Consider the following 72,089-nt stretch of genomic DNA (forward strand, 5'->3'; position numbering starts at 1 on the left):
CAGTTACCACCCAGGTCTCTATGCCTGAAGTGAGCTGTAACAACTCCTGAAAAACACCAGACATCCAGGGACTATACCCAAAAAACTGGGAAGGCTTCCTTCAGGAAAAACCATCTTCCTGCCAAAGGGATTCTCTCCACTACAAGAGTCCAGGAACAACCAGAAACTAACTTCAAAAAATTAAGATAGCCCAATGAGTAGAGGACAGTGTAAAAGTTCAACCAGCAAAAACCAGAGCATTATGGCATCTCCAGAACCCAGTTATCCAGGGGCAAATAGCCCTAGATACCCCAGCATAAATGAAATTCAAGGAGACGACCTAACATCTATGCTCATAAAGATGATAACAGAGGAAACAAATAAAATACGAAAAGAAATAGAAGAAGCTGCAGCCAAACAGTTTGTGGCCTTTAGAAAGGAAATGCTTAAATCACTGAATGAAATAAAAGAAACAGTGGATTGTTCAAACAAACAGCTGAAGGAATTGATGGAAAAACATGAAAATACAGCCAGACAGGTGAAGGAAACCAACAAAATAGCTCAAGACCTGAAGATAGAATTGGAAAAATTAAAAAAAAAAAACACAAATGGAAGAAATTGTGGAGAGAAAGAACTTAGGGAAGAAAGCAGGAACTACAGAGGTTAGCATAACCAATAGGCTACAAGAAATGGAAGAAAGAAGGGGCTGGAGAGATGGCTCAGAGGTTAAGAGCACTGGCTGCTCTTCCAAAGGTCCTGAGTTCAGTTCCCAGCAACCACATGGTGGCTCACAACCATCTATAATAAGGTCCAGTGCCCTCTTCTGGCATGCAGTATGCATGCAGGCAGAACACTATATATATATATATATAGTTAATAAATAAATCTTTTTTATACATATTTTTTTTATTTTTTTATCAGTTACATTTTATTAACTCTGTATCCCAGCCATGTCCCGATCCCTCATTCCCTCCCAGTCCCTCCCTCCCTCCCTCATCTCCACCGTGCCTCTTTCCAAGTCCACTGATAGGGGGGACCTCCTCCCCATTCATCTGATCCTGTTTTATCAGGTATCTTCAGGACTGGCTGCAAAGCCCTCCTCTGTGGCCTAACAGGACTGCTCCTCCCTTCAGGGGTGGGGAGCCCAAAGAGCCAGTCATTGAGTTCCTGTTAGAAATAGTCCCTGTTCCCCTCACTTTGGGAAACCAATTCGTTACTGAGCTACCACAGGCTACATCTGAGTGGAGGTTCTAGGTTATATCCATACATGGTCCTTGGTTGAATGTCAGTCTCAGAAAAGACCCTGTGCCCAGATATATTTGGTCCTTGTGGAGCTCCTATCCTTTCCCCATCAGACTAACTCCCCTTCTTTCTTATGATTCCCTGTACTCTGCCAAAGGTTTGGTCATGAGTCTTTGCTTTGAAAACACTGCTAGTTAGAGTCTTTCAGATGCGCTCAGTAGACTCCTGTCATACGTTCAATGCACATCCCATCTGTCTTTCTAAATGAGGATTGATCATCTTACCCCATGTCTGCTCTCTTGATTATCTTTTTTAAGTGTATAGATTTCATTATGTTTATCATATCTTATAGGTCTATATAAGTGAGTATATCCCATGTTTGTCTTTCTCCTTCTGGGATATTTCACTCAGAATGATCTTTTCTAGATCCCACCATTTGCCTGCAAATTTCATGATTTCCTCCTTTTTGATTGCTGAGTAGTATTCCATTGTATAAAAATACCACAATTTCTGTACCCATTCCACCGTTGATGGACATCTGGGTTGTTTCCAGGTTCTGTCTATTACAAATAGAGCTGCTATAAACATGGTTGAGCAAGTGTCCTTTTTGTGTACTTGAACAAACTTTGGGTATATACCTAGCAGTGGTATAGCTGGGTCTGGAGGAAGCACTATTCCTATTTGTCTTAGAAAGCGCCACATAGCTTTCCAGAGTGGTTGTACCAGTTTACATTACTACCATCAGTGGAGGAGGGTTCCCCTTTCTCCACAACCTCTCCAGCATGTGTTATCACTTGAGTTTTTCATCTTGGCCATTCTGATGGGTGTAAGGTGATATCTCAGGGTCATTTTGATTTGCATTTCCCTGATGGCTAATGAGGATGAGCATTTCTTTAAGTGTTTCTCTGCCATTCGATATTCCTCTGTCGAGAATTCTCTGTTTAGCTCTGTTCCCCATTTTTTAATTGGATTACTTGGATTGCTGCTTTTCAGCTTCTTTAGTTCTTTGTATATACTGGATATTAGTCCTCTGTCAGATAAAGGGTTAGTGAAGATTCTTTCCCAATCTGTAGGCAGTCGTTTTGTTTTGATGACGGTATCCTTTGCTTTACAGAAACTTTTCAGTTTCATGAGGTCCCATTTATTGATTGTTGCTCTTAGAGCCTGTGCTGTTGGTGTTCTGTTCAGGAAATTGTCTCCTGTGCCAATGAGTTCTAGGCTGTTCCCCACTTTTTTTTCCAATTGATTTAGGGGATCTGGTTTTATATTGAGGTCCTTGATCCACTTTGACTTTAGTTTTGTGCAGGGTGATAAATATGGATCTATTTTCATTTTTCTGCATGTAGACATCCAGTTGGTCCAGCACCATTTGTTGAAGATGCTGTCTTTTTTCCATTGAATGGAATTGGCTTCTTTGTCGAATATCGAGTATTCATAGGTGTGTGGATTTATTTCTGGGTCTTCTATGCAGTTCCATTGATCCTCCTTTCTGTTTCTATGCCAATACCATGCAGTTTTTATTACTGTTGCCCTGTAGTACAGCTTGAGATCAGGTTTTAAAAAAAAAAAAAAAAAAACAATGTGGACAGAAGTTGGAAATAAGATGCCCACATAAAAAAAAATATTAGAAAGGTGAGGAAATAGAAATTGGTTTCTGGGAGAGAAAAATGAATGATTTGGGGAGGTGAAAGAAATGGAAGAAAGAATCTCAGGTGTGGAAGATACAATGGAAGAAATAGATGTATCTGTCAAAGAAAATGTTAAATCTAAAAAATTCCTGGCACAAACCGTCCAAGAAATTCAAGACAACCTAAAAAGACAAAACCTAAGAATAATAGGAATAGAGGAAAAAGAAGATTCCCTGCACCAAGGCCCAGAAAATATCTTCAACAAAATCATTGAAGAAAATTTCCCCAACTTAAAGGCGAGGCCAAAAACAATACAACAGGCCTATAGAACACCCAATAAATTAGACCAGAAAAGAAAATCCTCCCGCCACATAATAATCAAAACTGTAAGTATACAGAACAAAGAAAAAATACTAAAAGCTGCAAGAGAAAAAGGCCAAGTAACATATAATGGCAAACCCATTAGAATTACACCTGACTTTTCAACAGAGACTATGAAAGCCAGAAGGGCCTGGACGGATATCATGCAGACCCTAAGAGAACACAGATGTCAGCCCAGGCTATTATACCCTGCAAAAATCTCACTCCTCATAGATGGAGAAAACAAGATATTCAATGACAAAAACAAATTTCAACAATACCTACATACAAATCCAGCATTACAGAAGACACTGGAAGGGAAAATACAACCCAAGAAAACTAGCTACATTCAAGAAAACACAGGAAATAAATAACCCCACTACAGTAAAACAAAAAGCAACCAAGCACACAACCGTATGACCACAGCCAACATCAAATTCAAAGGATCTAACAGCCACTGGTCATTACTCTCTCTCAATATCAATGGACTTAATTCTCCAATAAAAAGACACAGACTAACAGAATGGATGCGTTAACAAAACCCAGCAATCTGTTGTATACAAGAAACACACCTAAGTCACAAAGATAGACATTACCTGAGGGTAAAGGGATGGAAGACGGCTTTCCAAGCAAATGGAGGCAAGAAGCAAGCAGGAGTAGCCATTCTAATATCTGATAAAATAAACTTTCAACCAAAATTAATCAAAAGAGATGGGGAAGGACACTTCATACTCATCAAGGGAAAATTCCACCAAGAAGACATCACAATCCTGAACATCTATGCCCCAAATACAAGGGCACCCACATTTGTGAAAGAAACATTGATAAAACTTAAACCACACATAGATCCCCACACACTAATAGTGGGAGACTTCAACACCCCACTCTCAACAAAGGACAGGTCAACAAAACAGAAATTAAACAAAGAAACAATCTGAACAACAGGGAACATCGCAGGAGGTGAAAACTTTGGCCTCCTGTCACCCGGAGACTTGCCTGGGGAAGGAGAGAAAGGATCCTTTGTTCTTGCGGCACTCCCTTCCCCCAGACCTCCTTCCTCCTCGGCACAGCAGCACAGCGGACTCATCTTTCTCAGCGCAGACCTAACTGCCTGGGGTATACAGCCGCTGAGACGGAGCCCCAAGCACTTTAGCGGCAGACAAAAGCCAGCAGAACATGTCCCGGAGTCCCAGATTCGCGCAGCGACTGCACCATCCTCCCAAGGCGCGAATCTGCTAGACACCATACTAGCTCCGCAGGATCGCCATCACTGACGGCCCGCCCAATCCCACAGTGACAGAGAATACGCTATATACTCGCCAAAACCAGGCAGAAACGTCATACAACCTGGACACACCAGGCGCTGGGCCTCCCAAGCTTGGAGAGCACAACGAAGAGATCCCAGGACTTCCCAGAAAGCATTGGGACTAGCAACCCAGTCTCCAGTTACAGCGGGACGTGGCGGTGGAGCAGCACTGAACTGGCGGGGCACCACAGCCCTCCAGTTTAAGACTAACCAGGGCCAAACCAGAGAACAGAGAGCCTGGTTACCCCATCCCTGCTGAAGTGACCACCCTGAAATCTCCAGCTGCAGCAAGACCTCAGAACCTGGCAGTGACAGCAGCACAGAACTGGCAGAACACATCAAAGAAGCAGGGCCAAACCAGAGAGCAGAGAGCCCCGGATACCAAGATCTCTGCCAAGAGACCTGCCTGTAAGTGAGTGCACCCTTGAGAATCTGCAGTTCCCCAGATCCTGGGTCCTTCTAAATCAGAAGCCAGGCATCGAACCCCCCTCCCACCCACATACCCACTTTGGGAAACAGAGGGGCACTAGGGACATTGAAGTTCCTGCTCTGTGGGCCTAATTGAGGAGTTAAGACAGTTAACGCCAGAAATTGCGCTGTGATCATCATTAGCGCCTGCGACATATACAGTGCACACACACTCAAGGGTTCAACATTAGCCATCACTCTGTCCCTCAAGAAACTCGTCCACGCACACTTACACACACAGACACACACACGCGCGTGTGCTCGCACACGCGCGTGCGCGCGCACACTTGCATTTGCCCCATTTGCGCCTGCGTACTTTCCTCCCACAGGTACAGCTAGTCCTCAGCACACCCTGAGAGTGCTCAGCTTCCTGAAGAACTCTCCAGACACCAGAGAGAGACAGCACCAGTCTGATCTGCAGAATCCAAAAACAAACAGGGAAGGTTTCAGATAAGCCAATGGCCAGGGGTAGGCGAAAGAACACTTCCAACATAAATCAGGACATCATGACTTCACCAGCAAACCCCAAAATCGATGGATACTCCAATTCAGCAGAAGCACAGGAAAATGATTTTAAAGCCATGCTTGCCCAATTATTTGAGGCTCATAAGGAGGAAATGAACAAGTCTTTCAAAGAGATGGCCAGTCAATTGGAGGCAAAGAAAGAAGAAATAAACAATATCCTTAAAGAAACACAGGCAAACATAGCCAAACAAATAGATACACAAGTAGAGGAAAAATTAGTGGCATATAAGAAGGAAATGAAAAAAGAAATAGAGGCCATCGTAGAGAGACAGGAATCCAAATTCAAACACATGAAAGAAATGGTGCAAGGCATGAAAACAGAATTAGAATCAATAAAGAAAACACAAAATGAGAAAACCCTTGAGCTGGAGAACTTGGAGAAAAGATCAGGAACCACAAAAGTAAGCATCACCAACAGAATACAAGAGATGGAAGAGAGAATCTCTGGAGCTGAAGACACACTTGCAGAAATGGATACTTCTCTCAAAGAAAAAGTAAAATCAGAAAAGTTCCAATCACAAAATATCCAAGAAATCAAGGATGCTATGAAAAGATAAAATCTAAGAATAATAGGAATTCACGAAAAAGAAGACTCCAGACTCCAAGGTCCAGAAAATATTTTCAAGAAAATCATAGAAGAAAATTTTCCCAACTTAAAGAAAGAGATGTCCATAAATATACAAGAGGCCTACAGAACTCCAAATAGACTAGACCAGAAAAGGAACACATCACGTCACATCATAGTCAAAATACTAAATCTACAGAACAAAGAAAAGATATTAAAAGCAGCAAGGGAAAAAGGCCAAGTAACATATGAAGGTAGACCTATCAGAATCACACCGGACTTCTCATCAGAAACTATGAAAGCCAGAAGGGCCTGGGCAAGTATCATGGAGACTCTAAGAGATCACAAATGTCAACCCAGACTACTATACCCTGCAAAGCTTTCAATCAACATAGATGGAGAAAACAAAATATTCCATGACAAAACTAAATTTACACAATATCTACACAGCAAACCATCCCTACAGAAGATACTAGAAGGAAAACTCCAATCCAATGAAAACAAATTCACCCAAGAAAACAGGGCATACAGATAATGTCCCAACAAAAATGAAAAGAAAACAAGCAATGAAACAGGGTTAGATCATCGACTCCATTACAAAAGGAACTAACATGCATTGGTCACTATTATCTATAAATATCAATGGACTCAACTCACCAATAAAAAGACACAGGCTAACAGAATGGTTAAGGAAATAGGATCCAACATTCTGTTGCATCCAAGAAACACACCTATGCAACAAAGACAAACACTACCTCAGAGTAAAGGGCTGGAAAACTGTTTTTCAAGCAAACGGTTCCAGAAAACAAGCTGGAGTAGCCATCCTAATATCTAATAAAATAGACTTTCAACCCAAGTTAATCAAAAAAGATAAGGAGGGCCACTATATTCTCATCAAAGGAAAAATCCACCAAGAGGACATCACAATCTTGAATATCTATGCCCCAAATACAAGAGCACCGACATTCGTAAATAAAACATTATTAAAGCTTAAATCATACATTGATCCTAATACCTTAATAGTGGGAGACTTCAACACTCCACTCTCACCAAGGGACAGATCAACTAGACAGACACCAAATAGGGAAATAAAAGCACTCACAGAATCCCTAAATCAAATGGACCTAATAGACGTCTACAAATCATTTCACCCAAACTCAAAAGAGTACACCTTCTTTTCAGCACCGCATGGAACCTTTTCCAAAATAGACCATATAGTGGGTCACAAAGCAAGCCTCAACAGATACAAAAGGATTGAAATAATCCCTTGTATACTATCTGATCACCATGGACTAAAGCTGGACATCAACAACAACAGAAACAACAAAAAGCCAACACGCACATGGAAACTGAACAACTTGCTACTAAAAGACAGCTGGGTCAGGGAAGAAATAAAGAAAGAAATTAAAATCTTCCTAGAACTCAATGAAAATGAAGACACACATACCCAAACTTGTGGGACACAATGAAGGCAGTGCTAAGAGGAAAGTTCATAGCACTAAGTGCCTTCAAGAAGAAATTTGAGACAGCGCATTCAAGCAACTTAATGGCTCACTTAAAAACCCTAGAAAAAGAAGAAGCAGACACTCCAAGAAGGAGCAGACGGCTGGAAATAATCAAACTCAGGGCTGAAATCAATCAATTAGAAACAAATAAAACAATTCAAAGAACCAATGAAACCAAGAGCTGGTTCTTTGAGAAAATCAACAAGATAAACAAACCCTTAGCCAGGCTAACTAAAAGGCAGAGAGACACCATCGAAATAAACAAAATCAGAAATGAAAAGGGGGACATAATTACAGACACTGAGGAAATCCAAGCAATCATTAGGACTTACTTCAAAAGTCTATATGCAACAAAATTTGAAAATTTAAATGAAATGGACAATTTTCTTGATCGATTCCACTTACCAAAGCTAAATCAGGACCAGGTAAATCAATTAAATAGTCCTATATCCCCCAAGGAAATAGAAGCAGTCATCGAAAGTCTCCCATCCAAAAAAAGCCCAGGACCTGATGGTTTCAGCGCAGAATTCTACCAGACATTCAAAAAAGCGCTACTAAGGAACTCCTACAGCTGATAAACACCTTCAGCAAAGTGGCCAGATACAAAACTAACTCAAAAAAATCAGTAGCCCTCCTGTATACAAAAGACAAAAGGGCTGAGAAAGAAATTAGGGAAACAACACCCTTCACAATAGCCACAAATGACATAAGGTACCTCGGAGTAACCCTAACCAAGGAAGTCAAAGACTTGTATGAAAAAAATTTCAAGTCTCTGAAGAAAGAGAACTCCAGTTCTCTTCAAACTATTCCACAAAATCGAAACAGAAGGAACATTACCAAACTCATTCTATGAAGCCACAGTCACCTTGGTCCCTAAACCTCACAAAGACCCAACCAAAAAAGAGAACTTCAGGCCAATCTCCCTTATGAACATTGATGCAAAAATACTCAACAAAATACTCGCAAACCGAATACAAGAACACATCAAAGACATCATCCACCATGACCAAGTAGGCTTCATCCCAGGTATGCAGGGGTGGTTCAATATACAGAAATCCATCAATGTGATCCACCATATTAACAAACTGAAAGAAAAAAAACACATGATAATCTCCCTAGATGCTGAAAAAGCATTTGACAAAATCCAACATCCATTCATGTTTAAAGTATTGAAGAGATCAGGGATACAAGGCACATATCTAAACATAGTAAAGGCGATATACAGCAAACCTATAGCCAACATCAAACTGAATGGAGAGAAACTTAAAGCAATCCCACTGAAATCAGGGACAAGACAAGGCTGTCCACTCTCTCCATATCTCTTCAACATAGTGCTGGAAGTCCTTGGTAGAGCAATAAGACAGTTGAAGGAGATCAAGGGGATACAAATTGGAAAGGAAGAAGTCAAAGTATCACTATTTGCAGATGATATGATAGTATACGTGAGTGACCCCAAAAACTCTACTAAGGAACTCCTACAGCTGATAAACACCTTCAGCAAAGTGGCCAGATACAAAACTAACTCAAAAAAATCAGTAGCCCTCCTGTATACAAAAGACAAAAGGGCTGAGAAAGAAATTAGGGAAACAACACCCTTCACAATAGCCACAAATGACATAAGGTACCTCGGAGTAACCCTAACCAAGGAAGTCAAAGACTTGTATGAAAAAAATTTCAAGTCTCTGAAGAAAGAATTGGAAGAAGATGTCAGAAGATGGAAAGATCTCCCATGCTCATGGCTTGGCAGGATTAACATAGTAAAAATGGCCATCTTACCAAAAGCAATCTACAGATTCAATGCAATTCCCATCAAATTACCAACACAATTCTTTACAGACCTGGAAAGAAAAATTCTCAACTTCATATGGAATAACAAGAAACCCAGAATTGCTACAACAATCCTCTACTATAAAAGATCTTCTGGAGGTATTTCCATCCCTGATCTTAAGTTGTACTATAGAGCAACAGTTTTAAAAACTGCATGGTACTGGCATAGAAACAGAATGGTGGATCAATGGAACCGAACAGAGGACCCAGAAATAAACCCACATGCTTATGGACACCTGATCTTTGACAAAGACACCAAAACCATACAATGGAAAAAAGATAGCATCTTCAACAAATGGTGCTGGTCCAACTGGATGTCTACATGTAGAAAAATGAAAATAGATCCATGCTTATCACCCTGCACAAAACTGAAGTCCAAGTGGATCAAAGACCTCAACATAAAACCAGACACATTAAATCGGCTAGAAAAAAAAGTGGGGAATACCCTAGAACTCATTGGTACAGGAGAAAACTTCCTGAACTGAACACCAACAACACAGGCTCTAAGAGCAACAATCAATAAATGGGACCTCATGAAACTGAAAAGCTTCTGCAAAGCAAAGGACACCGTCATCAAAACAAAGCAACCACCTATAGATTGGGAAAGAATCTTCACCAATCCTTTATCTGACAGAGGACTCATATCCAGTATATATAAAGAACTAAAGAAACTGAAAAGCAGCAAACCAAGTAACCCACTTAAAAAATGGGAAACAGAGCTAAACAGAGAATTCTCGACAGAGGAATATCGAATGGCAGAGAAGCACTTAAAGAAATGCTCAACCTCATTAGCCATTAGGGAAATGCAAATCAAAACAACCCTGAGATTTCACCTTACACCCATCAGAATGGCCAAGATGAAAAACTCAAGTGACAACACATGCTGGAGAGGTTGTGGAGAAAGGGAAACACTTCTCCTCTGCTGGTGGGAATGTAAACTTTTACAACCACTCTGGAAATCAATCTGGTGCTTTCTCAGACAACTAGGCATAGCGCTTCCTCAAGATCCAGCCATACCACTCCTGGGCATATATCCAAAAGAGGCTCAAGTACACAAAAAGGACATTTGCTCAACCATGTTTGTAGCAGCTTTATTTGTAATAGCCAAAAGCTGGAAACAACCCAGATGCCCCTCAACTGAAGAATGGATGCAGAAATTGTGGTACATCTACACAATGGAATATTACTCAGCAATGAAAAATAAGGAAATCATGAAATTTGCAGGTAAATGGTGGGACCTGGAAAGGATCATCCTGAGTGAGTTGTCCCAGAAGCAAAAAGACACACACGGTATATACTCACTCATATAGACATACAACATAGGACAAACCCACTAAAATCTGTGCATCTAAAGAAACTAAGCAAGAGAGAGGACCCTAACTAAAATGTCCAATCCCCATCCTGAAAGGCAAAGAGGATGGACATCAGAAGAAGAAGAAAACAGGAAACAACCTAGGAACCTACCACAGAGGGCCTCTGAAAGCCTCTGCCCTACAGACTATCAAAGCAGATGCTGAGCCTGATGGGCAACTGTTGGGCAGAGTGAATGGAATTTTATGTAAGAACTGGGAAATAGTAAGAACTGGAGAGGATAGGATCTCCACAAGGAGAGCAACAGAACAAGAAAATTTGAACACAGGGAACTTCCCAGAGACTCATACTCCAACCAAGGACTATTCATAGAGATAACCCAGAACCCCTGCACAGATGTAGCCCAGGGCAGTTCAGAGTCCAATTGGGTTACATAGTAATGTGAAGAGGGACTGCCTCTGACATAATCTGATTGGCCTGCTCTTTGATCACCTCCCCCTGGGGGGGAGCAGCCTTACCAGGCCATAGTAGAGGACAATGCAGCCACTTTTGATGTGAACTGATAGACTAAGATCAGAAAGGAGAGGAGAACCTCCCCTATCAGTGGACTTGGGGAGTGGCATGCATGCAGAGGGAGGAGGGAGGGTGGGATCGGGAGGGGAGGAGGAAGGGGCTTATGGGTGATGCAAAAAAGAAAAAAGAAAAAATAAATAAAGCTAAAAAAAATGGGGAACAGGGCTAAACAGAGAATTCTCTGGAGAGGAATATCGAATGGCAGAGAAGCAATTAAAGAAATGCTCAACCTCATTAGCCATTAGGGAAATGCAAATCAAAACAACCCTGAGATTTCACCTTACACCCATGAGAATGGCCAAGATCAAAAACTCAAGTGACAACACATGCTGGAGAGGTTGTGGAGAAAGGGGAACCCTTCTCCACTGCTGGTGGGAATGTAAACTTCTACAACCACTCTGGAAAGCAATCTGGCGCTTTCTCAGACAAATAGGAATAGCGCTTCCCCAGCATGTGTTGTCACTTGAGTGTTTGATCTTAGCCATTCTGATGAGTATAAGGTGAAATCTTAGGGTCCTTTTGATTTGCATTATCCTTATGACTAAGGACGTTGAGCATTTCTTTAAGTGTTTCTCTGCCATTCGATATTCCTCTATTGAGAATTCTCTAGTTCTGTAGTCCGTTTTTTAATTGGATTACTTGATTTGTTGCTGTTTAACTTCTTGAGTTCTTTCAAAGATCTCAATATAAAACCAGACACACTAAACTGCTTAGAAGAAAAAGTGGGGAAAAGCTTTGAACTCATTGGCACAGGAGACAACTTCCTGAACAGAACACCAACAGCATAGGCTCTAAGAGCAACGGTCAATAAATGGGACCTCATGAAACTCAAAAGCTTCTGTAAAGCAAAGGAAACTGTCGTCAGAACAAAACAACTGCCTACAGATTAGGAAAAGATCTTCACCAACCCAATATCTGACAGAGGACTAATGTTTTCCAGTTTTTTAAATTGACCATCTTCACCTTGGAATTTCTTATTCTGTTTTGTTATGTTATATATAATAATTCCCATATGTTGAAACATCCTACATTCCTGCAAAGAAACCAGCTTGATTACACTAGATATTAATGTGTTGTTGAATGCTGATACTAAGTATTTACTCCAAACAGTCCTCCAACGTGTGTGTGTGTGTGTGTGTGTCTGTGTGTCTGTGTTCATCAGGAAAATTGTTCTATAATGTTCTTTTATTTTTATACACTTTTTTACTTTGTCATCAGGGTAACATTGATTTTGTGGAATGAATGTGATATAGTTTCTCTCCTTTCTATTCTTTCGGGGATAATTTAGAGAGAATTAATTTTTATTTGTCATAATTGTTTGTAATAGTCTGATAGGATTTGCTGTTGAATCCATCAAGTCCCTCTTTGGGTCAATATTAAAGCTTTATTCTTACTTCTTCCACAGATTTCTTTAAATTTCACATCTTCACAATTTAACTTTTGCTGAGAATATATCTTAGTGGAGAAATTAACCTAACTCCCATGAGCCTTAAATTCAATCCACAAAAAGATAACAAACTAAAAACAAACCCAACATTTATATACAGTACCCTCATTAAACAAAAATAAAATAAAATCTTTATAAGATGAAAGTAGCTTAACAAATGTATGCAAAGCATATAAATAATAAGTAAAACCACTTTTATGAATAGAAGCATCTTTTTTAAAACTGCTTAAAGAGCTCTGGGAAACAGAGTGTTAACAAACAGAAGTAACATATAACTCATAGAAAAAAATTATGAAATAGAAAAAACAGAAAAAAATCAGATAACAATATGTTTTTTTAATGACCAGAAGATAGATGATCATTTTGCACAAAGAGTACTAATACCTAGAAAATGGGAAATGGAGACTGGTAACATGATGTTGGAATTGAATCAAAACCTACTCTTAGCAATCCTTACAGTAAGATCCGAAACTTGAAAACTTCAGATAAAAAAAAAAAAACAAAAAAAACTTCAAGACATATTCATAAGCAAGCACTTTCTGAATAGGACTTCAGTCATTGTGAAGGCTAACAATTAATGAATTAACTCTCATGAAAATTATATAGGGCTCTTCATAGCAAAGAAAACAGGTAAGAAGACACCTCAGAAGAGAGAAAATCTTTGCTGACTATTCATCTGCCAGAAGATTAACATCTAGAATACACAATGAATAACAACACCACCAAAACCCCGAACAAGACACCCAGCAACCTAAGCAATAAATAGTTTAATCAAATGAACAGTTAGTTCTCAAAAGATGTGATTTAAAATGCCCAATAAAATATTTAAAAATCCAGGCTCTCTACCTTGAAGAGAACTTCAGATTAAAACTGCATTGAGATTCTATTTCACCTCCATCAGAATACCAGTTGCTGATAATAAACTTTATTCTTAATAAATAGAATTATCTACTAAAGTACAGTGAAAGTAACCATAAATAAAATTGAAAGTATTACCCAAATCAAATGGCATGTGGTTTTAATTAGAAATATAAAACCAGAAAGCCACCACCATTATGTGGCATAGAATTTCTATGTGACATAGAACAATGATGCTCATAGAAAGGTAATACATATTTCAAATTGTCTTTTGTAAAAAAAAAAAAAAAAAAAAAAAACATATTTTACCAGGCTTGGACATGCTACAAATGAAGAGAAATGGTGACCCTGAATAGTGATTCAGAATGGTGATTTTGAGTTCTTCCAATGTGACCCCTTTATTCTTAAAACTCAGATTATATATTTTTATCTCTGGATCCTAGATATCTTCGTTCTAACTGTAGTAACTCTGGTAGGGTAGAATGGGAACCAAGGACAGTGTGGTGCTGTACAAAATACTATTTCCCTGAAAGTGTTCCCCTTGGCTCCTATAGGGAAAAGATTAGATCAATTATTTGCTTCTGTTCTATGGTATCAAGACATGCTGCTGACTAGAAGATTAGATAGATGATAGATAGATAGATAGATAGATAGATAGATAGATAGATAGATAGATAGATACAATGAAAAACTTGAATTAATCAAGCTTCCTAGGAGAATCTTGATTCCTTGAATTTCCTCTTGTCATCTCAGCACTCTTTTTTTTTGTAGCTTTCTCTCTACAGTGTAGACACTGTATGCCCTATGCATATAAGAAATGTGATTATAGCATGAGAACATGCACTACAAAAAAAGATGAATCTTGTATGACTGCTAGATTCTGGATGTCGCCATTCAGAAGTAAGTATGTTCAGTTAATGTGGGATTGGCCAATAGATGTCCCTCTTCCCTGTCAGGTTTCAAACTGCCTTTCTATCATGCGGTTGCTATGTGAATAGAATGAGTTGAGGGCATGAGTTCCACTGAACCTGGGAGCCAGAAGATGTTTAAAAAGTGCTCTGTGCCTGCCTGTCTGCCTGCCTGCCTGCCTGCCTGCCTGCTGCCTTAGAAGGAGAAGCTATTGTTTGCTGAAAATATACTATCTCTAGTGACTGTGGGGTCAGTAGAATGTGTAAAAGCAAAACTGGTTTCATTTAACCTACTACTATTACATTCTTGTTTGGATTTGTATATATCAAAGCAATATATATCAAATAAATATCAAAGCAATATATTGATTCTACTTTTATCTTCCACAATGGATGAGCCAATGGAGGCATTTTCTATGTGCATGGAAAATTGCACATCTGATGATTATGATTATGGAGATTATATGGCAATGATAAGCTGATGTGATGGGCATGACTTTTGCAATGACATCAGTATACCAGTTGATGCATGGAGCTAAAGAACCATAGTCTTGTTAATTCCTTATATTTTCATTTTTTTTCGCTGATTCTTCCTAAATTTTCTATTTTTACTCTAGGCTAGAGGCTTCACCAGCATCAAAATGCAGGTGTCTGAATCTGAACACACAGCCTACCTGGTCTCATGATAGTCTAAATGATGATGCGTCTAAATAATAAGTCTAAGTGAGCCTGTAATGATGCAGGCTATTTTTACTATTTCTCTTTTAATCAACATAAACATAGATAAGCCTTACTTTCAATAATTTTTTTTTACTACACCATACCAAGAAGAGAATGTCCTGTGGATGATGAGAGAAATATCATTCAACTATTCAGAGCCTGAAGACAGCTGCTGACTCATATAAGTAGACTTTGTACAGGTATTTAGGAATCTAGGACTCAACCTGACAACATACTGTGTCAATTGGATAGAATGAGATAGAAGACAAGGGAAAATATGATACATATCATAATGATACTGAAACCAGATACTGGAAAATGCATTAATGTACATGCCTTTTGATTTTTCTTCTCTTTCTAATTGCTCCTCCTTCATTGCATGCAGAGCTGTAGAGCATTATTTACAGTTGACAGGGCACATATTAAAATGTCTACTCCTGAGACTTAAACCAATTTATGCTGAGTATGGTATGTTTGTTACATTATAATTAAATTACCATGTTTGGTTAAGAGTTATGGATTGGAGAATGGTACAACATAACTTGCAATAAGAAAATCAGCAGGAAATGTGGAATGGACCCTCTCTCATTGTGAAATTCTCTTATCCTGTGGCATTTTCCTCTGGAAAAGTGGCATGATATCCCCAAGGCTATGCTATAGGACATATACTGATTTCATACAGAACATTTTGTTACATTTTCCTTCCTCAATACCTCTATGCCTTACCTGAGAGATTACATTTCATCCCTGGCTATGCACTTCGAGCACAATTGAATCAAATATCTGGTATTCTGCTTATAGTCTTGTGTAGAGATTTTCTCACACTGTTCTGAGGAGAATGAATGATCATAGTTTGCAAGAGCCATCTTTCAAAAGTGAAGATTTTCTCATCCTGAAAGTGAGGCTTTTCATTAAAAATTTAGAAACACTCATTTTCATAGCATAAGAGCAGAAAGGCATTTGGAGGCATACTCATTTCCCTTGGTGAAAGCGGTATGAGGAAAAACCATAGGTACAAGGTCAGAGCTCCAACACTCATCTGTAAGGAAACCATTCATCAGTTTTCTTCTTTTACCTTGCTATTACATGGTAAATCCACGGCATGACCTGTTCAGTTGTGAAGGATGTTTTTGTGTTGTTTGGTTTTTTGTGAGCAATTCAGATTTATGTTTGGCAACGGTGATGTCTGTTTCTTCCTGGCAGCATAGCAGTTTTGGCAGCTTCACTGTCACTCTGAGGACAGCTAGAAGTTCCAGGAATCACTGTGACCTTTCTTATTTGAGGATATAATCCAGAATCCTGCACTGGCCTTCGAAAACAATACTCTAAGGCAAGACACACTGCATTGCAAGGCCAATGCTCTCCTTACCTCACAGCTATTCTCACCCAGGCCAGATGGGATGATTCCCTCCCCTGGCCAAGCAGCTTTGTGATTCATCAAATACTGTTACTTATTTGCTGTGTTGTGCTTGCTGTAATCATTGTTCTTTTGGGCAGGAAGCATGGACAAATACCTCTGACATGCTCCTTTCTGGCTGAATAGGCAAGTTTTTAAAGTCAATCATGTTTCCTTTTTTTTTTTACTTTTTTAATATAATTTTTATTATAATTTATTCCCTTTGTATCCCAGCTGTAGCCCCACCCTCATTCCCTCCTAATCCTACCCTCCTTCCCTCCCTTATCTCCTCCCATGCCCCTCCCCAAGTCCACTGATAGGGGAGGTCCTCCTCTTCTTCCATCTGACCCTAGCTTATCAGGTCTCATCAGGACTGACTGCATTGTCTTCCTCTGTGGCCTGGTAAGGCTGTTCCCAACTCAGGGGGAGGTGATCAAAGAGCCAGCCACTGAGCTTATGTCAGAGGCAGCCCCTGCTCCCCTTATTAGGGAACCCATATGGAGACTGAGCTGCCACAGGCTACCTCTGTGCAGGGGGTACAGGTTATCTCCATGAATGGTCCTTGGTTGGAGTATCAGTCTCAGAAAAGAACCCTGGGCCCATATTTTTTTGGTTCTTTTGTTCTCCTTGTGGAGCTCCTGTCCCCTACAGGTCTTTCTATCTCTCCCTTCTTTTATAAGATTCCCTGCACTCTGCCCAAAGTTTGTTTATGAGTCTCAGCATCTGCTTTAATACCCTGGTAGACAGAGTCTTTCAGAGGCCCTCTGTGGTAGGCTCCTGTCTTGTTCATTATTTTCACCTTCTTCCGATGTCTATCCCATTTGCCTTTCTGAATGAAGATTGAGCATCTTATCCAGGGTCCTCCTTCTTGTTTAGCTTCTTTAGGTATACAGATTTTAGTATTATCCTGGTGTTGTAGCACTGGGTTTGATAAAGGGATAAAGGGGTGCTCAATGAATGTCTTTTTTTCGTGCCTATATTTGTCTATATTAGTCTTTTGTCTTGTCTATATGTCTTTTCTTGTGTATTATGTCTTTTTTCTTGTCTATATTAGTGCTAGTTGTATTGATGTGAGGCTTTGGTAGGCCAGATTTAGCAGGTGTCTTAAAGAAAAGGTGACAGAAAAACATCAACACAGTGTTGAGAGTGCCTCTGGCTTTCCAGAGGACAGCTGGGGCAGAAATGACAAGGACTAGAAGCAGCAGAGTAAATGAAGTGTGAGCAAGTGGAGAAAAGGCAGAGAGAAATATAGATGGGGCTGAAGGATAGAAGGTTTTAAAAATTCAAAGAAGAGAAACTACAGGCTCCAGTTCTTGGAAAATTTCCTGCCAAGCCATGAATAAAGGATCTTGGAAGCTGCAATACTATCTACTATCAAAGGGGGAGGGTCCCAACACTCGGTATTCAAGAGGTATAACACTAGTGGCTATGCAATGTAGGTCATGCTACCTGCTATTGCTTGGCACTGTCTACTGTTGCTGTTCACTATGATTGTAAGTCCAAGCTTATACTAGCTTCAAAATCTGCCTGAAGTGACTAGATCCAAAAGCAATAAGACTCTATCCTTAGGACCTAGAGCCTTTATCAGTAATCCTTTTCCTCTTATGGCTTATAAAACTGGCTCTTACGTTCTGGTCTTTAGACCTTACATATCTACAGTCCATCGTTTAGGCTTTAGTCTTTGAAGATCAGGACTGCCCATGCTAGAACACTTCCCCTCACCTACTCACAGTTTTTGTCCAGCTAGAGTGAAGAGAATCCAATAATCTGATTTGCAAATACAAAAGGTATTACTTTACAGGAAGTTGAATTCTTCCACCAATGATTTTTTCAATCATTTCAGGTCATATCTTATACAATGAGACAAAACAAACAAACAAAAACAGCTGTGGCATCAGAAAAGGGAACAAGTCATTGGCCCTAAAAGCATTTCTCTTAGGTTTCTATTACTGTGATAAAGACTATAACTAAAAACACCTTGCAGAGGAGAGTGTTTATTTTATCTTACAACTTGAATTCCATCATGAAAGGAAGTTAAAGCAGAAGTCTGGAGACAAGAACTGAAGCTGTTTCTTGAGGTCTTCTCACATTCTTGGCATCTCCAATATGCTGAGATCATTATTCTCAACAATGACCTCTCACAGTGGCAAACTTCAGCTCCTCCTCATGACCCCTTGTGTCCAGGCTTTCCATTGCAGTTGAAGCTGCACCTTCATCAATGATTTATTCTTTGCCTTCAAGGGGCAAACTTTTGGCTGCTCTCCATGCCTCCTTCCACCTCAGTAACTATCTTATATTACCAAATGTGGCTGCCAGTAGGAGATTCACCATTGGCCCTCTCTGGGCTATAGTTTCTGAGCTGACCCCAGGAAACACTTTCCAGAAGATTTTGCCTCAATGGTCTCTTATTAATCAGAGCTGATTCTTCATCTCCAGGTGATGGTATCTGTTGTATCAGTAAAGCACAAGTTTCATTTTCATAGGTTCTTAATAATACAAAATATAGTGTGAGAAGCCCTAATAGAGTCTTTTATTCCTCTTGTAATGTCATAACCCAGGCCCCTATTGTCTGTATTGCTCTCAGCATTCTTGTCACTCAGGCTTCCATCGAACAACCCAATAAGCCCTAACCATTCGATGACTTTTCTAGCCCAAACTGCCAACATCTTTCCACAGTTCTCTCAAAACAACATGATCAAATACACGACAGCAATGTCTTATAGGCCAATATGAACCTCCTTTTTTACAACTATTTTATTTCATTTCTATTAATTAACTTCACATCCTAACCAGACTTCCCCTCCCACCTCTCCTCCCAGTGCTTTCCCACCACCACCACCTACCCTCTGTCCTGCTCCAATCCACTTCTCTTCTATTTCTCTTCAGAAAAGGGAGGCCTCCCATGGATGTCAACTAGCCCTGGCCTAGCAAGATGCAGTAAGAATTAGTGCAGCCTCTCCTTTTGAGGCTATATAAGGCAGGCTAGTAGGAAGAAAGAGTCCCAAAGGCAGGCAACAGAGTAAGAGACAGCTCCTGCCATGCTGTTAGGAGAGCCTAGGTCAGTCCCATGCAGGCTTCCTGGTTGGCATTTCAGGTTCAATCTCTGTGAGCCCCTATGGGCCCAGATTAGTTATGCAAGTTGTAGCTGAAGAACTGTATGCCTTATAGCTCTGTGACCCTATGACATATCAGTGTCAATCAGAGCCTTTCGATGTCTACTCTCAGCTCTTAAGCAGCTCCAGAACTAAAGAGACCTTCACCCCTTCTCAGTGATTTCACAGAAAATAAAAAAAAAAAAACAACTTGCAACTTGAAACAAAAATGCACCCCCCCAAAAAAAAAAATAAAACAGTAAAATGCCCCACTGTCTAAGAACCAGACTCTGGCTATTTAGAGCCTTACCCAGTATCTTGTGATTTATTATACAAACATATAGATCCTAATTCCTGGTGACCACATATCATGGCCTTACTTCAAATGGTCAGCTTCAAGAAAAAAATAATAGCTTACAAAAAACAATGCTACCAAAGAATTGAGATACTTTTGTCATTCAATACTACCTTGTAAAAAAGGGACCTTGAAATAAGACCATGTGACTCCCTCTCAGGGGTTAAACTTTGATCTTCTCACAGGATACAGCTTTTATTCAACTTGTTCTGGCCGGTTTCATGTGTCAACTTGACACAAGCTAGAGTCACCAGAGATGAAAGAGCCTCAGTTGAGGAAAGGCCTCCATGAGATCAAGCTGTAAGGCATTTTCTCAATTAGAGATCAATGGGGAAGGTCCAGCAATCATTGTGGATGGTGCCATTCCTGGATTGGTGGGTCTGAATTCCATAAGAAAGCATGTTGATGGCAGTTCAGTATCCAAGTGGGTTCCATTGTAATAGGAACAAGGACTGTCTCTGACATGAACTGATTGGCCTGCTCTTTGATCACCTCCCCCTGAGGGGGAAGCAGCATTACCAGGCCACAGAAGAAGACAACTCAACCACTCCTGATGAGACCTAATTGACTAGGATCAGAAGGAAGGAAAAGAAGACCTCCCCTATCAGTGGACTTGGGGAGGGACATGCATGCAGAGGATGGAGGAAGGGAGGGATTGGGACGGGAGGAGGGAGGAAACCACAGGGGGAATACAAAGTGAATAAAGTGTAATTAATAAAGAATTTTAAAAATTAACATAAAAAAAGAAAGCATGTTGAGCAAGCTGGTGAGCAGTGTCCTTTCACAGCCCATGCATTATCTCCTGCCTCCAGATTCCTGTCCTGTTCGAGTTCCTGTCCTGACTTCCTTTAGTGATGAAAGCAATATGGAAGTGTAAGCCAAATAAAGCCTTTTTCCCCAACTTCTTTTTGGCCATGGTGTTTTGTTGCAGCAAAAGAAACCCTAAGACAATGGTATAAGTAGTGGGACATTGCTGTCACAGACATGACAATATGTTTGGGAGGATTGTAGAAGGTCTTTTGGAACTTTGGGCTAGAAAAGCTTTTGAGTGTTGAGAGCTCAGTGAGATGTTCTGTGGGAGCTTGGAAGATAATATTCAGAGCAATGCAGAGGATGGAGGCTTGGGTTGTGATATTCCAGAAGGAAATTTAAAGATTCTGTCAGAGCCATTGCTATTTGGTTTAAGATTTGGGTTGTTTTGGTTAGCTGGGGTTGTAAAATCAGCTGTGGTTAATAAAATACCAGAACTACTGAACTGAAACCTTTACTTTGCTGGGATACTTGATGTTGATTGGCTAAAGCTGCGAATCTAGTGGTGATTAGGAAGAGAACAGTATCGTTAAGGTGAAACCTTACAGAGAGTTAGCACATGGAATACGTATTACAGAGGCGGCCAAGTTGTACCTTGCACTGCCAGTAGAACTTGGTAGTATAAGAGCCACCCAAGTGTTACTGGTCTTAAAGGCATGAAGAAGTTGTGGAGAGCATCTGAGACTTGGCACTGTAAAAGGCCAAGACAGGCCATTAGTGAAGGCACAGCCTTGATATCTGTACCAGGTGATAATCATTTTGAAGGCCTAAAGATGAAGGGGTCATAAAAAGAAGTTGAGACTTGGCACCGTGAGGAAAGCCTATGAGAGGCTATTGGTAAAAGTGCAGTCCAGTTGCAGTAAAGGACGCTATCAGTTTTGGAGATAACCAATACCAATACCATGGGATGACTACCAAGGAAAGCAGCAACAGCAAAGTAGAGCCAGCCAGAGCCTCAAAGACATAGGAAGTAACCCAAGCCCTTTAGAGGAACCAAGAAGATCATGAGTAGATCCCAGACATTGAAGATAGTGTTGTTTACACAGTTAGAATTTGGTTTGATTGACTGTACCATGGTCCTTCCCTGTTTGGGTGCACTATATGAAGGTTGTCTCTGTATATTAAATTGTTGAACCAGCAGAGAGCTGAATTCTAGTATTGTTATTTTTATGGATCATCATCTGCCTCGGTATTTTGTAAACATTCATCTTCCTCGATTGTAATTGGCTTAATAAACAGCCAACAGCAAATATCTAGGCAGGAGAGGGAAGGCAGAACTTTGAGATGAGAGAGGGTCTCTGGGAGAAAAAAAAATTAAAAAGCGGGGAGAAGTGGATTTGCCAGAAAGAAACAGAGGTGAATGGACATGAACATCAGCAAAGAGGTAGAGCTGGCCACATAGTGCCAGAGGTAGTCAGTTTAGAGTAGCCAAGAGGAAGCCCAAGCTAAAGGCATAAGGTATAATAAAAACTAATATTTTTAATGTGAGATCTTGTGGATGAATAAGAAGAAAAGAATTATGGCTTACAGGGGTGTGTTTGTCAAGTTGACAAAGGGTCATTTGTACTGGCTGGTTTTGTTTGTCAACCTGACACAGCTAGAATCATCAGAAAGGGAAGACTTCCCTTCCCCTATTGCAACCAAAACTCATCACTTTTTACAGTTAAGTATTTAGGTTTGGGTTATTGGGAGGAGGTTGCTGTTTGAGCCGTTTTTATAGAATTTAAAATACAATTAATAATAAGACTCTTAAAAAGTTCAATTGCTTTGATAAGGATTGATAAAATAGACATACAAATCAGGTAGACATACAATGTTCCTAGACTTACTTGAGGGACCACCTGGGAATGAGAAACAACTGTGATTATTTGAATTGAAGCCAGGTGCAGAGAGCTCTTGAAGGGCGGGGTGAACTGTTCTGAGAAACAACCAGCTGTAAACTATAGAGCAAAAGTGATCTGATTTTCAGGTATAAAAACCCTGTGCTTTGCATGTTTGGGGTCATCTCCTGTCTTTGGAGGGGCGACCCTATTGTGATAGCAATAAAACCTCTTGCTTTTGCATCGAGTTGTGGTCTGTGAGATTTCCTAGGAAGGGTGTGATCCTGAGTACCTGAGCAGTAAGACCCCAGGTCTTACATTTTTGGTGCGTTTGGCCGGGAAACAGCGTGCCCCTTCCCCAACCCTCATCAGACTGGCCTCAGAGGTCAAGCTCAGAACAGGCTAGTCTGATTTCTTGTATACCACTCTGTATCTGTTTAGGCGCCTATCTGGACTTTTTGATTGTCTGATCAGTCATTTGATAGACATGTCAGAATATAGCTTGACTGGGAACTGGAGGACGCTCCAGATTCCATCTGGGGAGGCTAGGTCCGTGATGGTCCTCCTCTCATCTGTTTCTCATCGGAGATGGCTGCTGTGAGGCAGCCTCTCAATCAGAATTCTGTGGTACCACCAGTAAGGGCGTCCTTGTCTAATTGCCTGTTCTCTTTGTCTCTATCGTTGTTGCTTCTTTGACTTTCTTGACGGATGACTTTATTATGGGACAGACTGTGACTTCTTTTTGACCTTCCACCTCCTTATTCACCAGCTTTCCCCCCACTAATCCCCCAGCAGGTCTGCAGCAGGGTGCCACCAGTCCCTCAGCACCGCCAGATTCTGAAAGCGAGAGTGCTGCCAGCACTCCCTCTGCACCACTGCAGTCACCACCAGATTCCGAAAGTGAACCCCCTTTTTCAAAAATCCCCAAACTCTACCTGATTTGTTTTGTAAGACCTGGAGTCTCACTGGGAATGGAGGGGTTAGGTCAAGGAAGATGGAGGGAGGGAGTATGGGACAGATGACTGAAATTGGAGGATATTTACATGAAGTGGAAACCTAGTGAACATGACCCTAGTGAGGACTCCTAGTAAAAAAGGATTAAGAGCCTGAGCTGGCCATCCTCTGTAAGTAATCAAGGTTTCCGTTGGTGGGACTGGGATACCAACCTAGCCATAAAACCTACCTTCGATCTATCCTGCCTGCAAGATGTGCTGGGACAATGCAGACACAGAACTTGTGCCAACAAATGGCTGGTCTGGAGCAGAAGTTTTGGTTTCTTGAAAAACTCAGTTGTGTCATGTAAATGCATTTTTTGCTTTGGTCCCAAGTGAGAGACAAGGGAATGTTTTTTATTTATTCACCACTGAAAACAGCCTCATGAGGGGGCACATGATCTTTGTCAGCTCGACTGTCCAGAGCAAGGGGGCATGGTTTTGGCCAGCTAAAGAACATCCTCCTGCAGACTTTAAGAAAGTATAAAAATAGAAGCCTACAGGCATAGAGAAAACGCTATATTTCACTTTGCTCCTAGAGAGAAAAGCTCTTGAGAACATTTCCTGCCACTTCTGCTGAATCGTACTGATGCTGCTGATTTGTGTTGCTGTTTGCTGTTTGCAAGACTGTGGGAATCCTGACGATGAAGGGAGAAATTACGCCAAAAAGCTAATTCTAAAAGGGTCAACATCCCCTATCCTTTCTAACCTTCTTTCTCTCCTACCTAAGATCCGGAAGTTTAAAGGGAAATAGAGGTGTTTAAGAACTCTAAATAAAGTAGGTTTTACAAAATCAAGCCTATACTGGTCTAACTTGAGGCCCACTCCAGGAGAAGTTGCCCATACCTGAAGTTGCCTAGATGACCAGGAAGCAGAGGCTGGATAGCCCAGAGACCTATGATTTAAAAAATAAATAAAATGATTCCTAATGATATTTTTATATATTGGACAATCAATGCCTAACCTAATCATTATCAGAGTGGCTTCCACTGGCAGCTGAAGGGAGAAGATGTAGATGCCCAATTTAAAAATAGACATGTAATATAGGATAAACCTACTAAAATCTGTACATCTAAAAGAAACTAATCAAGAGGGAGGACCCTGACTAAAATGTTCAATCCCCATCCCGAAAGACAAAGAGGATGGACATCAGAAGAAGAAGAAAACAGGAAACAAGTTAGGAACCTGCCACAGGGGGCCTCTGAAATGCTGTGCCCTGCAGACTATCAAAGCAGATGCTGAGACTTATGGCCAACTGTTGAGCAATGTGCCTGGAATCGTATGTAAGAAGTGGGAAATAGTAAGATCTGGAGTGGACAGGAACTCCACAAGGAGAGCAACAGAACCAGAAATTTGAACACAGGGGTCTTTCCAGAGACTCATACTCCAACCAAGTACCATGCATGGAGATAACCTAGAACCCCTGAACAGATGAAGCCCATGGCAGTTCAGTGTCTAAGTGGGTTCTATAGTAATGGGAACAGGACTGCCTCTGACATAATCTGATTGGCCTGCTCTTTGATCACCTCCCCCTGAGGGGAGAGCAGCCTTACCAGGCTACAAAAGATGACAGTACAGGCACTCCTGATGAGATCTGATAGACTAAGATTAGAAGGAAGGAGAGGGGGACCTCCCCTATCAGTGAACTTGGGGAGGGGCATGCATGAAGAAGGGGAAGGGAAGGTGATATTAGGAGGGAAGGAGGGGTTAATGGGGGGATATAAAGTGAATAAAGTATAATTAATAAAAGTAAAAAAAATTAAAAATGGGGTACAGAGCTAAACAAAGAATTCCCAACAGAGAAAATTAATGGCTGAGAAGCACTTAAAGAAATCTTCAACATTCTTAGTCCTCAGGGAAATGCAAATCAAAAGGACTCTGAGATCCCATCTTACACATGTCAGAATGCTGGCAAGGATGTGGAGAAAGGTGAAAACTCCATTGCTGGTGGGAGTGCAAACTTGTAAAGCCATTATGGAAATCAGTCTGGTGGCTTCTCAGAAAATTGGTAATAGTACTACCTTAAGACCAAGTTATAACACTCCTGAGCATATATATGTCCACAAGGACATATATATAAGATGTCCACAAGGGCAATTGTTAAAGTGTGTTCATAGTAGCTTTATTCATAATAGCCAGAAACTGAAAACAACCTAGATGTCCCTTAACTGAAGAATGACTAGAGAAATGTGCTACGTTTATACAATGGAACACTACTCAGCTATTAAAAACAAAGACATCATGAAATTTTCAGGCAAATAGATGGAAATAAAAAAGATCATACTGAGTGAGGTAACTCAAACCCAGAAAGACACACATGGTATGTATTTATTTATAAGTGGATATTAGCCATGATGTACAGAATAATCATGCTACAACACACAGATCCAAAGAAACCAAGAAGGAACCAAGGGAGGATGCTTGAATCTCACATAGAAGAGGAAATAAAATAGTCACCTGAAATAGATGGAGGGAGGGAGCTGTGTGGGACGAGGGGTGAGGAGGGTAACAAGGGCAGGGATCAGTTCTGGAGAGAGCAGAGGGTGGGTTGTAGAGGAGGATGGGAGGTGGGGAATGACATGGAGAGAAAACAAAAATCAATAGGGGAGCATCTTTAGAAAAGGGGAGAACCCTGGGAGTCTGTGGGGGTGACCCTAGCTGAGACCCCTAACAGTGGGGGACATGGAGCCTGAACTAGCCACCTCCTGTAGTGAGGTAAAACTTCCAGTAGAGAGAGGACAACACCAACCCAGCCATGAAACTCTCCACCCAAAATCTGTCTTGCTTACAAGGAGAATAAAGATGAAGCCGAGATTGAGGGAATGGCAAACCAATGACTGGCCCACCCAACCCCTGACACTCTTAATGATACTTTGCTATGCTTGCAGGCAGGAGCCTAACATAACTGCCTTCTGAGAAGCTTCATCCGGCAGCTGATGAAATAGATGCAGAGACCCATGGCCAAACAGTAGGATGAGCTCAGACTGGTTTGTGAAAGAATGGGAAAAGAAGAATTGGGGGTGTTAAAGGTGGCAAAGACCCCACAAGAAGACCTACAGAGTCAGGTAACCTGGGCCATGGGGGCTCACAGAGACTGAACTACCAACCAAAGAGCTTGCATGGAGCAGACCTAGACGCCCTACACATATGTAGCAGATGTGTAGTATTGTCATTTTGTGGGACCCCTAACAATGGGAGCAGCCACTATCTCTGAGTCTGTTGCCTGACTTTGGATCCCTTTTCCCTAGCTGGGATGCCTTGTCTGGCCTCAGTGGGAGAAGACGCACTTATTACTGCTGTGACTTGAGGTGCTAGGGTGGGTTAGTACCACTTAGGTGCCTCCCCTCCCTGAAAAGAAAGAGAAGATGGGGGGAGCATGAGTGTGGAACTAGTAGGAGAGGAGTCTGGGATCAAGCTAAAAAGTAATTATATATATATATATATATATGTATTCACATTTTTAAAATATTAGTCTAATGTGATTGTCTTTGTAATAGTCACGTACACAATTTGGTGTGCTTTGAACCTCATGTGGAGCTCTGGGGACAACAGAATGCTTATAAGAACTAGAAGACAACTTTTGAATGACAGTTCTTTTCTTTCATAGCAGGACCTCAGGGTTAAATACAGATCAGGAGGCTTATTGAGCCCTGAACCAGCCCTGAAGCTATTGTCTTTAAGTGAGATCACCAAGTGGTTCTTTATTGCATCTAATAAAACACTAAACCAAGTTGATGCAGGTGATAATGTGGCCTGCCTCCATCTTAGGCTTCAGAGCCATCTTACAGTAAAGACAACTAAACTCATTCCTGTTTATGATCAAATCTATTTCTCAAATTGGGCTATGCTCCACCTGTAACATTAACTACAAATGGTTCTGTAGTGTTTTGGTTTTTGTTTTTTTTTGTTTTTTCCAGGAAACTGACCACTGTGTTAAGACCACATTGCAACCATGCCTTTCTTTCAGGTTATTCTGACCGTTTTGTTATGCTTATATTCTGCTTCTGTAATCCTGCCTACTTGCCTGACAAATCCCATATTTGGAAACCCCCTGCTCCTGAGATATTAAAACCCTTATCACACCCATACCCAATACTGATCTCTTGAACTTTGCCTTTAGGGAGAAACCCCCCATGAGTTTCTTTTTAAGGCTTGTTTTAACTAATTGCTTACTTTAATTAGTTTGGCCATAGGTCTGTGGCCTCTCTCCTCACAATAGTGAGATCAGCACAGCAAGTTAAGAAACCTTTAGTGTGAACAAAAGTCAATAGTCTTGTTTGTTACATTCCCGGGAAACATCTGAAAGACTGAGATACAAGATTAAATGCATGTCTATCCTCCATATGGTTTATTGCTATATTATCACTCTGATTTCAAACATTTCTATGTTATGAAAAATGGTATAGATTTCAATGCCTAAGTTTGGTGTAGAGTTAACATCTGGTTCATAGAAAATGATTGTGTATTGTAATCTTGTTAGGACCAATGTTAGGACCAAAGCAGGAATGTTAGGAAGTGTGCGCCTGTGCGCCTGTGGAGGTTACACGCGGGTCCACAAATCACACCTTGAGATCGGTTCCACGTGGGAGGTTTATTAGGGGAAGGAGGTTACAGAAAGAGGGAGAGAGAAAGGAAGAGTCAGAGAGCGGAAGAGGAAGAGGAGAGAGAGAGAGAGGGGAGGGCTCCAGTTCTCTTATAGGGTGACCCAGGGCATGCGCAGGTAATTCCAGGCTGTCAGGGTGTCTTCACAAATGTCTGATAACTGGTCTATCAGGTCCCTTGGGGCTGGCCATAGAAGTGCCTGCTTACTGATCCCAACATTCCTCCCTTTTTCTATAATTAAAAATAGGGAGCTTGGCTGCCTTTTATAAGGTAAGTTAAAGTATATAAATTTAGGCTCATTGGAAGCAGCTCTTGGTTGTCATGCAAGAGGTTGAGAGAGAGAAGAGTTATAGTAACAAATGGTCAGGTTGCAAGGTTAAGAATAAGAGAAGTCTCTGCCCTGGAATATTTAGGGTAGAGGGTTGTCAACAGAGTTGTCAGCCATGCAAGGCAGTGGGGAAGGACTGGGGAACACTGGGAGAACCTGGAGCCGCTTGTCCTGGTCCTGAAGCACACCACTTCAGCCTTTTGTTAACAACAAGTGAATAACGGGCGTAGATTCTCTTCTGGCTACTTCCTGCTGACACTGGGGGAGATGTAGGGAGGTCAAAAGGCTGAAGTGTCGACCAAGTCCAGGAAGAATAGGCTGCTTTGATGCTTTCCAGGTCTGTGAGAACACCCATGGCTGGGAGGGAAGGTGCAGGTCCAGCTTGTTGGAAGTCTGTAAGGTCAGAGCCGAACACCTGTAGCTTGTTGGAAGTCCGTGAGGTCAGAGCTGAACACCTGTAGCTGCTTTGGTGCTGTTGTGGCTGTAGGAAACATCTGTGTCTGGCAGGACACTGAAACACATATATAGGCAAAAGATAAAGTTGAGTATAGAGAAAATCCTGTAGGTATACATTGAAAGGTTTGAATCGATGAGGTTTGTACATGGGAGCCTCTGTCTACCTGGACGGGACTTTATTTACCCAATCACTGGCAATATTAAAGAAGGCTTTGTTTTTGATCTGTCATTGAGGTGAGGTTTGGTTACAGGAGCGTGTAAACTTAGAGGCCCTGGTGCCAGCTGGCACTAGGTGTAGAAACCTGAAATTCTCCAGCCTGTTTGGAGGGACGCGGGCGTCTGGGCGTCTCCCATTGTGGGTAGAGAAGTAGAGGAACCATGTGGGAGAGGGGACCTTCCCATGAGCGAGCGAGCGCGTGCATGAGCAAGGGGGGGAAGGAACCCATAGAGGGGGTGTACCGCCCAAGGGAGAGTGTGGCCCTAAAGTGCAAGTCAGCATAGAGGGTCAAACCTAGACAATTAAGGCTACAGCTGAGGGGGGGGTCCCCCGTATCAAAAGATAGTAGGAAGTTGCCAGAGCTCTGTGGTCAAGCTTCCCCTACCAAGAGAGGCATGTATGCTGAGAAAATGGAGTGAACTCACCAATCCAGCCAGTGGTTGTATGCAGTAAATAGCAGTCTGGTAGCCAGGAAAGGAAATCCCAAACCAGGAAAGGGGAGGAGTCCCACCTTTTGAGATAGGCAATAAGTGCAGTACTTATCTGGAATCTAGTTGTCCTGAGAAGTAGATTTAGGTGGACTTTCTGCAGCTAACAAGAATTACTTTTAAGTTTTAAGAAAAGAGATAAAAGATGAAATAAACCCAGTTACCCACTGAGTTGCTTTTAATCAGTATTTCATCACAGCAAATTGAAAAAAAAAAAAAAAAAAAAAAAAAAACAGAATCTGCTGCTATTAGGTGGAACTGGCAAACATCTGAAAAGTTACAGACTGAAGAAAAGATTTACAGTGTATGTTATTGACAAAGATCTTAAATCCAGATTATTTGAAGAATTTTCTTAAATCAACAAATATTTTTTATGATTTTCTTTATTTTTTGGAATTATAATTACATCATTACCTTCTTTGAATGAGAATGCTACTATAGACTCATACATTTGAATATTTGTTCCCCAGTTCCTGGAACTGTTTGGGAAGGGTTAGGAGGTATAACCTTTGTTAGCGAATGTGTGTCCCTGGAGGCAGGCTTGATGCTTCAAAAGTCCTAGCCATTCCCACTTAGCCCTCTCTGCCTTGTGCTTGTGAATTGAGATGTGAGTCCTCAGCTACTACGTCAGCACTGCTGTGTTCTGCCATGCCCCCCCCCCCCCGCCCATCATGCTGGTAATGGACTCTAATCCTCTGGAACTCTAATCCTGAAGTTAAACATGTTCCTTTATAAACTGCCTTGGTCATGATGACTTAATCACAGCAATAGAAAAGTAACTAACATATCTTTCCTCCCTCCAATTCCTTTTTATTCTCTCTCAAATCCATGGCCTCTTTTTCTTTATTTGTTGTTAAATATACATATGCATTTAAATATACATAATTTGTTTATATATACATATGCAATATATACTATATATATATATATATATATATATATATATCCCTACATGCATAAATGCAACCAACTCAGTCCATAAAACGTTGCCTGTCAAATGGTGGGAAAAGATCATCCTGAGTTTGGTATCCCAGAAGCAGAAAGATTCACACAGTATATACTCACTTATAAGTGGATAATAGACCTATAGGATAAACATACTAAAATCTGTACACCTAAAGAAGATAAACAAGAAAGAGTACCCGGGGTAAGATGATCAATCCTCACTTAAACAGACAAATGGGATGGACATTGGAAGTAGGAGAAAACAAGAAACAGGATAGGAGCCTACCACAGAGGGCCTCTAAAAGACTCTGCCTAGCAGTGTATCAAAGCAGATGCTGAGACTCATAACCAAACCTTGGGCATAATGCAAGGAATCATATGAAAGAAGAGGGAGTTAGTAAGACCTGGGGAGGACAGGCACTCCACAAGGACCAAATATATCTGGACACAGGGTTCTTTTCTGAGACTGATTCTCCAAACAAGGGCCATGCATAATTATAACCTAGAACTCCTGCTCTGATGTAGCCTGGGACAGCTCCGTTTCCTAGTGGGTTCCCTAGTTAGGGGATCAGGGACTGTCTCTGACATGAACTCAGTGACTGGCTATTTGACCACCTCCCCCTGAGGGGGGAGTAGCCTTACTAGCCCACAGAGGAGGACATTGCACCCAGTCCTGATGAGACCTAATAAGCTAGGGTCAGATGGAAGGGGAAGAGGACCTCCCCTATCAGTGGACTTGGAGATAGGCATGGGAGGAGATGAGGGAGGGAGGATGGGATTGGGAGGGAATCAGGGAGCGGGATACAGCTGGGATACAAAGTAAATAAACTGTAATTAATTTATAAAAAAATTAAAAAAATTTAAATGTTACCTGTATGTGTGTGATTGTAGCACTGTCACCGCAACAAATAATTTTAGAAGATCAGTACAGATACTTGCCTAAAGAGGAGATTCTGGAGGCAAATAGCATGTGAAATGTACTGAATGTCACTATTCATGAAAAATTTCAAATCCATCCACTGACCATGTGTTAGGAGTAGATGCAACAAGAGAACAACTGGGCCAATATCCAACAATACCAAGTATTGTCATGGATTGGATCAGCTCTCACGCTGCCATGAAAATTCAGTACAGTCCACTATATACAACCAGCTAATACAGAGTCTGGCAGTTTCCTGCAAAGTTAATCACATATTTATCATTGAACTTCTCTTGATATTTCTCAAAGATAAGTGGAAACACATGCTACAGAAAGAATTAGTTATACTTAACATTTGATGTAATATATGGCAATATGTCCATCCATGGTTAAAAATCACAGTTAACCCACCTTATCTACCAGAAGTCATAACTGGGCCTTTCCTATCTGAAATGAACCTGAACTATATCAAAAAACACGGAACATGAAAGCTATTTGATAAAATACTGTATGAGTTGGACTAGCTGAGTAGGAGATGGGAGGCTCACCACACCACTTCACATCCTAAAAGAGTCTTACTAAAGTAGTCATTGCTAGACAGGAAAAATAAAACTTAAATGAGGTTTTATAGCAGTTGATCCTCATTGTTAATTTGACCAGAGGTAGAATTGCCTGATAATTATGCCTCTGGGTGTATGTAGGAGGGTGCGGTTTTGAAGATTTAATGGGGAAGTCCATTCAGAATCTAGTTAATGGGGTCTTTGTATGAATAGAAAGGATCAAAGGAAATGAGCTGGGGACCAGCATTCACATTTCTGCTCCCTGACTGAGGACACCATGTGACCTGCTGCTTCACTTTTGTGACACTCTGCCTCCCTCAAACTGAAAGCCAAACAAACTCATCTTTCTACTGCTCTTGTCAGGTGCTTCATTGCAGTTGAGAAAAGTAAGTATTACAGGTGTCCACCGAACAGGAATCATATTTGTAAGAAGAAATAAAAATGTCAAATTATACCAGTGTAAATTGGGAAACTGTATCTATACAGAAATATATACAGAGCACTATCTACGCAGCTTGATGCAGGTGTCGTGGCAGGCAGGAAAACAAATAACAAAGGGGTAAGAAATGAACGCAGTTCAGCTCGACCTCATAAGGCTAAATCAAATTTCAGCAGTCTGATTCCAGGAGGTTTGTTGACAGTATATTTTTAACATAGTACAATTTGGGGGAAAGGTTCCTCCTGTAATTCAATCCCCATGCTTAGGGAAGCATAATTGCATTGAACCTCAACTCAAAGAACATGTTATTTCCTCCAAGAAGATGGGTTCTAGACATAAGTTACCTGTATCAGCGTAAGGGCCTACCTAGGGAAGGATCCTGCCTGGTCTCAGTCATACATAGCACAGAGGTCTTTGAGATATTAGCCACCTCAGGTCCTGGCTGAGGAAGCTTGAGGGCACTGCTGGCTATAGAAATAATGTAAGGGCTATTTAGACTACTAGCTATATCTGGTCTTGGTTGTGGAAGCTTGACATGGCCTAGCCCAAAAGATAATGCAGATCTCCAGGCTATTTATTAATCATCTCCAGTTTCCAGCTTTCTGGATAAAGGAATAGGTTTTATATCCTTTCCACTGAGAAAACAATCCTGTGTGCTTAAATTCCTAGTTTCCCTGGAGATGTGTGGATTCAAAAACCTTCGGTCTCCCAACATGAGTCCAAGTCAGCATTCTTTGCATAAGTAGCATAAGTGGTTTCAGGACACAGGACGTATCATGAGAATCGGACTGAAAAAAATAAGAAAAGAATTAAAGTTTGCCACATGCTGAAAGTATGGTGAGGGGGGAAAAAAGCAATTTATGTGGCTAGATAGAGAGGTAAGCGGGTTGTGAGCAGTCTTCTGAATGCCCTTTCCACTTTCTGACAGATTCTTTATGTGCCTGGGAGAAACTTTATTTCAGAATCATAATGTATGTGTTACTGATTGTGGGATAATCTTATCCCACTGGCTTTAGCAGTGAAATGTTTTAGGACCGTGTGCCCCTCTATCTCACACAAGCATGTTCTATGAGATTCTGATTTGTATACTTTTGAGTTTCTTGTTCTTGGAAGTAATTGCACTATTTTACTCTCTTAGATACAACCTTATCATGCCTATAAGAAAAAGAAGTAAAGGGTTATAGCAATGGACTATTCCTTCAATGAGTTTTTGTTTGTTTGCTTTTAATAAGAGAAGCTCAAGAAAAGCTCGAATTCACAGTGATCCTCTGCCTCCCTGAGGACTGGGATTAAAGGCCTAGTTTATGGTTTTTTTTAATTAATTTTTCATTTATTCCTGGTCCTTGGTTGGTGCTTCAGTGTCCTCAAGTCCCTCTGGATCCTGGTTAGTTGGCTCTGTTGGTCTTTTTGTGGAGCTCCTGTCAGCTCCAGGTCCTTCTACCCTTACCCCCACTTCTCCACAGGACTCCCTACCCTTGGCACAATGTTTGGCTGTGAGTCTCTGCATGTTTGGCTCCACTGCTGGGTGTAGCCTCTCAGAGGACAGCTAGGCTAGGCTACAGTCTGTGAGAACAGCAGAATATCCTTAATAGTGCCAGGGTTGGCTCTCTCCCATGTGGTGGATGTCAGGTTGGGCCAGGCATTGGTTGGGCATTCCCTCAATTACAGCTCTATCTTTCTCCCTGCACATTTTGTAGGTAGGGTGAATTTTGGGTCAAAGATGGGAGAGGTTCCCCTACTTCCACAGGAGTCCTGTCTAGTTAGAGGGTTTCCTCTTCAGTCTCTATGACCCTTACTACATTGAGTCTCAGCTAGAATTACCCCCATATCCTCCCAGACACCTACCTCTTAGCTCTCCAGCTTGTTCCAGAGAAGCCTCTGCCCACAATTTCTCTTCTTTCTGAAGTCCCTCTGTATTCCTGCTCCCACTCTCCCTGGGTCTGATCTCCACCCTCATCCCTCTCTGTACTCCCTCTCCTACTTTGTTCTCTCTCTCCAACTACTTCCACTGCCTATTCCATTTCTCCTTGTGCATGAGATTCAAGCAGCCTCCCTCGGGTCCTCCTTTTTACTTACCTTCTTTAGTCTGTGAATTGTAGTATCTTTATCCTGCACTATATGGCAAAAATCCACTTATAGGTGAGTACACACCATGTGTGTCTTTCTGGGTCTGGTTTACCTCACTCGGGATGATCTTTTCTAGTTCTGTCCATTTACCTGCAAATTTCGTGATGTCCTTGTTTTTAATATCTGAGTAGTATTCCATGTGTAAATATACCCAATTTTTCTTTATCCATTTCTCGGTTGAGAAACATTTAGGTTGTTTCCAGATTCTGGCTATTTCAAATAAAGCTGCTTTGAATGTAGTTGAGTAAATGTCCTTGTTGTATGGTAGAGGATCTTTTGGGTATATATCCAGAAACAGTATGGCTGGGTCTTGAGATAAAGCTAACTCCAATTTTCTGAGAAGCAGCCAGATTAATTTCCAAAGTGGTTGTACAAGTTTGCACTCCCACCAGTAATGAAGGTGGAATTTTGCCCTTTATCCACATCCTCACCAGTATATTCTCTCACTTGAATTTTTAATCTAAGCCATTCTGATAGGTATAGGATGGAATCTCAGAGTCATTTTGATTTGCATTTCCCTGATAAGGACACTGAGCATTTCTTTACGTGCTTCTCGTCCATTTGATGTTCCACTGTTGAGAATTCTCTGTTTAGCTCTGTACCTCATTTTTTACTTGGGTTATATCCAAAGACCCAAAAAATCCAAGGAGGGTCCAAGGGAAGATGCTCCAATCTCATTCAGAACAGAAAATAAAATAGATATCCAAAGTAGGTGGAGGAATGGGACTGGGTGGGAGAGGACATGGGGAGGGTGATCAGGTGTGCAGAAAGTGGGGAGTGGGGAGGTGGGAGAGGACTGGGAGAGAGAATAGAAATCAGTTGGGGCCGACTCTGGGACAGGGGAGGCTCCCTGGAGTCCATGGGGGTGATCCTAGTTGAGACTTCTAGCAGTGTCGGTTAAAGAGCCTTAGCTAATTGTCGTCAAAGACAGAGACTACCTAGGGTATTCATCAGGTGGCTACTCAATGTGAATTGCAAAACAAAAAAAAAAGCAAAAATTCAAACATACCACATTAGTTGGGGATTAACTACCCAGCATAATGAAAAGTACATGTGGAACTTAGCTCAGTGGTAGAAAACTTGCTGAGCAAGCACGAAGTCATGGGTTAGTCTCCAGAAACAGCAAAAAAAAAAAAAAAAAAAAAAAAGATAAGAAAAAGAAGAAAAGAAAGAAAGAAACAATAAAAGGGGGAAATGTGGCATGCATTATATGCATTGAACTGTTTAACTTGGAAACAGTGCAAAAACAGAGTTTGGGATGGGTTGATAGTGCTTTCACGACAGCAAAGGTACAAAGGGTCTTCTCAAGGTGATGCAAATACTCTGAATCTCAATTGTGGTGGTTAGGAAAACGTATATTTGCTAAACTGTAGAAATTGCTTTAAAAAAAAAGTAAGTCACTGTATAGAAATAATACTGAAATTACCTGATTTTATTTGTATTACATTTAGTAAGTGTGCGCGTGCGCACGCATGTGCATGTATGCCACACTGTAATGGTCATTATGTGGAGGTCAGAGAAAAATCTGTAGAAATATATCTCCATCTTCTATGAAATGAGTCCCAGAAATGCAACTCAGGTCATCAGGTTTGGCAGCCAGGAACTTTACATACTAAGCCATTTCACCAACCACCTAATTATCTGATTTTAAAATCTGAAAGCCAACGAGATGGCTCAGGATGTAAGGGCGCTGAATACCAAGCCTAACTACTGAGCTCAGGTTTCAGAACCAGCATGGTGGAAAGAGCATGACCAGCCCAGGTTGACTCTGACACCTACACACATCATTGACGTGAGAAACAATATACACACATACATTTACACACAATTAATACATACAATTAATACATACATTTACATACAATACATACATTTACACACAATAAATGTAAAAAGTTTTAAATTGAAAATATTCTAAACAGATTTACAGAACTAATAAAAGTAAATTTTATGAGGCTTACAATACATTGCAGAACATTCACAATCACGTGATAATATACACATAGACAGAAAAAAGAGCACCTAAAATACATTATGTAGAAAGCAGGGAGAGGGCTCCAGACAGATCTAATAGACAATGCTCTCTGGCATGCTCAAAGGCTCAACGAAAAACACTGAAAAAAAAGTGATAAGGATTTTAATATTTATAAATATGTAACTTTTTATATTTTGATACATACAAACATATATCACAGCCTATACAAATTTCTAAAAGCCTTTAGCCTGTGATGTCTGATCCTAGTCTGCTCTTGGTACTGAGGATGTCTAACAGATTCATCCGGCACGCATCTGGGTATCCCTGTGAGACCATTTCCAGAAATGATTGGGGTAGATGTCTTTGACCTAACCATTGGTTTAAACTACTAATGCATTTGAATGTATTATCAAGAGGGATGTACCCTGGTGGGAGAAAGTAGGGCCACCATTGAATTATTAACAGTTGATGTTAAATATATGACGGTGTCAGGACTGAGCAGTGCTGGGAGTAGACCGTCCAGCTTTATGAGGCCGCAGGAGCACAGGGAAGGAGTAAGGACTCACCTAAAATACAACAGTACAATTGAGTATCAGGCTTAGACTTTATTGCAGTAAGATTTGTCATCACAACAATTCATTTTTATTATCTTATCTCCATTCACAACAGTCCCACTGAAGCAAAGGTCAGCACATCTCTGGCTTCCAAACTGGAGTTGGCCACCTGGATAAGAAGAGTAAGAGGCACAATATAAATATTAGTGGAAAGAGTCTGTGATTCAGTAAGGAGTCAGGCTCCCAAATGATAGGCACATCTACCACACAAGCATAACCAAGGTGGTCTCTCTGGGCCATCCTCCCTCAACCCCTAATCTGACCCACAGGTAGAACTCCATTCCCGAGAAAGTGCTGAATAGAACTTTAGAATCCAGTTCTTAACATACCAGACTATATTAACCCAGAAATTCATTGAAGATCACCCAGACACCTTTCAAAAACATTTTTTTTCTTCATAGTTTGTTTGTTAGTCTGACCAAAAACCAGTGGCAGCTGTTACCAAAAGCAAAGGGCCTTTGCCCTACTCTTACAGGAAATACACCCTCAAGTCCCTCCATTTTCCGTCAGCCTTCTGGAGATGGGTTAGTTACTATAGGGCAAACAGGATGACCCTGAGGGCTCCCAGACCGTACATACCTGAAATGGTTTGTAGTGATGCACACTTCTCACCAGGTTTAGCCTTACAGCAACCTTCACCTTTCACACAGATCCCATCAGAATTGAACCTAACACACCTGAAACATGTCAAAGCTGAAAAATAAAAGCCAGTGTAAGGGGCTCAGTCAGGGCCCAGCCTCAGGTATCAATGGGAGTTGAGTGTGTGGCTAGGGTTAATGAATAATAAGCAATAGGCAGAGATGGAGGTGGCTGTATGCTGAGCTGACCCCCTCATGAAAGGTCATGACCATAGGACTAGACTCTGAAAAAGGAATTTTAAAGGAGAGTTGGAAGGCTCCCCATCCTCCTACCCTGAGAATGGACCAGGTTATCAGAATGAGAAAACAAAGCTCTGATGTGGGGTACATAAGCCACCACACAGTGTTAGGTTTCTGAGACAGCCTAAAGAGAGAGGGCAGAAAGAAACCAGAGTCTGACCTCACCAGACAGGATTGTATTTATTGGCATACACAGCAAAGGGAAGCCTCTCTCCCACAGAAAAAGGACCTTCAGAGGTCAGTGATCTGATCTCAAGGCTTTGTGGTCAGGGGCAAGGAGGAATCTTTTAACCTGCTTCAATCTGATGAATGTGGCAATATAGAAGGGGCAGCAGTTAGCATGCCTCACATTGGATGGACACTCCTGCCAGGGGGAAAGGCTAGCTGCAACCTGCTGTAAGGGCAGGGTGAGGGGTTTGGGGGTGCAGTCGAGGTGCTATGAACTGTGCACTCTCCTTCCTGAAAGTGATTTCCCAAGGTGAGACAGACTGTCTTGGGAAACAGGCTATCTCAGGAGACATTCCTTTCTGTGTTGACTGATAAGGGAAGAGCAAAGCCATCTGTATTTTCACAGGCATCCTGTTTTTAAAATGGAGGCACTCTGACATTCCAAACCCTAAAAAGCATAGAAAGAGTTGGTGACCAGGATGGACATTGAAAGAAGGGGAAAGTGGACAGTGATGCTTTCCTGCTGCTTCAAGCGGAGGAGATTTATTGTTGGGAGGGGGCAATCCAGGAACCCTTGAATAGAGCGATAGACCATATAGTCATTTGGCAGGAGAGTTTAACTTGATCAGCTGTAATAGACATGTCATTGCTATGAAAAATAATTATAGGGCTCAAACACACTAAACCTAAGAGATTGCGCAGGAAGGTAAAAGGGACAGGGAAAACTAGATGTGGGAGAGATTTGGTGAACTGGTGAGAGGAGGTGGCTGTCTACAAACAGGAGCTTCCAAATAGGGACAGGGAAATGCACTGTCTTTATTTGGGAGGGGTGGGTCTGGTCAGAATGAAAAGATGCCAGAGGAGTTGACAAGTGGGAGGAGAGTGACAGAAACACTTTCAGGTTTGTGGAAAGAATAGAAGACGGTAGAAGAGAGAAATTTTTCCTTCCAGATCTAACTGATTCAGGGTGAGAGGGACTAGTTCCATTACCAGGAGTGCTGCACCAAAGTAAGTTACTAGAAACAACAGAGAATTATGGAGTATTTAAGGAAGGGAGCAGGAGAAAATACAGAACTAATATAAAGAATTGTTTCTGGCCTGAGGTGAAAGGGAAAGCAACCCTATGCATCCAGAGTTTCCCTACAGCATCTAAGACATCTTTTTGCAGATGAGTCAGGATCAAATGGAGCTGTTGTAGGGTAGGTGCCACTGGGAGAACTTATGGGGCACATTTTATTTGGGTATAAGGGGAAGGTCAGTGAATAAAAACATTAGTATGAGGATAATAAGAAGAAAGAAGTGATCGAGAGAAGGAGTCAGGGTGGGAGGGAACCAAAAGCCCATACATAGGAGGCTTATGGCTGAATTTTTTTGCCTGGTCCTTGAGTCTCAACCAGTTAGAATTTGTTGGTGCAAAAGCAACATCACTGGAGGAGGGTGTTACAAATCCCATTCTTAGCAGTATGCAGATCTAAAGTGTTTTAACCTAGAAGTGCTGCAACAGGCAAAGAGCACAGCTGGTCCTGAAGGATGTTAGGCTGATCTGAAATTTCTTTATGATTTTCTAAGAGCTTGTGAGACAGAGAGGTTAATTGATGCAAAGAAGTCTTTAGCCCAGCTGTTTTAGTTCTGAGTCCTGAAAACACGCCCCATGTAGCAAGAAGAGAGATGATTTGGATGGTCTATGGCCCATTAGTCCAGTGAACTGATCTCAGGGGCTTGTAGTTAGGTACAGGGGCAGATATTTCTTAAATTGCCTCAGTCTGAAGAAAAGGCAGTGTAGAAGAGGCATCAGTTAGCATGCCTCAGAGGAGGGTCCATCCAAGCTATCACAATGAAACTTAACAAATGGCAGATCTAGAACATAAGTCAGGAGGTAATAACTGCACAGCTTATGAGGAACATTGAGACACAGTAAACTGTTTCATCAGACTCCTGCCAAAGGAATGAGTGCCTGGAAGTTTTGTAAAAGAAGTTAGTGAGTTTGATGACAGAGTATCCAAAAGCCTCCTTTAATCATGGAGTGTGGGTGGTTAGAGTAGGCGCCCTGGAATTAGCTTTTTATAAGAGAAAGAATTGAAATCCGAGATAACCAGCATGGCTCATTGAACTAGAATGCAAATCCCATACCAGTCAAGCAGTAGCTTAGGTACCCCTGTCCATAGCATCCTCATATGTCAGTTTGAGAGACACTGAGGCAGAGTAATTGCTGCTGGCCTCTCTGCTATCTAGATGTGGGTGCAGACTCTGAGATCCTCCACTGGACCAGAGAACCCACACCCCTGTCACGTGAGACATGAGGAGTGATTCATCTCCTCTATCGATAAGGAGGAGGTTTTCCTGATCTGGCCTACACAGGCATAGATAGGAGCAGCAGACTTCTGGCAGCTCTTATTTCCACGTGCATGGCTAGGATGCATTCTAGTCTGGTGAACTTGTGTCCCATCCAAGAAAAATATTACTACTTCAGCCAGAAGACATCTTACCATGCAATGTATTGTAAATTTAACCCACTGATTTTTATAACCATATTTTTTTTAGTGTACCTGATTTTGAATATTATTTTACATTTTTTTAAAAAAACTTAAAGTTTACTTTAAATTTGCTTTGAGTTACTTGTGTTAGGCCTAACTTTGAGAACATAGACTGAGGAACATACAATGGGAGATATAATTTGGTATCTCCCTGCAAGCTTCTCACTATAAATAAATTACATTTGCATTTAGCAGGGCTGCAAGCATAGTTCTGAACACATTAAAGAATTTGGTCAGGCTGGAGAGATGGCTCAGTGGTTAAGAGCACTGGCTGTTCTTCCAGAGGACCTGAGTTCAATTCCCAGCAACCACATGGTGGCTCATAACCATCTATATTGATGTCTGATGCCCTCTTCTAGGGTGCAGGCAGAACACTATATCCGTAATAAATAAATCTTTAAAAAAAAAAAGAATTTGGTCATTTATCAAGTTAGGGTGAGCAAGCATGGGAACCAAGTAGAAGCTACAGGTTATGGAACTCGTTGTGGCTTTCCTCCCCTGTCCAAGCTGCACAGCCAAGGGGCTTTACTGGCACAGAAGATCTTGCATTCCATAGAAAAACTTGCCCTTCACCCCATGGCCTTTCTGAAATGGGGTCCTGAACTCATTGACTGGCGAGGCTTCTGGGATACCTGAGGTCTTGGAATAAGCAGAAAAATGAGAAGGGCTGCTCCACTGCTGTGTGGTTTCCACAGCCACCATTCACCCTGTGTGAGAGGCTACCTCAGCTGGGACTGTATCTTGATTTTATGATTCACTTTCTATGAGTTGGGAGAGCCCTTTGGGAGAAGGGAGTTGGGAGTTAATTTAGGGTTCTGGGCAGGACCATAATTGGGAAATGAGTGGCAGATATGGGGAACAAGATAAGCTGTGATGATCATCTCGTTCTCAGACCATTCTCCTGTCTTATGAATTTACCTAAATCAATTTAGATAGCAAAATGTAAGATTTCAAATTCCCGCCAAGAAGTAGACATTGTCCAGTGTATATTGAGGCCAGATTTGGACTAAGAGCTGAGCGAGTGTGACCAGTCTGAAGTCTCCCACATGAAGCTTTTCCTAGATTAGCCCACAGACAGGCTAGGGGTATGGAAATTGTGACTCATGCCTGTGCAGAACCAAGATAAAAACAGATCAAATCCAGCCACAGATGAGTCCATTGCGTTTGGGGCTAAGCAAACATGCCTTGACGGTAGGGGGGCACCCCCAGACTTAGTGTCTTCCAGGAGTCAAGATGCTGCTGTGTATGTGGAAAATTCCTGAAATTTTTGACCAAGCCATGTTCTTAGGCCTGTGGAAAGTCCTGGAATATTTGATTAAAAAAAAAAAGAATAAGACCTAAATGGGGTGCTCTCACTTAGACACCAGGAGTTACCTTGTCCCAACATTTTGGCTGTGTTGAATGTGTGGTCTAGTTAAAAGAACAACTGGCCTTCCAACTAAATGTAAGATTGTGTCAGAGTAAGACAGGAAAAAAAAAAAGTAAAAGGAGAGAAGGGGGCAGAGGAGAGTAAAAGCAATGGCTGCTTGAAAGAGAGAGATACCCCTGCCAAGCACTGGAGCAGATGAGAACTAGGGAGATCCACAGAGAAAGGCCTAGGCCACCAGTGGACTCTGATGCTCTCCCTGGACTTTTGGTACCAAAGGTAAAGTTTCTGAGGCAGCAGGAAGAGACAGAAAGCAGAAAGAGAAGAGAGTCCACCCTCACCAGGCAGAATTGTATTTATTAGCAAAATAAATACACACCTAGAGGCAGCCCATCTCTCACAGGAAATCAAAAGGGCTACCACAAGAAGAAAATGGCTTTGATCCTTTATTAGAAGTCTGGTGAGGGGTTGGAAATGACAAAATTGTTGCAGCCATAGGGGGCTTTGTGGGCCTGCAGTCTCTCCTTCCTCAAAGTGTTTTCCCAAGACTAACAATCTAAGGTAACAGGCTGTTGAAACAGACTGTCCAAGCAGGCATTCCTTTCTATGATGGCTAATAAGGGCTGAGCAAGACCGACTGTTTTCTCACAGAAATCCTGTTTTTAAAACTTGGGATTCTGTCACATGGGACTGAACAAATCCACTCTTTCATTATTTTCATCCTGTTAATGACCTTCCCTTCCCACTTCCAATCCAAATTTAGGCCAATTCACATTTAAGTTTAAGGATTTGAGAGTCTTTGGACATGCCAGAGAACAGAGGTAAAAAAAATAAAAAATAAAAAAATTTAAAAAAAAGGTGGAGAGGAGGAGGAGAAAAAGACAAAGAGCAAGAGGAAGAATACCAGAACCATGACAAAGAAAAGGGGGAGGGAGCCTCCTTGAGTGTGCAGAAGAGGCAAGGGGAGAAAGAGAATATGGATATGGGATTGAAGCAGAGATCAGTTTGAATGTTATCCTATTTCCTGCTCCTCACATCCCCAACACCCCTATTCTGGGGCATCAGTATGTCTCCCCCAATCATCAACCCCTACCATCAGCCAGGATCTTACCTTGCAGGGAGCTTGCCAGCAAGGAGAGGCCCAGCAGGAGCAGCAAGATGCGTTTTCCCATTGCAGTGAGATCTTCAGACCAGAGAGCCACAGAGAACAGGACAGAGCGCTCAGGCACCTTCTCAGTAAGACAGGTTTATATTACAGCCTAGGTTAGGAGGGGCAGCAAGTGGCATACCAGACAACGGACTGAGCGTATAGCCAGAGGGAAGCCCAGATACCACAAACTTTTACTAACTTTATGCTGCTGTAACACATGGCCTGTAAAGCTTTCATCAGGGGTAAACTTAAATTCAGGGTCAACTGAGTCACAGTTAATCCTTCCCTTGGTGCTCTCGTGTCTTTCCAGGAAACTGCAGTGCAATGTGATGGCCAGGAGGAAAATTCCTTCCGGGACTCCTTTTGGCAGAAGTGTGTTCAGAGGGAGCTCTGAGCCCTGGTGTCCTCTGAAACTCTAGGTAAGGCCTGACACTCCCAGTAACCAAGCAACCCTGTTCTCCCCTTTAAGTATATAAAACTAAAATAAATAATTCTCTTTTCTCACTAAAAGGAACCCAGGGAATCTGTGTATCTCTCTATGATTGGTCATTGTGCTTCTCTTCCAGAAACTCCAAGAAATCCTAAGGTCTGGAAGCTGACGAGCTGAAGGGCTGCTGCGAACTGTACCTGACTTTCTGTGCAGAAGGAAACTACTTGTCTGAACTGGGTAAATCAAAATCTTACAACTCTGTGTTTATGGAAATGGGATGTGTTCAACAGAACAGTAGTGAGGACAAATAGCGGATTCAGATTTGTCTTCCATGCAGGCCACAGTCGTCCTCTTCTATAAGATACAAAGACATGAAAAAATAAAGGACTCTGAGGAAAGCTTGGGAAGGAAATGCATCCCTTCAACGTGGGTCTAGTGTTCCTGTTCTGCTGGTGAGTCAAGAAGCTTCAGGCACCATCGATAAAGTCTTAAAGATAATGGATTTCCCTTAACACATATCAAACAGATGGCCTGCTCAAATTTTATTATCAACTTGACACACCCTGGAAGAGGAAATCTTAATTGAAAAATTGCCTGGATCATACTGGCCTGCGAGCACGACTGTGAGTCATTGTAGCTGTCTTTGTCTGTTGGCCAGTTGATGTAGGAGGGCAAAGTCCAGATGAACAGTGCCAACCCTAGGCAGGCGAAATCTAGCTGAACAGAAATCAGTGATCCAGCCAGGAGGCAGAGTTCCTTCATGATTTCTGCTTCAGTTCTTGAGTCCTTACCTTTAATTCTTTCAGTGATAGACACAGCCTGGAAGTGTGAGCTGAAATAAGCCCTTACATCTCACTCAAGTTGCACTTGAATTTGTCACAGCGACACAAAGAAAACTGGAAAAGATATTAAAGATGATAAATGAACTTCTTGTTTAGCACCGAAATGATGTATAACCTTGAGTTTCTCACATTCTCCTCTCATTCCTACATTGAAAAAAAAATCCCTCATAAAGCCACCTTCTACCATTATTAAGTAACAATTCTTTAAACTTTTAACCTAGTAAACTACATTGTGAGCACTGCTTCAGGGGGTGAGGCTCTTAGCCACCTCTTGGCAGCCACCAAAAAAGAAAACATATTCACTGTATGCATAGTAAGTGCAGACACTCCTTAAGGAGCCCATTTACATGTTCAGGTATTGTTAGAACATGGGCCTGCTATTTTAAAATTTATAATAGGTCATGCCACCCATCAAGTCATGCCACTCATCCCATGCTGCTCTAGTCCCTAGAACCTATGGATATTTCAAAACAAATGTGATTGCTTATCTCTGTCTTCTGGGGGGGAAAAAATCTGATGCTCACCTGGAAATTAGATTATAGCCATGGCCAGGCTCCTCACTGTAAAATGTTATAAAAGTACTACTTCTAAATGTTGGCCAATCACACACACTCTCATCATCAGGTCTATTCTCTATGCTATTCATATTGGCCGCCATGCTGCTTTCACTCTAAGCTTTATCCTTCCGTGGTTCCATGATGTTTATAATGCTATACCACCTCGTGGCCCTGTCACACTGCCTCTGGTTTGATGTGCTACCCCTCATGATGCTTTCCCACCTCAACAAGCAGTTATGCCTTCCTTGTGTTCACCAGGCCCTTTCGTTCTTAATGAATCTCTGAAAGATGATTTCATGTCAGCCTATTTCCCAAGCCTCTGCTCTCTTTTCCATAACACCTGTGCATTATTCTATCCCTCAGTATCTCTCTATAACCCTGGTAATAAAATCCAAGCTAAAATGCCTCTTGATAAATCATTAAATCCAATTTATATCCACTAACTATGAGATTCTTTTTTTTTTTTTTCTTTTTTTGAGTCCATGAACCCAGATTTTGTGTAAATGGAAGACTGGAAGACAAGGAACTCTTTAGATTACTGTAGAGGACTGAGTGAAGCTGGAGCTGTGTTCTCATTCTGCCCTGACAGCACTCGGGGATAGCTTTATTGAAAAATTTGGCAAAAGGCTGAGAGGAACTTTAGTGCCAGGATCTTTCTGTAGGCTTTTGTGGTTAGAAAGCTCAAAAATGACTGACAGTTTTTCCAGATCTTTCAACAAATACAGTTTGCCATTGAAGAACAACAGCAGGGGTCAAATTCACCCTTACTCCCTATTCAGTGAAAAACTGTTTTTAATTCCTCATTTTCCACCCATCCTGCCTGTACTTGCTGGTTCTGTGTCAACTTTTCATAAGCATGAATCAGCAGAGAGGAAAGAGCCTCAGTTGAGGAAATACTTGATGAGATCCAGCTATAAGCCATTTTCTCAATTAGTGAACAAGGAGGGGAGGGCTCAGCCTGTTGCAGGTGGTGCTCTCCCTGGGCTGCTGCTCCTGGGTTCTCTAAGAAGGTGGGCTGGTCAAGCCATAAAAAGCGAGCCAGTAAGCAGCACCCCTCAATGATTTCCACATCAGCTCCTGCCATTTGAACTCCTGTCTTCACTTCCTTCAGTTATGAACAGTAATATGGAAGTGTAAGCCAAGTAAACCCTTTTCTCCCAAACTTGTCTTTGATTCATCCTGTTTTGTCACAGCAATTAGAAACCCTAATAAAAGACAGTGCTAGCTACGATAAGGGAATTAGGACCAGAGAAACAGCGTCCACAAGGTTATCAAAAATTTGAGTGGAGGCCCATAGAGGCACAACACTTAAAGGGAGATAAAAAAGAACAGCAATGACTTACATTAACCATATGTAAATATGGTTACATAAATATGTAAATATGACTTACATTAGCCATATGTAAAACAGATACTTAATAACTGGGTCATGCAAAATCGTATAATTCCAAAATATTGGAAAGGTTTGATGACAGTCATCCTAAAACATGGCCTTCAACTGCAATGGTGGAAATATGAGGCTTCAGTTATGGAGCAACAAAATAGTACTAGAGGCGTTGATATTGCCAAGGATCAGTTACTAGGTGATGGCCCATATTCTGAAATAAGAGTAGTACAGATTACGCTTGATGATGCCATCTTAGAACAATGTTGTTCAGTAGCTTTAAATGCCTGGGACAAGGTTTAACAATGGGGATGATCTCAGTCATTCACAAAAATAACTCAGAGTTTTTACAAAGATTAACTTCAGCTCTAAATATCAGATACAGCAATAGCAGAACCAAATGCTAGAGAAATTTTAATTGAATCTTTAGCTTTTGAAAGTGCTAATGCTAAATGTAAAAAAATGGCTATTAGACCTTTAAGGGTCAGATCTGCACCTCTTTGTGAATGGACTAAAATTACTATGGATATTGGATCTAATGCTCACAATTCAGTTGTGGTTGGACAATTACAAAAGATGTAAAAATGCCCATTGCTGTGTCTGTGAAAAATCAGGTCATTTCCTAAAGGACTGTAGACAAACAGTTCCGAAGGATACAATTTTCTCTAATAATAATTCAGGGAGAAAGTTCCCTATGAAAACAACATGATGAAATATCTGTTTCCTGTCAGAAAAAAAAAAAAAAAAAAAAAAAAAAAAAAAAAAACCTGTTCTGGAAAACAACTAGAAAAAAAAATCCCAATAGGACAAAGAAAGCTGCTGAAAACGTAACTAAACCATTTACCAGAGATAAAGCAGCTCCTACGGATAAAACAAGAGATTCTAAAGATATCAAAAGACAGATATTTTTGAAAACTCTATAAATGATAAGAGACCATAGTTAAAATTACAATTAGATGGAATTGAGATTGAAGGCTTCGTGGATCCAGGAGCAGATCTAACAATACTGTCACAAGATTCCTGGAATCCAGCTTGACCAGCCCGCCTTCTTAGAGAACCCAGGAGCAGCAGCCCAGGGAGAGCACCACCTCCTTGGAATTGCAGTTCTTACCCAACAAGAGCAAAAGAGACTATCACCCCTTGTCGCTCATATGACAGGAAGAAAATGTAGAGACAAAAGGCTAAAATTAAAAGACAAAATGGCCTCTGTCTACCAACAGACCCTGAAGGCTTGCAGCCTGACATGGTGACTTCTGATACATTCTCTGAACACCTAGAGTCTAACTCCTAATGTCCATAGGTACCTTACCTTACCTCAGGGAAAGAGAAATTATGTAAAACTTCTCATAGAAGAAAAAGATGAACTATTCCTCATCTAGGAATACACTATCCCACATAAACGACCCTCTAGATATGGCCAAGTGACTTTTCCTTACTGCTATAAAGGGATCACATTCACTCTCAGTGCATAATTCTCTCTCTCTCCCTCTCTCTTTCTCTCTCTCTCTCTTTCTCTCTCTCTCTCTCTCTCTCTCTCTCTGTGTATCTGTGTGTGTTCTTCCCTTCCTCTTAATCTGCTCTTCCCCATCTAGATACTTTATTAAAATTTACGTTCATTCTTGTCTAGTGAATTGGTTTTCCCTCGTACCATAACAAATTGTTCCTAGTGCCACACCCAGAACTTCAACTAGAACTTTTCAACTGTGGTTATGTGATATTGTTTGTTCCCTTGTATTCAACCAAAGGTTCACTACCTTTTCACTTCTGAGACGTGTGTCATGAAATCAAGTGGCCTATACTTCCTCATTAAAAAAAAAAATCACAACTCACACAGACATGGAGTCCAAGCTCTGAATTCCTCAGGTCTGTGGGGGCATCTCCCCAGAATGAGAAGTGGGTTTGTTCCCTGGATCTGTTCCCTTGAACAAAGGTGAAACCAAAGAGATTCTAGTCTACAAATGGCTGAACAAAACATGAGGCCCACAGCATTTTCCCCCTTGAGATAATGTAAGAATAAAGCACAGAGAAAATAAATAAGAGACTATCCCTCAGCCTCTAAGAGCTGTGGCTAACACAGAAACACTTCAATAGTTGTTACTGGTCTAGTATAGAGGGAAAATGGTCATAATGTATTTTTAAAGGTATATTTCATGTGTCTCTAATCACAAATAGCATAAGTACTGAGAACTACAGTATCTTCAGACTTCTGAAAAAAATAACCCAGGATGAAGACAACAGGGCACTGTATTATTTATTGATCAGTAAAGACAGGAACTACATACATCAGAAATTGTGTTATGCAGAAGGAAGTGACATGACAGCTTTCAAATGCTGGAGAGGGAAAAAAACATAGCACAAAACACACACACACCATCAAGGTTTGGATTCAATACGTAGAAAATATAGTTTCAGGTAAAGGTAAACTTTTGCTCATGAAACAGAAAGTAGAATCATTAGTTCACTGTAAATTGATTACTACAAAAATGATAAAATTCCGAATATAAAAGAAATGTAATACTGGATAGAAATTAGACAGAAAAAGTAAATGTGGAGAACAAGAAAAATCTAAAATTAAGATAAATGCAGGAAACACTGTTTCTCTCATTTTGAATTGACCCAGATAATTTTTTTAAGTTACAGATCTATTGTGAAATTTGTTACACAAAAAAAGTAACACATGACAGTTGAAAGTCATACAGAATTCAACCAAGGACCATGTATGGATATGACCTAGAACCTCCACTCAGATGTAGCCTGTGGTAGCTCAGTAACCAATTGGTTTCCCAAAGTGAGGGGAACAGGGACTATTTCTAACAGGAACTCAATGACTGGCTCTTTGGTCTCCCCACCCCCGAAGGGAGGAGCAGTCCTGTTAGGCCACAGAGGAGGGCTTTGCAGCTAGTCCTGAAGATACCTGATAAAACAGGATCAGATGAATGGGGAGGAGGTCCCCCCATCAGTGGACTTGGAAAGGGGCACGGTGGAGATGAGGGAGGGAGGGAGGGACTGGGAGGGAATGAGGGATCGGGACACGGCTGGGATACAGAGTTAATAAAATGTAACTGATAAAAAAAAATTTTTTTAAATTATTTAAAAAAAAATAAAATAAAGTCATACAGAGGAGGACTCACAAATTTGCTTTATAGGCACTTATTCCATGTGAAGTAAGATAGTCCTTTGAGGAAAACTGTAATAATTTAAAACTTCATACAAATAGCATGACAAAATGATTTAGTAAAGAGGCGTAGCTAACTGATTCAATAATGGAGCAAAATGAAATCACAAAAAGTTTGTAGCTGATACAAAATTAGACACTAAAAGTGCCTATATTACTCAACAGAAAGTGGCAAAAGGGTAGCAAGGTGGTGAATTTCAATTTTTTTCATTTATTTATTTATTTAATCACTTTAGAGCATCATCCCAGCCCCTTCCTTCCTCTGGTTCCCACTCTTCCATCTCCTCCCCCCATCGCCTTCTTCTCAGAGAAGGGGAGGGAGCTCTTTGACAGTTTCATCCATGTATACCCTCTGTCTCGACTTACCTGCCCCAGCTTCCCACACACTCCCGTGAGAACCCCTAACAAGCCACTCCCTTAGCTCACCTCACCTTCAGTGAGTTCTTGATCACCTTGGCCATGGCAGGTCCAGAAGACAGTATCTCACAGCACCCTTTCAGGTCACTCTTTCTGTCCTCTCTTCCTCTGTGTTCTCTGAATCTTGCAAGAGGTTTATAGACACCTCACTTAGGGAGGAGCATTCAACAGTCACCAATACTCACACTTGGACCAGTTATGAGTCATGGCATGAGCTGATGTCCACTGCAGATAACTTTCATGTGCAATGTTAAGAACACGAATCTACCTGTACAAGCCTAAATATTTAAAAGGCAGTTTGACAGCATGTCCTTGTAACAAAACCCGAGTAGCAGGCTCCACCCAAACCCTAGGCTCTAACACCATGGACTAACCTAACCATGGACTTTTCACCAAGTTTACAATTCCAGAACTGTAATTCCTTCACTCCCCTGGAGCAGGCTTCAAAGCTAACACAAAAGCAGTGGGCTGTGCCCATAATCTTCATCTCACAGTTGCACCAGTATGTATATCTTGCCTGGAAAATAGGTATTGCTGCATTCCATGTACCATGATGGGTGAGATATCTGATGACTTTTTACTTACAAATGACCTGCCTATCACTTTCCGACACTATAAAAAGTAGCCAGCAGGGAAGAAATTTTTGCATCAGTTCCAGCGTGGTTTAATTTACTACAGCCAGAATAAACTTTGTCTTTGGCAACAGTGTCTTCCTATCTGGTTATGGTGGGCAACCGAGGGCACTAGCATTGTCTTGTTTGTTTTAGGAGCCTCTGGAGCCTTCCTTGACTCACAGAGAGATAACTCATACCTGGCACTGAGATTTTCAATTATTAACCCTTCTCTTCTGGGCGAAACGCTGTCCAAACCACGCAGAATATGTGAGTTCAAAGTCTTTCTTCAATTATACTTTTTATTATATTTTTTCATATTTATTTTATTTTTAAGTATGTCTGAGTGTCTACGCATGGTTATGAGCATGTGGGCACACGTGCACTCTGAGGCCAGAGGCATCAGACTCTGGTGCTGACACTACAGGCAGTTTCTGAGCCACCCATGTGGGTACTAGAAACCAGACTTAGGTCCTCTACAAGAGCACTACATGCTCTTAACCACTCGGCCATCTGATTAGCTCCTGCTGAGCTCTTAAATAAGCTAAAAGTGGGATTCAAAAAATAAAACAAAAAGACTTTTATACAACCTCAGTTTTGATTTACCAACCCCCACACCTCCTACTCACTCCTATCCCTTCTTCATCTTCCTTGATTAAACCTTTAACTCCTAGTAGTTCCCTCTTCTCTTTTCATAACGCATGTGGTCTGTGATGTCCTGGTCCCTTAAGACCTTTGACCTTCACATTCTCATGAGCTGTTTCTAGCTTCCAAATTTTTATAGACCCTCCAAATTGAACTAACAACTCTAAAAACGTAAAGTAAGACACAAAGAGGTAAATTTTAATCCAGTAATATTGATATCGTGAATGAGAATATAATACATTCCACTTACAAGCAGAAATTGACAAATTGTTTCCAAAACTAATACAGCACATAGACTATGGTTAAAATCTATCTCAAAATAAAGAATTTAAATAAAAAAGAAAAATAGGCATACCATGCCAATACTGGCTTGAAGAAAGTTATTCATAAGAACATGAAATAGTGTCACAAAGTGAGGTGTTAGCTCATGAAGTTCTATGGCCAGACAAAGAACTACACAATTGATGACTGCTTGGAGAAGGAGAATTATTTCCTAGAGATGAATCCCCATATGGTTGTACAATGCAGCATGGTCAGCCCTGAAACCATAAATGCACAAACAACAAAAACAGACACAGTAGGTAATACCTATATAGAGATCTATATTATATATATGCATGTACACACGTACAAAGAGAGAGAAAGAGAGAAACAGAGAGAAAAAGACATACACACACCTGTAGCAATAATAGTCAAAGAAAAACAGGCTCTCAACTTGAGTGGGGACATGCGAAGAGTTAAATGGAGGGTAGCCGGGAGGGATTGAGGGAGAAAAAGGAAGGGGAAATGATACAATTCTTTTTCAATTAGAAAATAATTTTAAATGGTAAGTTTGTGTCTCAAAAGAAAAACTAACCGATGAGACACAATACTTCTAAATGTATGAACCTGTGACAGAATTTCAAAATGCACAAATCAAAATTAATGCCAATGAGGATAAATAGATTAATAATGGTCACACATTTGAAAAGTTTTTCCTCAGTAATTGCTAGAACAAGTCACGAAAAGTATCACTAGAATATGAGCTAGGCTGACGTGGCTCAGTAGTTAAGAACATTAGCCATCCTTACAAATGACCTGGTTTGGTTCCCAATACTCACATCAAAAGACTCACAACCACCTGTAACTACAGACTGGGGGGCTCTGGCCACCTTCCCAGATCTCTGCAGGCACCCGAATGTGCCTAGTGCAAATAGAAACAAGTGAAGATATGTATACATATAAGTAAAAATAAACAAAACAGTACAAGATTGATGGGAAATTTAATCCCAAATTACCAAAAATGTATACAACACGGCAAACAAGTCATGAAAACTAAATCAACTCCAAGAACAGTCTTCTCAGTCATTTATTAGAAATCAGTAAGATGATTTGAAAATCTCTATGGCAATACAAAGAGCTTAAAATACTCAAAATACCTTTAAGAAAGAACAAAATTAGAAGACATAGTGTCTGATTTTAAATGTTCTAAAACTCTAGTCATTCAGGAAAAAAAGATAACATGTAATCAGAAGAAGAAAAATATATAGGGCTTTGCTATAGACTTACATGGGTGTGGACACTTGGTCTTTATAATTACAAAAAGAAAGAAGGAGTTTCAAACAAATTACCATAGAATAACTGGACATTTATGGCAAAAATAAATAAATAAATAATTGGTGACCTACCCTAAATGTTATAAATATTAATTCAAATGTATGAGAAAACAAATATAAAGCTCCAACGTTAAAAATTACAGAAACAAAAGACTATTTATATTCTCTAAGAATTTTGACTTTGACAAATAATTCTGATATCTTAGACACAAAAATTGCCTGAGTCCATTTAGGAAGCTGGAGAAAAAAAGAAAAAAGAAAAATACATAGACCATGCAGCTTCTGAACAAGGAAAAAAAATCGTTTCTTTTATTTTTTGAGATTATAATCTAATTGCATTCCTTTTCTGGACACATTTTGTGACAAAGGGTCACAATGAACAGCAGAGGAAGAAGAGTGTGTAATATGTCTGTCAGTCCTGGGGAAATAGAGGAAGGAAGGAAATCAGGATCTCACAAAAGGGAGGGGTACTGAGCGTGGTGGGAGGCAGAGAGCATTTCTCTATGCCCAGCTGAACTGTCCAACTACCCACACCCAGCACGAAGAACAAGCTGGTGCCAGGGCTTACACCGTCCTGGCAATTGATGGGACAGTGTTGTGAGGGCACAGGAGGATGACAGACGCTTAAGGGTCCTTCCTGGAACAGGCCAAGATGGACCAGGCTTCTAAAATTTGTCACAGAAAAGATGCATCCTTGCAAGATTTCATTTCCATTGCCCTATTTTTCAAGATCAAGGTTTGATTCAGGGGCATGTGAGAACTTTTCTGAAACCCCTACAGAACCCCTGCCATTTGGAAAAGAAGTAGGACAAGAGTCAAAACATAACGTGTTAGTCCAATCAGTGAGTCAGTAAATGAGGACTCTGGCTCCCAGGTGAAAGGTTCATCCTCCTCACTTAGATGACCTAGATGGCCTTTGTGGCCATCATCCCTCAGGCCCTAATTTGCGCACAGACGGATTCCAATCCCCAAATCACCGAGTGGATTTTTAGGGTCCAAATCTTGTCTACCTGAGTATGTCCACCTAGAAGTACCCTGGAAACTACCCGGGGAGCACCCAAAAGGCATAACCCACATCGTCCAGGAAGGTGGCAGCCAGGATCTAAGGTGAACAAGAAAGAATTCATGGAGGCTGTAACCACTGTGGAAACCCCGCCCATGGTGTTTGTGGGCATTGTGGGATACGTAGAAACCCCACGAGGACTCCAGACCTTCAAGACAGTATTTGCTGAGCACATCAGTGATGAGTGTAAACGTCATTTCTTAAGGAACTGTCACAAATCTAAGAAGGCTTTTACCAAATACTGTAGTAAATGGCAGGATGACATGGGCAAGAAACAACTGGAGAAGGACTTCAACAGCATGAAGAAGGACTGTCAAGTCGTACGCATAATTGCCCACACTCAGATGCATCTGCTTCCTCTGCGCCAGAAGAAGGCCCACTTGGTGGAGATCCAAGTGAACAGGGGCACTGTGGCTGAGAAGCTAGACTGGGCCTGAGAGGCTGGAGCAGCAGATTCCTGTGAACCAGGTGTTTGGACAGGATAAGATGATTGATGTCATTGGAGTGACAGAAGGCAAAGGGTACAAAGGGGTGACCAGTCGTTAGCACACAAATAAACTGTCTCTCCCTGCCCCTGTGGCCTTCTCTGTGGCTCGAGCTGGGCAAAAAGGCTACCATCATCAAACAGAGATTAATAAGAAGATTTACAAGACTGGTCAAGGCTATCTCGTCAAGGACGGTAAGCTGATCAAGAACAATGCATCTACTGACTATGACCTGTCTGACAAGAGCATCAACCCACTGGGTGGCATTGTCCATTACAGTGAGGTGACTAATGACCTCGTCATGCACAAAGGCTGCATGGTGGGAACCATGAAGTGAGTGCTTACTCTTCACGGGTCCTTGCTGGTGCAGACCAAACAGCGAGCTCTGGAGAAGAATCATCTGAGGTTTATTGATAACCACCTCGAAGTTTGGCCATGGCCTTTTCCAGACCAGGGAGGAGAAGAAAGCATTCATAGGGCCACTCAAGAAAGACCACATTGCCAAGAAAGAAGGTGCTTAATGCCAGAAGCAATTTGGACACTGGTGGGGTCTCAATAAAAATTTTTCCAGTGGGAGGAAAAAAGAATCTGTAACTAAGACCCTACCCAAATATCCATCAAATATCAAATGCTTCAGTTGTGTACTAAACAGAGTATTACCCACCTGAAAAAAAAAAGAATCCACATAAATGTGACAACACATATAAATCTAAATAGAACTGGCCTAAGTGAAACAATGTGATGGAAATTTAGCTCAGTTGCAGAGGGCTTGTCTGTCATTAACAATTCCTGCAAGTGACTCCATAAATATCATATATACCACATATATGCAAAGCCCCTTTATCTAGCTTTAGAACACTTGCCTAGCAAGCACAGGACCTTGTGTTTACTCCCTAGCATCAAAAAAGAAAAGATATGAAAGAAAGAAAAGAAAAAAATGAAAAAGAAACAAGAAGGAGGCATTTATTATAGAAATCCAAGAACATAGCAAAATGGAAATAGTAGTGTTTATCAGGGGCTAACAAGAGGGGATAATCACATGAAATAAGGAAATAAAGGGATTTCTGGAAATTATGCAAATATTCTGAATCTTAAGAGTGGTGGTTGGGAGATGGTAAATGTCTGCTAAATTACAGAACATGGAACACCTAAAAAGCGTAAATTTTACAGCATGTAAAGCATGCTGCAATTATCTGTTTTCATTTTTATTACGTTTACTTAGTATGTGTGTACGTGTGTGTATGTGTGTGAGTGAGTGTGTGTGTGTGTGTGTGTGCGTGCATTCAGTGTGTGAATCATCATGGATATGTGGAAGTCAGAGGAAAAATTGTTGAAGTCAATATTTTCCTTTCACCATGTGGTGCCAGTAGTTGAATGAGGACCTAAGTGTTGGCAGCAAGCACCTTTATCCACTAATTTATCTCCATGGCTCCCTACTTATCTAATTACAAATTGATGATAGGAGTTGGATCAGTGGCTTAGCAGTTAAGAATGCTTGTTGTTAGGAGGACCCTAGGGAGGATGCTTAAATCTCATTCAGAATGGCAAACAGGATAGACACTGGAAGTGGAGGAAGGGAGGAAACACTGTGGGAGCTTACCATAGAGGTCCGCTGAAAGGCTCCACCCAACAGAGGATAGAAGCAAATGTAGAGACTCACAGCCAAACTTTGGGCAGGGTGCAGGGAATCTTATGGGGGGGGGGCATTGCCAGACCTGGAGGGGACAGGAGATCCACAAGGAGACCAACAAAGCCAAAAAAAAAAAATCTGAACCCAGGGGGCCTGCAAAGACTAATGCACCAACCAAGGACCATGCTTAGAGAGGACCTAGACTCCTTTGCTCAGATGTAGCTTATAGACAGCTCAGTCTTTATGTGGGTTCCCGAATAAGGGGGGAGCAAGTGTTCTCTCTGACATGAACTCGATTGCCTACTCTTTGATCGCTTTCACCTTGCAGCCTTGCAAAGCCACAGAAGAAGAGGATCCAGGAAGTCCTGGTGAGACTTGATAAGCTGTATGATGGCAGGGGAGGAAGGCTGCGCCTTTCAGTGGGCTAGGGGAAGGGTATATGGGGGAAGAAGGAAGGAGGGTGGGACCAGATGGAGATGAGGGAGAGGGCTACAATTGTGATATAAAATGAATAAATTGTAAAAAGAAAAAAGCTAATTAAAAATTTTTAAACGTGTTTACGAAAAAAATTGCTAAATAAAAGCACTGATTAATTATGGCTATGAGTAGGGATGAGAAGTAAGAGAAAATGAACAACACACACACACACACACACACACACAAAGCTTCTTGTTCTTGTATAGTACCTGAGTTTAATTCCCAGAGTCCTCAGCACAGCTCACATTCAGTGAATACACTTCTAGGGGATTCACCACTCCTCTGGCCTCTGTAAGAACTGCACCCTTCTGCTGGGTGGACATCATGCAGGCACAACACTCATAAACACAAAATAAAAAGAAATGAATAACTTAGAAAGCTGAGGCTAGATGAAATGACTCAACTGTTAGCGAACAGTTAGAGTAAGCAAGAAATCTAGGATGTCTGAGGTAGAAAGCAGGTATGCAGGGCTCCAGATATGGTCTGTAGAGAATGCTGCTGGCATGCTCTAGGACCATGATTCAATGAAGGGCACTATTTTTTAAGGAGGTTATGATAATTTTTAACCTTTATACCTATATGAATATTTATGTTTAAGTGTGTACACATGAATACTAACCTACTCACAACCGCAAAATCTTTGATATTCACCTGAAACAGTAAATGAACTCTTGAATCTGCAGCATGAGATGCAATCACTAGCAGGTTTTCTTGAGGTCAGTTGTCTACTTTTCTTGATTTAAACAAGAAATCCACTGGAAAAAAATATAAAAATAAAAACTCCAGACAATCTTAATTTCAGAAGTTGCCGAACCTAATTATTAGGTCTAAAACTAAACAGTAGAAGTTTCCAGAAGGACATGAAGCGCATGTGCCTGTGGACACACAGTGGAGACGGACACTGTGGTGCAGGAGCATCTTCACCTGTGATGTCTCTTCCCAGTCACTTGATGGCACTGAGGATGTCTAAGGGGTTCCACAAGCTCACCTCTGGGTGTGTCTGTGAGGACATTTCCTGAGATGATTAGCATGTGAGGTCTCTGTCCTAATCTGTGGCCTAAAGCATATATGCATTTAGTTTGGACAGATTGTTGTTACCAGGTTATAACACTGTGGCAAGTAGAGCCTGGTTGGAGAAAATGGGTAATTGGGAAGTGATAGCTTGTATTGGTCCCTTGCTATTACATTCAGCTACGCTTCCTACATGAGATGTGTTGAACAGTTTGATTATACTATGTTTTTGCCATCATGGTAAAACAAATTCCTTGATTCATTACCTAAAATAATTTTTTCTCCTTTGCATTTCATTACTCTTCTCAAGTCACAGAAGTGATAAAATATCTACAGATTCACTAAATACTATGATTAGGGGGGAAAAAAGATGTTAAAGCAATGTCTTGCCAGCCAAAAAAAAAAAAGTATCATTAAACTGAAGGGTTGGTGTCAGGTGTGTGATATTTACTGTTAGAGAACACACACCTAACTTCGGTGTTTATTAGAGCACACTTGTTGAAAATGAGTAAGAACAAAGAACAAGGTGGAGAGCATGCCTTATGCTCGTCATTGCTGGAGAGGTGGATGGAGAGAAGGAAGAAAGCCAGAATCTGAGAAAATATCTCAAGGATAAAAAGAAATGTACGGGAGCTCCCTAGTTAAGCCATCCCCAGATGAGCCATAGAAACATCAACACGTGCTGAAGATGAGGATAGGCAGGTGTCAGGGCTTGGGACTATATGGCCAAGTGTTTGGAGGCTGCAGGACAGGGAGACTCTGAGGGTACCCTAAAGTAGTACAAGACAAACAGCAAGACTTCTAAAACCCATTACAAAAAGATTTATCTTAGTAATACATACATTTCTTTGCCACATGTCACTCAGGGACAGCCTAACTGAATCATCCATCTACACACTTCTGTAATACAAACTATATCCTGACAAAAGGTCACAATGATCAGCAGAGGAAGAAGAGTGTGTAATATGCCTGTCAGTACTGGAAAAATAGAGGAAGAGAAGGAAGGAAATCAGGATCTACACAAAAGGGAGAGAAAACAAATACCTTTGGAAAGAATTGGTGACTCAGTAGTTGAGTAGAGTCAAGGGTGCCAGGTCCAGCAGACTCAATGAGATGACTAAGATGACCTCTTTGCGTCATTTTTTCTCAACCTCCTAATCTTTCCAACAGGCATGACTTAAATGCCTGCAGAACTTTAGAATTCACATCCTGTTCTCCCTGAGTATGTCTATCCAAATTCCCCTGAGAAAAAGGTTGAAAGATTAAGGGATCACCCAGAGACATTCTTAGACTACTAAATCTGTAGAAATCACTCAAAAATCATATTTGTAGCCAATTTAAACCTCTCAGGAGTTTCCTCCTTTATAACAAATCCCCTAAGAATTGAAAGGAGCATTAAATACATATGAGAAGTGAAAATTAAAAAAAAGCAAGAGTAAGAAGTTTTTTCAGAGCCAAGATTTAAACATCAGGCAGGAGCTAAGAAATAGTTCTAATCCATGAATAAGAATGGCTAAAGACGGTGTCCTTTGCTTTACAGAAGCTTTTCAGTTTCATGAGGTCCCATTTATTGATTGTTGCTCTTACAGCCTGTGCTGTTGGTGTTCTGTTCAGGAAGTTGTCTCCTGTACCAATGAGTTCTAGGGTCTTCCCCACTTTTTCTTCTAACCAATTTAATGTGTCTGGTTTTATGTTGAGGTCTTTGATCCACTTGGACTTCAGTTTTGTGCAGGGTGATAAGTATGGATCTATTTTCATTTTTCTACATGTAGACATCCAATTAGACCAGCACCATTTGTTGAAGATGCTATCTTTATTCCATTGTATGGTTTTGGCATCTTTGTCAAAGATCAGGTGTCCATAAGTGTGTGGGTTTATTTCTGGATCTTCTGTTCAGTTCCATCGATCCACCATTCTGTTTCTGTGCCAGTACCATGCAGTTTTTATTACTGTTGTTCTATAGTACAACTTAAGATCAGGGATGGAAATACCTCCAGAAGATCTTTTATAGTAGAGGATTGTTTTAGCAATTCTGGGTTTCTTGTTATTCCATATGAAGTTGAGAATTTTTCTTTCAAGGTCTGTAAAGAATTGTGTTGGTAACTTGATGGGAATTGCATTGAATCTGTAGATTGCTTTTGGTAAGATGGCCATTTTTACTATGTTAATTCTGCCAAGCCATGAGCATGGGAGATCTTTCCATCTTCTGATATCTTCTTCTAATTCTTTCTTCAGAGACTTGAAATTTTTTTCATACAAGTCTTTGACTTGCTTGGTTAGGGTTACACCAAGGTACTTTATGTCCTTTGTGGCTATTGTGAAGGGTGTTGTTTCCCTAATTGCTTTCTCAGCCCTTTTGTCTTTTGTATACAGGAGGGCTACTGATTTCTTTTATGAGTTAATTTTGGATCCAGCCACTTTGCTGAAGGTGTTTATCAGCTGTAGGAATTTCCTGGTAGAATTTTGGGGCCACTCAGGTATGCTATCATATCATCTGAAAACAGTGATAATTTGACTTATTCCTTTCTGATTTGTATCCCCTTGATCTCCTTCAATTGTGTTATTGCTCTAGCAAGGACTTCCAGAACTATGTTGAAGAGATATGGAGAGAGTGGGCAGCTAACAGCACAGGCTCTAAGAGCAACAATCAATAAATGGGACCTCATGAAACGGAAAAGCTTCTGTAAAGCAAAGGACACTGTCATCAAAACAAAAAGAATGCCTACAGATTGGGAAAGAATCTTCAACAACCCTCTATCTGACAGAGGGCTAATATCCAGTATATATAAAGAACTAAAGAAGTTGAAAAGCAACAAATCAAGTAATCCAGTTAAAAAATGGGGAACAGAGCTAAACAGTGAATTCTCGATATCAAATGGCAGAGAAACACTTAAAGAAATGCTCAACCTCATTAGCCATCAGGGAAATGCAAATCAAAACGACCCTGAGATATCACCTTACACCCATCAGAATGGCCAAGATCAAAAACTCAAGTGACAACACATGCTGGAGAGGTTGTGGAGAAAGGGGAACCCTCCTCCACTGCTGGTGGGAAAGTAAACTTGTACAACCACTCTGGAAGTCAATCTGGCACTTTCTCGGACAACTAGGAATAGCGTTTCCTCAAGATCCAGCCATACTACTCCTAGGCATATATCCAAAAGAGGCTCAAGTACACAATAAGGACATTTGCTCAACCACGCTCATAGCAGCTTTATTTGTAATAGCCAGAAGCTGGAAACAACTCAGATGCCCCTCAACTGAAGAATGGATACAGAAATTGTGGTACATCTACACAATGGAATATTACTCAGCAATAAAAAATAAGAAAATCATGAAATTTGCAGGTAAATGGTAGGAACTGGAAAGGATCATCCCCAGTGAGCTGTCTCAGAAGCAGAAAGACACACATGGTATATCCTCACTCATATAGACATATAAAATAGGATAAACCTACTAAAATCTGTACACCTAAAGAAACTAATCAAGAGGGAGGACTCTGACTAAAATGTTCAATCCCCATCCCGCAAAGCAAAGAGGATGGACATCAGAAGAAGGAGAAAACTGGGAACAAGTCAGGAGACTGACACAAAGGGCCTCTGAAAGGCTCTGCCCTGCAGACTATCAAAGCTGATGCTGAGAGTTATGGATGGCCAACTGTTGGGCAGAGTGCATGGAATCTTATGAAAGAAGTGGGAAATAGTAAGATCTGGAAAGGACAGGGTCTCCACAAGGAGAGCAACAGAACCAGAACATTTGAACACAGGGGTCTTTCCAGAGACTCATACTCCAACCAAGTACCAGGCATGGAGATAACCTAGAACCCCTGCACAGATGTAGCCCATGGCAGTTTAGTGTCCAAGTGGGTTAGATAGTAATGGGAAGAGGGACTGCCTCTGACACAATCTTATTGGCCTTCTCTTTGATCACCTCCCCCTGAGAGGGGAGCAGCCACAGAAGATGACAATGCAGCCACTCCTGATGAGATCTGATAGACTAAGATCAGAAGGAAGGAGAGGGGGACCACCCCTATCAGTGTACTTGGGGAGGGGCATTCGTGAAGAACAAGGAAGAAAGGTGGGATTAGCAGGGGAGGAGTGAGTGGTTTATGGGGGGATACAAAGTGAATAAAGTGTAATTAATAAAAGTTTTTTAAAAAGTACAAAAAAAAAAAGAATGGCTAAAGACAAAGTTACATGACAGTTATGCCAACCCTTCTAGGGAGGCCCATGACCTTGGACTCCTGAAAGAAATTATTTGAAGCAGACAAGAAGGTTCTCTCAGACCAAATGTTGAAAATGGACAAGGCGGTAAAGAGGAAGATCAAAAATGTAATGCAGGATGACTGAACTGACAGCACAGGACTGGAAAACTTTACATTCTTTCACTGGCTTCCTCCTGTCAAGAACCTTCTTTGCCTGTAACTCCACACAAATTTAAGACCTTGCAAAAGAAGTTAGAATAATTGAGGATGTTGGGGACTAGGCTTGAGACAGAAGTTGGAGAAATGTAATATGTAGAGAATAAAGAAGAGAGAGGAAGACAAAGAACTGGAGTAAGGGCACCCGGCCCAGGAGGGTGAGGAGGAAGGCTATAGTGGGTGCAGCAGAGACAAGATGGGAAAGGAGATTTGGAGACACAAGGAAGAGGGATTTAGGGATCACCTCTGAATGTAGTAAGGTCCTAATTACTGCTCTGCACTGCCTCTAGCACATTTGCAGCAGCCACATCTGTCCACCAGCATCAGCTGCACTAACTGCCAGAATCTCTCACTTTTCAAGCAGCCCACCAGCAAGGAGGGAGACAGCGGGAGCAGAATGAGGTACCGTCTGATTGTAGTGGAATCCTAGCATTATAGAAATAATAGTCTTCTGAGTGAGCAGTCACTCCACACACTTAGACATGAAGAAAAAGCTCTTTATTGACATCCCTGGCTGGCCGTGGCTGAGGTAAGAGTTGGCCTTGAACGCATCTCGTCATGGAAGCTGTAGCATGGGTCACAGTGTGCCCCACACTACACCCCTCTGTGCACACTTCACTTGCAAATGTTCGCTGAAATGAGTCATTGGACTGTTTTGTTTAGTGTGTGTGTGTGTGTGTGTGTGTGTGTGTGTGTGTTATTGGGAGAAAGTTGCAAATGTGAAGAGCAGATAATGAGGAGATGGGGAGGTGAGTGGGACTGGGGTACATGATGTGAAACTCACAAAGAATCAATAAAAAGGTTTTTAAGTAAGAAAACAAATATATCCAATTAGAATAACTACCTTTATTTAAAAAAAAAAAAGAGAGTCAATAAAAAAGAGTCAGCCTTTAATAGAAGATTTCACTGGCTTTAGCGTAGGCATCTTACATATGCTGTTATTCTTAACTCTTTTTTACATCCCAGATCCAGATTACACTTTAAAAAGATTGAATACAAAAGGCTGAAAATATGGCCACTTGGGAAGATGGGAGATTTATAAAAGAAATACATTGCCAGAATAATTTCTTAAGTATACAAATATTGTGCTTTTTTGACGAGTTCTTACCTGTGATCATCTTGCCCATGTGAAAAAATTATGTGTTTACTCATAAGAGGGAATATGACAGACCAGAACTTAAAGATGGTTGTGAACCTAAGCCATCTTAGGTGCAAAGGCTGGTCAATCACATTTAAGCACCCTAAATTTCATTTATTTGTAACAGGCCTGCTTAGCATACTACTTATCTTTGGGATACTTGGGGGGAGGGGTTGGCAGTGATCCCTTACCTAAATTCTGCATCGTGTGGTTTAATATATCCTAAGCAAATCTATTGACATCAATTCTATTACTTTAAATTTCTTCTATACCAGAGGCAGTAAGAAGACAGAACACACAGAGCAGAGCCTGAGAAAGACACATCTTATGTAAAACCCCACACTGAGAGGAGTAACCAATGGGATCCCTAGCCACACAATGAGCAGATGGTCTTGGGAGGGACAGAGAGCCAGATCCTAAATCATCATTGCTCTGCTTGCCTCTTCTGCCACCCAGTGGCCAAGGAACATTTTTCTGACAGATGTTTAGTAACTTTCTTCCTTCCTTCCTTCCTTCCTTCCTTCCTTCCTTCCTTCCTTCCTTCCTTTCTTCCTTCCTTTAACATTACTTTGTTGAGTTTATATTCTTTATATTTTAAATTTTATTTATATATGTATTACAATTTATTCACTTTGTATCCCCTCTGCAGCCACCTCCCTCATCCCCTCCCAGTCTTACCCACCCTCCCACTTCTCTTCCTATGCCCTTTCCCTAGTCCCTTTGATAGGGAAGAACCTCCTTCCCTTCTATATGACCCTAGCTTATCAGATCTCATCAAGGCTGGCTGCATTGTCTTTCTCTGTGGACTGGCAAGGCTACATCCCCCAGGGGGAGTTGATCAAAGAGCCTGCCACTGAGTTCATTCCCTGTAACCCTTACTAGGGAACCCTCGGGAAGATGCTTAATCCTCATTCAGAAGGGCAAACAGGATAGACATCAGAAGTAGGAAAAGACAAGGAACAGGACAGGAGCCTTCCACAGAGGACCTCTGAAAGATTCTACCCACCGGGGTATTGAAAGAGATACAGAGACTCATAGACAAACTTTGGGCAGAGTGCTGGAATCTTTATAGAAGAAAAAGGAGATAGAAAGACATGGAGGGGACAGGAACTCCACAAGGAGAACAACAGAGCCAAAAAAAAAAAACCTGGGCCCAGGGGGCTCTGCAGAGACAAATATTCCAACCAAGGATTATGCATGGAGAGGACCTAGACCGACTGTTCAAAGAAAGCCCATAGGCTGCTAAGTTTCCAAGTGGGTTTTGTTTGGTAATTTGCAAATGAGGATCTCAAAGGAATTCTGATATCTAATGGCTGATGAACTTGAAAAACTGCTAGACACTACACCGAACTTTAGATTGTGATATTAATATGGAATTTGGGGAATAAATGAAAAGGAAAGTTTATGGGTTAAAAGTAATGTGTTTGTGTGTCAAGTTAATAAGAAGTTAATTTTTCTGACTAGTATTTTTATTATATTTTATTTTTTAAATATTAGTTACAGTTTATTAACTTTGTATCCCAGCTGTAGCCCTCTCCCTCATTCCCTCTCAATCCCACCCTCTCTCATCTCTTCCCTGCCCTTTTCCAAGTCCACAGATAGGGGAGGTCTCCTCCCCTTCCATCTGACCCTAGCTTATCAGGTTTCTTCAAGACTGGCTGCAATGTCCACCTCTGTGGCCTAGCAAGGCTGCTCTTCCTTAGAGGGTGGGTGGAGGAGGTCAAAGAGCCAGCCATTGAGTTCATGGCAGAAATAGTCCCTGTTCCCCTTACTAGGGTACCCACTTGGAAACTGAGTTACTATGGACTACATCTGAGCCGGGGTTCTAGGTTATATCCATACATGGTCCTTGGTTGGAGATAAAGTCTCATTATAGAGCCCTGTGCCCAGGTATATTAGGTTCTTGTGGATCTCTTGTCCTCTCCAGGTCATACTAACTCCCCCTTCTTTTATATGATTCCCTGCACTCTGCCGTAGGTTTGCTTATGAGTCTCAGCATCTGCATTGATACACTGCTAGATAGAGTCTTTCAGAAGCCCTCTATGGTAGGCTCCTGTCCTGTTCCTTGTTTTCTCCTACTTCCCATGCCCATCCCATTTGTCTTTCTAAGTGAGGATTGATCATCTTACCCAGGGTCCTCTTTCTTGTTTATCTTCTTTAGGTGTACAGATTTTAGTATATTTATCCTGTCTTATAGGTCTAGTACCCAGTTATAAGTCAGTATATACTGTGTGTGTCTTTCTACTTCTGGGATACCTCACTCAGAATGATCTGTCCTAGATCCTACTATTTACCTGCAAATTTCATGATTTCCTTGTTTTTATTGCTGAGTAGTATTCCACTGTGTAAATGTACCACAATTTCTGTATCCATTCCTCCGTTGATGGACATCTGGGTTGTTTCCACGTTCTGGCTATTGTGAATAAAGCTGCTACAAACATGGTTGAGCAAATGTCCTTGTTGTATACTTGAGCATCTTTTAGATATGTGCCTAAGAGTGCTATAGCTGGATCTTGAGGAAGCACTATTCCTAGTTGTCTGGCGCTGGCTAGAATTTTAATTTATTTATTTTTTATTAATTACAGTTTATTCACTTTGTATCCCAACTATAGCCCCCTCCTTCATCTCCTCCCAATCCCACCCTCCCTTCCTTTTCTCCACCCATGCCTCAAAGGATACAAGAAGATTAAAATAATTCCTTGTATCATATCAGGCCACTGTGGCCTAAAACTAGACCTCAACAATAACAGAAATAGCAAATTGCCTACACACACATGGAAACTGAACAACTCTCTACTCAAAGACAACTGATTCAGGGAGGAAATAAAGAAAGAAATTAAAGACTTCTTAGAATTCAAAGAAAATGAATGTACAACTTACCCAAACTTATGGGACACAATGAAAGCAGTGCTAAGAAGAAAGTTCATAACAGTAAGTGTCTTCATAAAGAAATTTGAGACATCTCATAAAAGCAATTTAATGGCATACCAGAAAGCACTAGGAAAAAAAATAATCAGACACACTCAAGAGAAGTAAATGGATGGAAATAATCAAACTCAGGGCTGAAGTCAATAAATTAGAAACAAAGAGAACAATTCAAAGAATTAATAATACAAAGAGCTGGTGCTTTGAGAAAATCAACAAGATATATCCAAAAGATGTTCAAGTATACAACAAGGACATTTGCTCAACCATGTTTATAGCAGCTTTATTTGTAATAGCCAGAAGCTGGAAACAACCCAGTTTGCCCCTCAGTTGAGGAATAGATAGAAAAATCCTAGCCAAAATAATTAAAAGGCAGAGGGACTCTAACCAAATCAACAAAATCAGAAATAAAAAGAGGAGACATAATGACAGACACTGAGGGAATCCAAAGAATTTTTAGGTTCTATTTCAAAATCCTGTATGCAACAAAATTTGAAAATCTAAATGAAATGGACAATTTTCTTGATAGATTTCATTTACCAAAGCTGAATCAAGATCAGGTAAATAAATTAAATAGTACTATATCCCCTATGGAAATAGAAGCTATCACTAAAAGTATACAGTCCAAAGTAAACCCTGGGACAGATGGTTTCAGCACAGAATTCTACCAGACCTTCAAAAGAGAGCCAATACCAATACTCTTTAAACTATTCCACAAAATAGAAACAGAAGGACCATTACCAACCTCATTATATGAGGCCACAGTCACCTTGATACCTAAACCACGCAAAGACTCAACAAAGAACAAAAACTTCAGACCAATCTGGCTTATGAACTTTGACACAAAAATACTCAACGCTATACTTGCAAACTGAACCCAAGAACACGTTAAAGATTTCATCCACTATGGCCCAGTATGCTTCATCCCAGGCATGCAAGGGTGGTTCAATGTACAAAAATCCACCAATGTAATCCACCATATAAACAAACTGAAAGAAAAAAAACACATAATAATCTCCTTAGATGCTGAAAAAGCATTTGACAAAATCCAACATCCATTCATGTTTAAAGTATTGGAGAGATCAGGGATACAAGGCACATACTAAACATAACAAAAGCAATATACAGCAAGCCTATTGCCAACATCACACTAAATGGAGAGAAACTTAAATCAGTCCCACTGGAATCAGGGACAAGGAAAGGCTGGCCACTTACTCCATAGTTCTTCAACATTGTACTTGAAGACCTAGCTAAAGCAATAAGACAGCTAAAGGAAATCAGGGGATACAAATCAGAAATGAAGAAGTCAAAGTATCATTATTCACAGATGATATAATAGTATACATAAGTGACCCCAAAAATTCTACCAGAAAACTCGTTCAGCTGATAAAAACTTTTAGGCAAGTGGCTGGACACAAAATTAATTCAAAAAAGATCAGAATCCCTCCCTCCTGTACACAAAAGACAAACAAGCTGAAAAAGAAATTAAGGAAACAACACATTCACAACAGCCACAGATAACATAAAATACCTTGGTGTGACTCTAACCAAACAAGTGAAAGACCTGTATGAAAAAAAATTCAAGTCTCTGAAGAAAGAAATTGAAGAAGAAATCAGAAGATGGAAAGAAAGATCCCCTATGTTCATGAATCCTTAGAATTAATGTAATGAAATTGGCCAAACTACCAAAAGCAATCTACAGTCAATGAAATTCCCATCAAAATACCAACACAATTCTTTACAGACGTTGAAAGGACAATTCTCAACTTCATATAGAATAACAAGAAACATATAATACCTAAAACAATCCTGTACAATAAAATATCTTCTGGAGGTATATCAATCCCTGATCTCAAGCTTTCCTCTAGAGCAACAGTAATAAATAAATAAATAAATAAATAAATAAATAAATAAAGCCTGCATGGTACTAGCATAGAAATAGAATGGTGGATAAAAGGAATCAAATAGATGATCCAGAAATAAACCCACACACCTAATTGATACTTGGTTTTTTAAAAAAGAAGCCAATATAATACAATGGAAAAAGATAGCATCTTCAACAAATGGTGTATGTCTAACTATAAGTCTACATGTAGGAAATGCAAATAGATCTATATTTATCAAATATGGACAAAACTAAAGTCCAAGTGGATCAAAGACCTCAACATAAAACCAGACACACTAAATCTGTTAGAAGAAAAAGTGAGAAAGAGTCTTGAACTCATTGGTACAGGAGACAACTTCCTGAACAAAACAGCAACAGCACAGGCTCTAAGAGCAACAATCAATAAATGGGACCACTTGAAGTTGAAAAGCTTCTGTAAAGCAAAGGACACTGTCATCAGAACAAAATGACAGCCTACAGACTGGGAAAATATATTCACTAACCAGACATATGACAGAGGGCTAATATCCATATTACATAAAGAATGGAAGATGTTAAAAAGCAACATATCAAGTAATCCAATTAAAAAATGGGGTACAGAGCTAAACAGAGAATCGCAATAGAGGAATATCAAATGGCAAAGGAACACTGAAAGAAATGTTCAACGTCCTTAGTCATCAGGGAAATGCAAGTCAAAACGACCCTGAGATTTCACCTTACGCCCATCCGAATGGCTAAGATCGAAACTCAAGTGACAACACATGCTGGAGAGGGTGTAGAGAAAGGGGAACCCTCCTCCATTGTTGGTGGGAATGTAAACTTGTACAGCCACTTTGGAAATCAATATGATGCTTTCTCAGACAATTAGGAATAGTGCTTCCTCAAGACCTAGCTATACCACTCCTAAACATTAATCCAAAATATGCTCCAGTTGTTGGTATAATGTTCTTTTAAAATGTATATGCCTTACCCTTGTTAATTCAAATGCTCATTTCCCCACCCCCAACTCTCTGGTTTCAATCTGGATATTGCATTGTGATACTCATTATAAGCATCCTGTCTCAACTCTTGTGTAAACAGGACACAAGATACAACTAGATACAATGTTGTGCAATGGGAGGAGCCAGAGGACAGGAAAGAGGGGAAGAGCTAGAGAACAGGAAGGGGCGAGAAGGAGGAGGAGCAGAAGGAGAAGAGAGCACAAGGAGAGCAGAGCAGGAGGAGAGAGCTTGGAGGACTTGGAGCATGAACCAGACCTAAGATTTCACAAAAAGTAAGTATAATGTGGGAAATCTAAATGTTAGGAAACTGAGGGCTTGGAGGTTTAGGAGGGAGTAAATATTGCCCAGCATTGTGTTCTAGGTTAACTAAAAACCCAGTCTCTGTGTGGTGATTTGGTTATACAGCTGCTGAGGATTAACAGCAGCATTACCAGAAGATAAAACAATAATAAATATCAATAACTCTCTACAATGTCAAGTATACAACAAGGACATTTACTCAACCATGTTTGTAGCAGCTTTATTCATAATAGCCAGAAACTGGAACAACCCAGATGCCCCTCAGTTGAGGAATGGATACAGAAATTGTGGTACATTTACACAAAGGAATACTACTCAGCAATTAAAAACAAGGAAATCATGAAATTTGCAGGCAAATGGTGGGAACTGGAAAAGATCATTCTGAGTGAGGTATTCCAGAAGCAGAAAGACACATAGGATATATACACACTCATAAGTGGATATTAGACATGATATAAGATAAACATACTAAAATCTGTATTCCTAAAGAAACTAATCAAGCTGTTAGGGAAAGGATAGGAGCTCCACAAGGACCAAATATATCTGGGCACAGGGTCTTTTCTGAGACTGACATTCAACCAAGGACCATGTATGGATATAACCTAGAACCTCCACTCAGATGTAGCCTGTGGTAGCTCTGTAACCAATTGGTTTCCCAAAGTGAGGGGAACAGGGACTATTTCTAACAGGAACTCAATGACTGGCTCTTTGGTCTCCCCACCCCCGAAGGGAGGAGCAGTCCTGTTAGGCCACAGAGGAGGGCTTTGCAGCCAGTCCTGAAGATACCTGATAAAACAGGATCAGATGAATGGGGAGGAGGTCCCCCCCATCAGTGGACTTGGAAAGGGGCACGGTGGAGATGAGGGAGGGAGGGAGGGAGGGACTGGGAGGGAATGAGGGATCGGGACACGGCTGGGATACAGAGTTAATAAAATGTAACTGATAAAAAAAAAATAAAAAAATAAAAAAAAGAAACTAATCAAGAAGGAGGACTCTGGTTAAGATGCTTAATCCTCATTCAGAAAGGCAAACAGGATGGACATCAGAAGAGGGAGAAAACAGGTGACTAACACAGAGAGCCTCTGAAAGACTATCCTGTAGGGTATCAAGCAGATGCTGAGACTTATAGCCAAACTTTGGGCAGAGTGCAGGGAATCTTAGGAAAGAAGTGGGAAATAGTAAGACCTGGAGAGGATAGGAACTCCACAAGAACAACAGAACCAAAAAAAAAAAAAAAAAAATCTGGGTACAGGAGTCTTTGCTCAGACTGATACTCCAGCCAAGGACCAATTATGGAATTAACCTAGAACCCCTGCACAGATGTAGCCCATGTCAGTTCAGTGTCCAAGTGGGTTCCATAGTAATAGGAACAGGGACAATCTCTGATATGAACTGATTGGCCTGCTCTTTGATCACTTCCCCCTGAAGGGGAAGCAGCCTTACCAGGCCACAGAGGAAGACAATGAAGCCAGTCCTGAAGAGAGCCGATACACTAGGATCAAAAGGAAGGGGAGGAAGACCTCCCCTATCAGTGGACTGGAGAAGGGGAATGGATGGAAAAAAATGGGAGGGAGGGTGAGATTGGGAGGGGAGGAGGGTGGGTGCTACCAGTGGGATACAAAGTGAATAAACTGTAATTAATAAAATGAATAAAATATAAAAATAATTGAATAAATAATAATTATGATTTTTAAAACTGAAAAATTACTCAAAGTGGCCATTTTCTTCCTGTTCTGCCTCTTTGATTTTATGATTAATTAATTCATACAATCCAAAAAAAGCAACAAATCAAGTAATCTAATTTTAAAAATGTGGTACAGAGCTAAACAGAGAATTCTCTATAGAGAAATATCGAATGGCAGAGAAACACTTAAAGAAATGCTCAGTGCCCTTATTCATCATCGAAATGCAAATCAAAACAACCCTTAGATGTCACTTTACACCTATCAGAATGGTTAAGATCAAAAACTCAAGGGCTGATGCATGCTGGAGAGGATGTGGAGAAAGGGGAACCTCTTCCATTGCTGGTGGGAATGTAACCTTGTACAACCACTTTGCAAATCAATCTAGCACTTTCTCAGACAATTAGGAAAAGTGCTTCCTCAAGACCTAGCTATACCACTTCTAGACATTAATCCAAAACACGCTCAAGTACACAACAAGAACATTTGCTCAACCATGTTCATAGCAGCTTTATTCATAATAGCCAGAACCTGGAAACAACCCAGATGCCCCTCATTTGAGGAATGGATACAGAAATTGTGGTACATTTACACAATGGAATACTACTCAGCAACTAAAAACAAGGAAATCATGAAATGTGCAGGCAAATGGTGGGAATTGGAAAAGATAATTCTGAGTGAGGTATCCAGAAGCAGAAAGACACACACGGTATATACTCACTCATAAGTGGATATTAGACATATAATATAGGATAAACATACTAAAATCTGTACACCTGAAGAAGCTAAGCAAAAAGGAGGACCCTGGGTAAGATGACCAATCCTCACTCAGAATTGCAAACGGGATGGACATGGGAAGAGGGTGAAAACAAGGAACAGGACAGGAGCATACCACCAAGGGCCTCTGAAAGACTCTACCCACCAAGGTATCAAAGTAGATGCTGAGACTCAGAGCCAAACTTT

General features: G+C 40.9%; 1 protein-coding gene and 1 pseudogene across 1 annotated transcript; one reads left to right on the forward strand and one right to left on the reverse strand.

Moving 5' to 3' along the window:
* Positions 1-37,341: 37,341 nt before the first annotated feature.
* Positions 37,342-43,475, reverse strand: LOC110549448 (urinary protein 3-like). Its single transcript, XM_021638641.1, has 3 exons — positions 43,415-43,475; positions 37,937-38,050; positions 37,342-37,466 (listed from the first exon to the last, which is right to left on the reverse strand). The coding sequence occupies exons 1-3, from the start codon at positions 43,473-43,475 to the stop codon at positions 37,342-37,344; spliced, it is 300 nt and encodes a 99-aa protein (XP_021494316.1).
* Positions 43,476-50,638: 7,163 nt separating this feature from the next.
* LOC110549452 (large ribosomal subunit protein uL3-like) lies at positions 50,639-55,178 on the forward strand (annotated as a pseudogene).
* The last annotated feature ends 16,911 nt before the right edge of the window (positions 55,179-72,089 follow it).

This window comes from Meriones unguiculatus, chromosome 1 (genome assembly GCF_030254825.1).
Source record: "Meriones unguiculatus strain TT.TT164.6M chromosome 1, Bangor_MerUng_6.1, whole genome shotgun sequence".
In the NCBI taxonomy this organism is placed as follows: domain Eukaryota; kingdom Metazoa; phylum Chordata; class Mammalia; order Rodentia; family Muridae; genus Meriones; species Meriones unguiculatus.

Excerpts from the sequence above, each read along its gene's own strand:
- LOC110549448 (XM_021638641.1), bottom strand. The coding sequence starts at position 43,475 with ATGGGAAAACGCATCTTGCTGCTCCTGCTGGGCCTCTCCTTGCTGGCA. Across the intron at positions 38,051-43,414 it reads GCTGGCAAGCTCCCTGCAAG|CTTTGACATGTTTCAGGTGT; the intron begins GTAAGATCCTGG and ends TTTATTTTTCAG. Across the intron at positions 37,467-37,936 it reads ATCACTACAAACCATTTCAG|GTGGCCAACTCCAGTTTGGA; the intron begins GTATGTACGGTC and ends CTTCTTATCCAG.